Raw genomic sequence first — 72,089 nt, 5'->3', positions numbered from 1 at the left:
GATCATGCTACATCAACAAGAGTTGTTGATGGCAGTTCATCTAATAGGTCAAATCCACCTCAAGAGTTGAACGAACCTCGATGTAATAGGAAGGTTGTGATAGCTTGTAGAAATACAAGCTATTATAGCCTTTTACTTAGAATTTTGAGGGCTAATAATCAGAATATGCGTCAATAATACCAAGAATTCATATAGAAAAGTGAGCTTGCATCGACTAGCACTGAAAATTCTCACTAACCCTATATCATGTGTTATTCTGCATTAAAGTTTCTATTTTTGCAGCTATTGTAGGAATTGATCACATGCGCTGACCTCAGATCGCCACAAGGTTGACAGCATGCGTTGATCTTCATGAAGACTAGTTCGTTGCATGGAATGCTGCGTCCACAAAATAATATGTTGGGTCGACACCATCACGCAGCGGAATAAATAAGGATCCATAAGTATTCTAATTCATTAATTTTGGTTGAAAAGAAACATGATAAAAACAGAGTATAATGGGTTTCATGAACATACCTTGGCCGAACCAATGAAATCTCTATTTTCAACTGTTAAATCCTCTGAATCCTTGTGTAGACCACCACAAGATCTTCCCTACTATCCTCTTGGTACTTTAGATTGAGTTGTAGGACTCAAAATAAGTTGGAATCAAAGGGCATATGGAGAAAGCTCACTGAACCAACCCATTGAAGAACACCTTCTTCATCCGAATTTTCATCAAAAATTCAATCGGTTCACCATTCTTTTCTTCACTCTAATCTCTTCAATATATTGCAGACTATCATACAAAGAGATGTGCTACATGGAATGCAACTCATGCTTGGAGTAAACCAAATAAGAGGTTGTGGGTTCCTTGTAAGCTAGTGAGCAAGTTCAAGTTTTGTGTAATTTTTCAATTTCCAAAAATTCATTTTGAGTTTAAAATCAAATTTTATTTCTAAAATAAAAATTTATTAATTTTACAAATGAATTTCATAAATTAATGTTATAATTAATAAATAATTATTCAAACAATTTAAATAATTCTAATTCATTTAATATCTAATATTAAATTAATTTTTACACAAATTCATCCTCATATAGTTAAATCATATTTAAATATATATTTCTCCAATTCCGTTTGATTCTAATTTGAACGTTTCAAATTAACTTATCATGCTACTCTAGAGCTAATCCATTTTCGAGCTAGTAGGGGGACCTCATGAACCTACAGATCATGGGCTTCAACGATCCGAGATTAATCAGCTAAACTCATTAGACTGATCTAACCCTCATTCGTTAACTAATGGGTCACTCCACTAAAGCCCATAGTTGAACTCCCCTCACTGTAGATATATTATATCTACTCGATATAACCATGATTAGTAAGTTAACCCTTCACATGTTGTTCGTAATAATGGCTGGGTCAAATCTCTGTTTTACCCCCGAAATTACTTCTTGTTCCTTAAGTTCCCACTGATCCCCTAATGAACAATTGTTTTGTCATCCAATCAAAAAACCGAGTCCCTCTCATGGCGGGATCCCTTGTTCAAGCCCCAAAATTAGCACTTAAGGGAACAACCTCTCTACTATCCCTAAAGCGGGTAGGAGTGAATTTCCTCTTGCACCCTATGTCCCCAACCATTTATCCAGTCTTACCCTTGAAATGGCAGTCATATTGAGTCACCGTTGTTGAGCCAACCCTTACCTATGCAAATCTAAGGGCAATCTAAGATAAACAGGAGTTCATAGTAAGCTCAGGATTAAGGTCAAGTTACCTAGGTCATCGCTTTGAAATAGTCAGTTTTAAATAGTAAACAATGTTATAAAGTAAGAGTGACTCATTTCGTGGTCCGATCTTGTATAAACTCTTTTGCACAAGGACACCCCCACTCCTCATGTCCAACATGAACGAATTAGGATCACTTCGTTTGTAGCACTTTCCAACTTCTTGTAACAATTACAGAGCAGGTTGTATCTAATAGTGTTACCAGAATAAGATACCCAACCTTATCCATGTACTATAGATCATTTTGACTTATTTACTCGAACCTGATCAACCTTTATGTCTCCACATAAAGTTCAAGTACTCATCCAATAGTCAAGGGACTTTTAGGTTTATTGGATTTCTATTCAAGCAATAGATTTATTCAATAACACCTTTATTGAATTTTCAGAATAAGCTCCATTGTTTACATACCACGAGTTTTAGGACATAAAACCCAACAAACTCCCACTTGGACTAAAACTCCAGTGGTAACTTATACATCTGATATATAAGACTGAGTTTCTGAGTTTTATAGAGAAATACAATAAACTAGGGCATCCCATACCCATCTTTTACCATTCGATATCTCTATACCCGATATTTCTCCCACTTGCCCTAGGTTATTTAGTATTCCTAGTCTTACTAGGTAATTCTCAAACACTTTAACCGAGAGAATTAGTGTAAACATTGTTAGGTATACAATAGGCTTTTGATAAAACTATAAGGGGATTACATCTTAATCTCAATAATGGCCAGGAAGCACACTTTCCTCCCACATTGAGGTACTCTCAACTCTTTGAGCAAGATGCATCTGACCCGTCTCAACAACTCTTTGTTAACAGTCAGATCTAGAAATCTTTATACTTTATATACTTTGATCTAGCCATTTAGATATCTGAATATCTACAAATGGCATTTAACAATTTGATTCTCAACAAAGGTTGCTAGAACAAACATAACTTTTGAAAATGAACATTTCATTTATCATAAAAATATATACAATTTGTTCTATACAAGTTTTAACAATTAAAAACAAGTAGCAATTTCCCCCACTGGATGAGCTGAATAAATGGTCCCAGGGCCAAGTTAGCCTGGTTACATTTTCTTTGTTCTCTTCTCGACAAGATATTGAGGGCAGTGTCTCCTCTAATGCACTTCATCGTTGCAATGGAAACATTTCCCTTTACAGCGTTATCTTTGCCTTTCAATCCAGTAGGCTTCTTCCTCCCTCCCTTGCCTTTCTTCACAAGAATACTCTTACTCTTTGAAGATGACGCAACTTCAGGCTTGGAGGACATTCCTCATTTCTCAACATTGTCTGGTAAGCCTATAGCTATTCAATAGAGTAATCAAATTTTATTCATTAATGCATTCAAAATTGCAGAAAACTCTTCAGAAGAGATTCTAGAATAAAACCAACTTAACTTCTCTCATTCATGACAACACCGTTTACTTCTACCATATGAAAGTGGACCATCATGTCCAGGACATGTTCACAAACATTGGTCCCCACTTTGATGCGACTGTTGTAAACGTGCTTAATGGCATCCCTCGCAGAGATTCCATAATCTCTTTGGCAGTACTCATATCCTCATGCTTCTTTTGTCAACACATCAGATAAGTTGGCGAGGATATAAGCACAGGCTATATCATTAGCCGTGACCCATCTGTCATATACATCCCGAACATTTCGGTTTGTGTTAGAGCTAGGAATGGGAAGACAATCCTCAGTTGTGCAAAACCACAAATTGTCTATCACAAGTATCGTGTTCAAATTTGATTTCTAATTCACATAATTATCCCTAATAAATTTATCTAACGCCAAAATTTGTGTTATTGAACTTGTCATTTTGAAATTGAATATCCAATCAAGTTTTAGCAATTTTAATAATTTACCCAAGATTATTCTTTTGCAACGATACTACATCAAGACATTCTTGATTAAATACTACCTTCAGAATAACTCATATTACAATAGTCATTTAGGTATCGCTTTTGGTCAGACGTTATCAACATTTAATAATTCTGTAAGTGTAGACTCACCATTTTTGGATCTTATAGAACGGTATGAGTATCACTCCAAAATGCAAAACAATACCCAAGACGGAACTATAAAACCCTATTCATTTTACTGAAGCCTGGGTTGTTCCGAATCCTATGTTACAACCCTCCGTAGGGATAGTCGTCATTAAACGACTAGTAAAAGGCCGCTTAAAGCTAACCAACAGGCGCAACATAAGAATCTCACAGTTTAGACTAATAGAGAAGACCGCAGGATATTTTGACACATTTCCTTCACCCACTTACTATGAACTACTTCCTCCGTTCACCTTGGTATTGACTCATACAAAACACTTTCCGAAAGGAGGTCACTCCTAAGGTGACACGAAGCAACATATGAATCTCACAGTGTGAACTATATGGAGACATGGTAGTTGAAATCATACACTTGATCTTTAATCGAACAACTTCCCCTTATTCACCCGAATCTAAATTTAAGTTAAAAAATACTTTCCGAAGGGAGGTCACTCCCAGGGTGACACGAAGTACCGCTTAAATCCAGACTGTGAACTCTTAGGGACACAAGAGCTAAGAATAGCATACCGAGTAGGTTATTAATCTCCCGCTGAAGTTTTCTAATAATTCTATCATATAGAAGTTATTCACTACCACTGAAGAGTTCTAATGTTTGGGTAACCTTGTACTTAGGTTCTTTTCTGGCTAAATAAAAAAACCTTAAGTCTATATGATTTATCCATGTATAACTCTTATAAATGGACTTAAACCTGTGATGTCTAGGTGATAAACGCTTTTATTACCTCACATCGCTCATGAATACTCATAAAATGGTTACCAACGCTAAATTATTCGCCATAATCCTCAGGTAGAAGATGTTTCGTAGACCGTCAACTTAAATACCCCCAACCTTCAAAGGGATTATATACCGATTGTGTTTGTAACTCTAGTTTTACAAGTTTAACGACCTATTTTAACTAATTAAAATAAGTGGTTACCCTACGTGAGCGTGCAACTGTTCTTTGTTGTGGATTTTAAATATCTAACCCAATTTTATAATAGCTTATAAAACTTTAGACATGTTAAACATCCGCAACATACAGGCATTCGATATCTAATATGACATTTATATTAAATACAAGAAACCCTAACATGCATACTATATATTATAACAAATTATAACATACTTTCAATGCATGATGCATGCTTTCTATGGTGGGATTTTAAATCTAAATGGCATACTATATGCTCATACAAGATTTATTTAATTACAACATACATCCAATGCATAATAATTAAACACATAATGATATCATTTTAGTTTTGGCAAAAACAAGCAAACAAAAGCCTAATACAAAAACAACTTCAACACTGCTCGAACCATTCCAAAACCGCTTGAATCGGACCAGTAGAGTTTGAACCAGACCAACCACAAACCATTTGAAGCTGAACCGGACCAGACTCAAAAGAACCGGTCAAACCAGTTGATCTTGCTCTCGCCCAAAATCTCGTCAAGGCTGATCGTTTAGCATTGACAACCATCGTCATGTGTTGGGCTTGATCGTTTAGCAACCAACGCCTATCGTTTAACAAAGATAATGATCGTATAGTGTTCGCCTTCTATCATATAGTGTCATTGTCTAGCGTCGGAGGATGCTACATGATCACTTAGTGTCAAACACTATCGCATAGCTCCATCGTTTAGCACGGACAATTTACTAGACGATCGTTTAGCTCCCATCGTTTAGCATGCGGCCAAGGTAAGCGATCTCCTAGTGCTATTGCATAGCAATCGATGCATCGCTTAATTGCTGCTCATAGGTAAACGATCGTGTAAGCGATCGCTCAGCACCATCGCATAGCTCTTCGCCGCATCGCTTAACTCCCGAACAAAGGTAAACGATCGTGTAAGTGATCGCTCAACGCCATCGCATAGCTTTTCGCCTCATCGCTTAGTTCGCGATCAAAGGTAAACGATCGTGTAAGCAATCGGTTAGCGCCATCGCATAGCTCTTCGCCTCATCGCTTAGCTCCCACCCGTAGCTACATGATCGTGTAGTGCCATTGCATAGCAAAACAACGCATCGTTTAGCTCCCAAGGTAGACGATCGTCTAGCGTACAACACCTAAACGATTAACGCTCGAAACTACACGATCGTTTAGCTTTTCCTTCATATTGTCTAACGCATGAAGCTAAATGATCGTTTAGCTACTGAAGCTTAACAACGATATGAACAGAGGTTGATCGTCTGGAATCTACAACTCGGTCCCTTCGCTTGTTTCTTCGAATTACAGCTTAATTTCAACTCTAATGACTCCAAATAAATTACAGACTCTTGGGAAGACACTAAAGCTCAACAAGCAATTACAAATTTAAATGGGAAATCAAAGAGAAATTAAAGGCCAAAGCTCAAAAAACCATATCATTACAGCAGTTTCATATTTTCGTACAAAACACCCACCAAACCAGAATTAATCTGAATTGAATGCTTATAAGATGATCTAATACCAATTGTTGAATCGACACCATCACACAGCGGAAGAAATCAGGATCTATAAGCATTCTAATTTATTAATTTTAGTTGAAAAGAAACATGCTAAAAACAAGAGTATAATGGGTTTCATGAACATACCTTGGCCGAACCAACGAAATCTCTATTTCCAGCTGTTAAATCCTCCAAATCCTTGTGTAGACCACCACAAGATCTTTCCTACTATCCTCTTGGTGCTTTAGATTGAGTTGTGGGACTCAAAATAAGTTGGAATCAAAGGGAATATGGAGAAAGCTCATTGAACCAACCCATTGAAGAACACCTTCTTCATCTGAATTTTTTAGCAAAAATTCAATCGATTCACCACTCTTTTCTTCACTCCAAGCTCTTCAATATATTGCAGAATATCATGCAAAGAGATGTGCTGCATGTGATGCAGCTCATGCTTGGAGTAAACCAAAGAAGAGGTGGTGGGTTCCTTGTAAGCTAGTGAGCAAGTTGAAGATGAACTTGAAAAAACCCATTTTTCAAGTTTTGTGTAATTTTTCAATTTCCAAAAAACCATTTTGATTTTAAAATAAAATTTTATTTCTAAAATCAAAATTTATTAATTTTACAAATTAATTTCATAAATTAATGTTATAATTAATAAATAATTATTTAAACAATTTAAATAATTCTAATTCATTTAATATCCATTATTAAATTAATTTTTACACAAATTCATCTTCATATATTTAAATCATATTTAAATATATTTTTTTCAATTCCATTTGATTCTAATTTGAACGTTTCAAATTAAATTATCCTGCTACTCTAGACCTAATCCATTTCCGAGCTAGTAGAGGGGCCTCGTGGACCTACAGATCATGGGCTCCAACGATCTAAGATTAATCGGCTATACTCATTAGACCGATCTAATCCCCATTCGTTAACTAATGGGACACTCCACTAAAGCCCATAGTTGAACTCCCCTCGCTGTAGATATATTATGTCCACTCGATATAGCCATGATTAGTAAGTTAACCCTTCATAAGTTATTCGTAATAATGGTTGGATCAAATCTTTGTTTTACCCTCGAAATTACTTTTTGTTCTTTAAGTCCCCACTAATCTCCTAATGAATAATTGTTTTATGATCTAATCACAAAACTGAGTCCTTAAAGGTATAACCTCTCTACTATCCCTAAAGCGGGTAGGAGTGAATTCCCTCTTGCACCCTATGTTTCCAGCTATCTATTCAATCTTACCCCTGAAATGGCAGTCATATTGAGCCGGTGCTGTTGAGCCAACCCTCACCTATGCAAATCTAAGGGCAATCCCAGATAAACAGGAGTTCATAGTTAGCTCAGGATTAAGGTCAAGTTACCTAGGTCATCGCTTTGAAATAGTCAATATTAAACAGTAAACATCGTTATAAAGTAAGAGTGACTCATTTCGTGGTTCGATCTTGTACAAACTCTTTTGCACAATGACACCCCCACTCCTCGTGTCCAACATGAACGAATTAGGATCACTTTGTTTGTAGCACTTTACAACTCCTTGTAACAACTACAGAGCAGGCTTTATCCAATAGTGCTACCAGAATAAGGTACTCAACCTTATCCATGTACTATAGATCATTTTGAATTATTTACTCAAACATGATCCACCTTTATGTCTCCAATTAAAGTTCAAGTACTCATCCAATATTCAAGGGACTTTTAGGTTTATTGGATTTCTATTCAAGCAATAGATTTATTCAATAACACCTTTATTGAATTTTCAGAATGAGCTCCATTGTTTACATACCACGAGTTTTAGGACATAAAACCCAATATGATAATCATGATAGAAGGTTGATCACAAGGTGGGTGGAATATGTTGACACTTTAAGAGAAACGAGCATGAACGCATACCTTGGGAGTATCAACAAGATAAGGTGACGCTCACATTTCCCATACCGCGATAGAAGTAGCAGTGAGTAAGAATGGGATTATCAATGCTGTTGGCGTTTCAACTCTATAAATAGAGCCTTGGAGTTTAACTTCAAAACATCCGAATTTCTGCCTTAGGTAGATTCTTATGATCACAGATGAGAGCATGAGTAAGACATTCTTTGAGAGTTCTTCACCCCCACAGCCCCTTCCGAGTGACGACTGGAGTTTTGCTGGAGATAAGGCTCGAGAGAGACTTCTCCACCATCCATCCATGGCACCACCACCAGCCTTGACACATTTCGGATGAAAAGCAAAAGATTGTCTACATATAGCCCTCCACCTTTCCTCTTATCTCTATATTGTATTACATTTTGACTTAAGACACTAATACATTTTTTATACATATCTCTTAGTTCCTTCAGCACCATCTCATCATCTTCTTCTTCTTTATCATCGTAAACGTTCATCATTTAGTTAAGTATCAAAGACAAGTTGCATACTCAATCATGCAACCTAGAGATATGATGCATGTAACAAACCACCAAGATGTGTGCGTTGCACAAGTATAGTGAGTTAATCCTCTTTGCTTGGTGTGAGGTTGTCGCAATGCTTGTCTATGGGCTGATTAGCCACAACCAACTACCTGAGAGGGTAAGTAGTGGAACATACTAAAGCAAAGTAAGAATTGTTCCTAGAGAGAGGAATGATCTTATGCTCAATGCAACCATGTGTTATAGAGATATAAGCATGTGGCCGATCACCGAGAGGTGTGCGAGGCGTTAGTGTGGCGAGCTGGGATTACTCTTGCAACCGAGCGTAATGAAGTGGCGAATTCATTCCCTCCAAAATTCTGTCTCTTCATTCACCTTATTATGCGTCAACAATTGTTGTATCTCTTCCAATTCTCATAGTTAAACTTCCATTACTCAATCTGTTTAGTTAGGAGTAGGAGTAGCACATAGTCCATTAACTTTTGTTTTCTTACTTTCATTCATTGCCTTAAATGCATCACTTCACAAGCATCATTTAGTTACAAGTCCCTATGTTCGACTTCGGATCATTCTGAGAAACTTGCGTTTTCGTTATACTTGGAGAGAAAGCAAGAATTCTTGCGACAGGAACGTATGGTCATCGCATACACGCTTAATGCATATTGCATATTCTCCATTCCAACGCATGACCATTGATGCATAAAGATTAACGCATATCAAAAGATGAGTGCATTTTTCCTCTCTTTTTTTCTTCGAACATGTTGCAAACCCACTTGTTCGCTATATGGGTTTAACTGAAATCCAAGCTATGGTAACTGATGGCAAGGTTGAGGATCTATTGTCTTACAAGAAGGCGATAGAGGATATTGAGAAAGATGAATGGGTCAAAGCCATGGATCTTGAGATGGAGTCTATGTATTAGAACTCTGTATGGGATCTTGTAGATCAACCTAACAGGGTTAAACCTATAGGTTGTAAATGGATCTACAAGAGAAAACGGGGTGCTGATGGGAAGGTGCAAACCTTCAAAGCTAGACTTATGGCAAAGGGTTATACCCAGGTGGAGGGAGTTGACTATGAGGACACTTTCTCGCCTGTTGTCATGCTTAAGTCTATCCGCATCCTCTTATCCATTGCCTCTTATTATGACTATGAGATATGGCAAATAGATGTCAAGACTACCTTTCTGAATGGTAATCTTAAGGAGACCATTTATATGGTGCAACCAAGGGATTCATAGCCCAAGGTCAGGAGCAAAAGGTTTGCAAACTGAATGGGTCCATTTATCGATTGAAACAGGCATCTCGATCTTGGAACATAAGGTTTGATATTGCGATCAAATCTTATGGCTTTGACCAAAACGTTGATGAGCCTTGTGTCTACAAGAAGATCATCAACAGTTCAGTAGTTTTCCTAGTGTTATATGTAGACGACATTCTACTCATTGGGAATGACGTAGGTATACTGACTTAAGTTAAGAACTAGCTACTGACCCAATTTCATATGAAAGATTTGGGAGAGGCTCAATTTGTTCTTGGGATTCAGATCTTTCGGGATTGAAAAAACAAAATGCTAGCACTGTCTCAGGCATCGTACATTGATAAGATGTTAATCAAGTACTCGATGCAGAACTCCAAAAGGGGCCTTTTACCTTTTCAACATGGAGTTACATTGTCTAAGGAACAGTGTCCTAGGACACCTCAAGAAGTTGAAGAAATGAGATAGGTCCCCCATACACTCGCGCACGACTTTTTCTCATCATTCTGAACCCCTGGGTCTGTTTTCAAATTTTCGCCCGCCGGAAAGTTCGCGCACTAAAATTGGGCCTAGCGGCACCCCCGCCAGGCTCGATAGTCGTTTGGGGCACCAAACAACCTCCGTTCCCAAAATCGTCTGCGCGCACGACTTTTGCTCATCATTCTAAACCCTTGGGTCCGTTTTAAAAATTTTGCCTACCGGAAAGTACACGCACTAAAATTTGGCCTAGGGGCACCCCTGCTGGACTCGATAGCCATTTGGGCCACCAAACGAACTCCGTTCCCAAAATCGTCTACGCGCACGGCTTTTTCTCATCGTTTGTAACCCTGGGCCTGTTTTCAAATTTTCGCTCACCGAAAAGTCCGTGCACTAAAATTGGGCCCCAGGGCACCCCCGTGGGGTCCGATAGCCGTTTGGGGGCAAAAAACAACCTTTGTTACTAAAACTGTCTACGCGCACGACTTTTTCTCATCGTTCTAAACCCGTGGGTCCGTTTTCAAATTTTCGTCCACCGGAAAGTTCGCACACTAAAATTGGGCCCCGGGGCAACCCCGTCGAGCCCGATAGCCGTTTGAGGCAACAAAAGACCTCCGTTCCCAAAATTGTCTGCGCGCATGACTTTTTCTCATCGTTCTTCACCCCTGGGTCCATTTTCAAATTTTCACCCACCGGAAAGTTACCGCAGTTAAATTGGGCCCGATAGCCGTTTGGGGAACCAAACGACTTTCGTTCTGAAAACCGTCTACGCACAAGGATTTTTCTCATCGATCTAAACCCCTGGGTCCGTTTTCAAATTTTCGCCCGCCGAAAAGTTCGCGCACTAAAATTTGGCCCCGTGGCACCCCCGTCGGGCCCGGTAGCCGTTAGGGGCAGCAAACAACCTCCGTTCCCAAAACCGTCTCTGCGTCTAGCTTTTTCTCATCGTTCTGAACCTCTGGGTCCGTTTTCAAATTTTCCCACCGAATAGTTTGGGCACTAATATTGGGCCCTGGCACCCCCGCCAGGACCAATAGCCGTTTGGGCCACCAAATAACCTCCATTCTCAAAACCCTTCGCGCGCACAGCTTTTTCTCATTGTTCTGAACCCCTGGGTTCGTTTTCAAATTTTTGCCCACCGAAAAGTGTGCGCACTAAAATTGGGCCCCGGGGCACCTCCGCGGGGCCCAATAGCCGTTTGAGGCACCAAGCGACCTTCGTTCCCAAAACCGTCTACGCGCATAGCTTTTTCTCATCGTTCTGGACCGTTTGGTTCGATTTAAAAGTTTTGCCCACCGTAAAGTTTGCCCACTAAAATTAGGTCCCGGGACCATCGCTGGGCCCAATAGCCGTTTGGGGCACCAAACAACCTCCTTCCCAAAATCGTCTGTGCGCACGACTTTTGCTCATCATTCTGAACCCCTGGGTTTGTTTTCAAATTTTTGCAAGCCGGAAAATTTGTGCACTAAAATTGGGCCACGGGCACCTCCGCGGGGCCCGATAACCGTTTGAAATACCAAACGAACTCCGTTCCCAAAACCGTCTACGCGCATGGCTTTTTCTCATCGTTCTGAACCCCTGGGTCCGTTTTCAAATTTTCGCCCGCTAGAAAGTTCACGCACTAAAATTGGGCCCCGTGGCACACCCGCCAGGCCTATAGCCGTTTGGGGCACAAAATCACCTCAGTTCCGAAAACAATCTTTGCTCAGGACTTCTTCTCATCGTTCTGAACTCCTAAGTCCGTTTTGAAATTTTCACTCACCGGAAAGTTTGCGCACTAAAATTGGGCATCGGGGCACCCCGGGCCTGATAGCTGTTAGGGGCACCAAACGACCTCCGTTCCCAAAACCGTCTGCGTGCACGGCTTTTTCTCATCGTTCTGGACCCCTAGGTTCGTTTTAAAATTTTTGCCCGTTGAAAAGTTTGCGCACTAAAATTGGGCCTCGGAGCACCATCGCTAGGCCCGATAGCTATTTGGGAACCCAAACGACCTCCGTTCCCAAAACCGTCTGTGCACACGATTTTTGCTCATCGTTCTGAACCCCTTGGTTCGTTTTTAAATTTTCGCCTGCCGGAAAGTTCGCGCACTAAAATTGCTGGGCCCCATAGCCGTTTGGGGCACCAAACGACCTCGTTCCCAAACCCGTCTGCGCACACGGATCTTTCTCATCGTTTTGAACCCTGGGATTCGTTTTCAAATTTTTGCCCGCAGGAATGTTCGCGTACTAAAATTGGACCCCGTGGCACCCCCACCGGACCCGATAGCCATTTCGTGCACCAAACGACCTCCATTCCCAAAATTGTTTGCATGCACGGCTTTTTCTCATCATTTTGAACCCTTGGGTCCTTTTTCAAATTTTCGCCCGCCTGGAAAGTTCGCGCACTAAAATTGGGTCCTGGGGCACCCTGTGGGGCCCGAAGGCCGTACGGGGCACCAAACAACCTCCGTTCCCAAAATTGTCTATACACATGACTTTTTCTCATCGTTTTGAACCCCTGAGTCCATTTTCCAATTTTCGCCCGCGAAAAAGTTCGCGCACTAAAATTGGGCCCCGGGGCACCCCTGTCAGGCCCGGTAACCATTTGGGTCACCAGACGACCTCCGTTCCCAAAATCGTCTGCACGCACGACTTTTTCTCATCGTTCTAAACCCCTGGGCCTGTTTTCATATTATCGCCCGCGAGAAAGTTTGCAAACTAAAATTGGGCCCTGGGACAGCCCGTCGGGCCCGATAGCCGTTTGGGGTACCAAACGACCTCCGTTCCAATAACCGTCTACGCGCACGACTTTTTCTCATCATTCTGAACCCCTGGGTTCGTTTTCAAATTTTCGCCCCCCGGAAAGTTCATGCACTAAAGTTGGGCCACAGGGCACCCCCGCCGGGCCTAGTATCCGTTTGGGTCACCAAAAGACCTCAGTTCATAAAATCGTCTACGCGCATGGCTTTTTCTCATCGTTTTGAAGCCCTGGGTCCGTTATCAAATTTTTGCGCGCCGGAAAGTTCGCGAACTAAAATTGGGCCCGAGGACAATCCGTCCGGCCCGATAGCTGTTTGAGGCACCAAACGACCTCTGTTCCCAAAACCGTCTGCGTGCACGGCCTTTTCTCATCGTTCTAAACCTCTGGGTCTGTTTTCAAATTTTCGCCCGCCAGAAAGTTCTTGCACTAAAATTGGGCCCAAGGGCACCCCCGCCGAGACTGATAGCCGATTGGGGCACCAAACGACCTCCGTTCCCAAAACCCGTCTGTGCGCACGATTTTTCTCATCGTTCTGAATCCCTGGGTTCATTTTCAAATTTTCACCTGCCGGAAAGTTCGCGAACTAAAATTTGGCCCCAGGAAAACCCCGCTGGGCCCGATAGCAGTTTGGGACGCCAAACGACCATCGTTCCCTAAATCGTCTGCGCGCACGACATTTTCTCATCCTTCTGAGCCCCTGCGTCCGTTTTCAAATTGTCGCTCAACAGAAAGTTCGCACACTAAAATTGGGTCCCCAAGCACCCCCGTCGAGCCCAATAGCCGTTTGGGGCAACAAACGACCTCCGTTCCGAAAACTACCTGCGCGTTCGGTTTTTCTCATCGTTCTTGACCCTTTAGTCTGTTTTAAAATTTTCGCCCGCTGGAAAGTTCACGCACTAAAATTGGGCCCTAGGGAACCCCTGCCAAAACCGATAGCCGATTGGGGCACCAAACGACCTCTGTTCTAAAAACCGTTTGCGCACACGACTTTTTCTCATCATTCTGAACCCCTGGGTTCGTTTTCAAATTTTCGCCCGCCGGAAAGTTCGCGCACTAAAATTGGAACCTGGGGCACCTCCGCAGGCCCAATAGCCAGTTGATGCACCAAACGATCTCCAGTCCCAAAACTTTACAGGCATGACTTTTTCTCATCGTTCTGAACCCCTTGGTCCGTTTTCAAATTTTCGCCCGCCGGAAAGTTTGCAAACTAAAATTGGGCCCTAGGACAGCCCGTCAGGCCCAATAGCCGTTTGGGGTACCAAACGACCTCCGTTCCAACAACCGTCTAAGCGCACGACTTTTTCTCATCATTCTGAACCCCTGGGTTCGTTTTCAAATTTTTGCCCGCCGGAAAGTTCGTGCACTAAAATTTTGCCCCGGGGCACCCCCGCCAGGCCTGATAGCCTTTTGGGGCACCAAACGACCTCCGTTCCCAAAATCATCTGCGTGCATGGTTTTTTCTCATTGTTCTGAACCCCCGAGTTCGTTTTCAAATTTTCGCTCGCCGGAAAGTTTGCGCACTGAAATTTGGCCCAGGGCACCCTTGCCGGGCCCAATAGCCGTTTGGGGCACCAAACGAGCTACGTTCCAAAAACCGTTTACGCCCACGGCTTTTTCTCATCATTCTGAACACCTGGGGTCGTTTTCAAATTTTCGCCCGCTGGAAAGTTCGCGCACAAAAATTTGGCCCTAGGCACCCCCGTCGGGCCAGATAATCGTTAGGGCACCAAACAATCTCCGTTCCCAAAACCGTTTGCGCGCACGACTTTTTCTCATCGTTCTGAACCACTGGGTCTGTTTTCAAATTTTCACACGCCAAAAAGTTCGCACACTGAAATCAGGCCCCTAGTCACCCCCGTCGAGCCCGATGGCCGTTTGGCGCACCAGACGACCACCGTTCCCAAAACCGTTTGCGCGCATAGCTTTTTCCTATCATTTTGAACCCTAGAGTCCGTTTTCAAATTTTTACCCGCCGGAAAGTTCGCGCACTGAAATTGGGCCTCAAGTCACCCCCGTCGGGCTCAATAGCCGTTTGGGGCACCAAACGTGCTCCGTTCTAAAAACTGTCAGCGCCTACGACTTTTTCTCATCGTTCTAAACCCCTCAGTCCGTTTTCTAATTTTCGCCCGCCATAAAAGTTCGCGCACTGAAATTGGGTTCTGAGGCACCCCGTCGGCCCCGATAGCTATTTGGGGCACCAAACAATATCCATTCCCAAAATCGTGTGCGCCACGGCTTTTTCTCATCATTCTAAACCCCTGGTACCGTATTCAAATTTTCGCATGCCGGAAAGTTCGCGCACTGAAATTGGGACCCGGGGCACCCCTGCCGGCCCCGATAGTCGTTTGGGGCACCAACGACCTCCATTCCCAAAACTGTCTGCACATACGGCTTTTTCTCATCGTTCTTAACCACTGGGTCCATTTTCAAATTATCGCCCGTCAGAAAGTTCACGCACTGAAATTAGGCCTCGAGGCACAGTCGCCGGGCCCGATAGCCATTTGGGGCACCAAACGACCTCCAGTCCCAAAATCATCTACGCGCACGGCTTTTTCTCATCGTTTGAACCCCTGGGTCTGTTTTTTAAGATTTTGCCCGCCGAAAAGTTTGTGCACTGAAATTGGGCCCCGGGGCACCCTGCTAGGTCCGATAGCCATTTGAGGCACCAAACGACCTCCGTTCTCAAAACTGTCTGCGCCCTTGGCTTTTTCTTATCGTTCTAAACCCCTGGGTCCGTTTTCAAATTTTCGCCCGTCGGAAAGTTCGCGCATTGAAATTGGGCTCCGAGGCATCTCGCTGAACCCGATAGCTGTTTGAGGCACCAGACGACCTCCGTTCCCAAAACTGACTGTACGACGGCCATTTCCCATCGGTATTGCTGGGTCGGTTTTCAAATTTTAACCCGCTGTAAAGTTCGCGCACTGAAATTAGTTCCCGGGTCACCCCCGCCGAGCACGATAGCCGTTTGGGGAATCAAATGAGCTTCATTCCCAAAACTGTCTGCACCCACGATTTTTTCTGATCGTTCTAAATTTCGTGGTCCATTTTCATATTCTCGCGTGCCGGAAAGTTCGCGCACAAAAATTGGGCCCCGGGGCACCCTCGCCAGGCCCGATAGCCGTTTGGGGAACCAAACGAGCTACGTTCCCAAAATCATCTACGCGCACGACTTTTTCTCGTCGTTTTGAACCCTTGTGTTCGTTTACAAATTTTCGCCCACCGGAAAGTTGGCGCAGTGAAATTGGGCCTTGGGGCACCCCAGCCGGCCGTTTGGGAGACCAAACGAGCTCCGTTCTCAAAACCGTCTGCACCCATGACTTTTTCTCTTCGTTCTGAACCCCTGGATCCGTTTTCAAATTATCGCCCGTGAAAAGTTCATGCACTGAAATTGGACCCCGCGGTACCCTGCCGGGCCCGATAGCCATTTGGGGCACCAAACGAGCTCGGTTCCCAAAACTGTCTGCGCCCACAGCTTTTTCTCATCGTCTGAAACCCTAGGTCCATTTTCAAATTTTCATCCGCCGGAAAGTTCGCGCACTGAAATTGAGCCCCGGTGCACCCCCGTCGGCCCTATAGCCGTCTCGGGCACCAAACGAGATCTGTTCCCAAAATCGTCTGCGCCCATGGCTTTTTATCATCGTTTTGAACCCTTGGGTCTGTTTATAAATTTCGCCAGCCGCAAAGTTCGGGCACTGAAATTGGGCCCGAGGCACCCCTACCAGGCCCAATAGCCTTTTGAGACACCAAACGAGCTCCGTTCCCCAAATCGTCGGCGTCCAAGGCTTTTTCTCATCGTTTTGAACCCTTGGGTTCATTCTCAAATTTTTGCCCTCATGAAAGTGCGCGCACTGAAATTGGGACCCGCGGCACCCCGCCGAGCCCGATAGCCGTTTGGGGAACCAAATGAGCTCCGTTCCCAAAACCGTCCGCGCTCACGACTTTTTCTCGTCGTTTTGAACCCTTGGGTACGTTTACAAATTTTCGCCATCGGAAAGTTCACGCACTGAAATTGGGCACCAGTGCACCCCGCAGGGCCATATAGCCATTTGGGGCACCAAACGAGCTCCGTTCCTAAAACCGTCTGCGCGCACAGCTTTTTCTCATCGTTCTGAACCCCTGGCTCCGTTTTCAAATTTTCGCCCGTCGGAAAGTTCGCGCACTAAAATTATGCTCCGTAGCACCCCACCGGGCCCGATAGCCGTTTGGAATCCGAACGAGCTCCGTTTCCAAAACCGTCAGCGCCCATGGCTTTTTCTCATCATGCTGAACCCCTGGGTCTGTTTTCAAATTTTCGCCTACCAAAAAGTTCACATACTGAAGTTGGGCCCAGGGCACCCCTAACGGGCCCAATAGCCGTTTCGGGCACCAAAGAACTCCATTCTCATAACCGTTTTCGCCCACGACTTTTTGTCATCGTTCTGAACCCCTGGGTCCGTTTTTAAATTTTCGCCCGCTGGAAAGTTTGCCTACCGAAATTGGGCCCCATGGCACCCCCGCCGAGCCCGACAACTGTTTGGGGCATTAAACAAGCTCCGTTCCCAAAACCGTCTACGCCCACGCCTTTTTCTTATCGTTCTGAACCCTTGGGTCCGTTTTCAAATTTTTCCCCGCTGGAAAATTTGTGCAATGAAATTGGGCCCTAGGGAAACCCCCGTCGAGCCCAATAGCCGTTTGGGGCATCAAACGAGCTCCGTTACCAAAACTGTCTGCGCCCACGGCTTTTTCTCATCGTTCTGAACCCTTCGGTCCATTTTCCAATTTTTCGCCTGTTGGAAAGTTCGCGCACTGAAATTGGGCACCGGGGCACCCCCGCTGGGCCCGATAGCCGTTTGCGAAACCAAACGACTTCCGTTCACAAAATCGTCTGTGCGAATGGGCTTTTCTCATCGTTCTGAAACCTTGGGTCCGTTTTCCAATTTTCACCCGCCGGAAAGTTCGCGCATTGAAATTGGGCCCAAGGCACCCCTGCCGAGCCCGATAGCCGTTTGGAGCACCAAACGAGTTCCACTCCCAAAACCGTCTGCGCGTACGGCTTAATCTCATCATTCTGAATCCCTGGGTCCGTTTTCAAATTTTCTTCAACCGAAAAGTTCGCGCACTGAAATTGGGCCTCGGGACACCCCTGTCGGGCCCGATAGCCGTTTGGAGCACCAAACGAGCTCCGTTTCCAAAACTGGTGGGCCCATGCCTTTTTCTCTATTTCAAATTTTCACTTGCCGGAAGTTCACGCACTGGAATTGCACCCCGTGGCATCCCTGGTGGGCCCAACAGCCGTTTGGGGCACCAAACAAGCTCCGTTCCCAAAACCGTCTGCGTCCATGCCTTTTTCTCATCGTTATAAACCCCTGGGTCCATTTTCAAATTTTTGCCCGCCGGAAAACTGAAATTGGGTCCATTTTCAAACCGATAGCCGTTTGGGGCACTAAACAAGCTCCTTTCCCAAAACTATTTCTACCCACGGATTTTTCTCATCGTTCTGAACCTCTGGGATCGTTTTCCAACTTTCGGCCGGCGGAAAGTTCGCGCACTGAAATTGGTCCCTAGGGCACCCCCGCCAAGCTCGATAGTCGTTTGGCGCACCAAACATGTTCCACTTCGAAAATGGTATGCATGCACGACTTTTTCTCAACGTTCTGAACCCCTGGGTCGTTTATCAAATTTTCACCCGCCGGAAAGTTCGCGCACTGAAATTTGGCCCCGGGGTAGGCCTGATAGCCGTTTGGGGCACCAAACTAACTCCATTCTCAAATTTGTCTGCACCCATGACTTTTTCTCATCGGTATGAACCCTAGGTTCGTTTTCAAATTTACGCCCGCCGGAATGTTCGCATACTAAAATTTGGATCCGGGACACCCCCGCCCGACCCAATAGCCATTTGGGGCACCAAACGAGCTCCGTTCCCAAAACCGTCTATGTCTACAGCTTTTTCTCATCGTTTTGAACCACTGGGTCCGTTTTCGAATTTTCACCCACCGAAAAGTTCGCGTACTGAAATTGGGCCCCGAGGCACCCCGGTGGGCACAATAACCGTTTGGGGCACCAAACGAGCTCCGTCCCCAAAATCATCTGCGCCCACAGCCTTTTCCCTTCGTTTTGAACCCCTGGGTCAGTTTTCAAATTTTCACCCATCGGAAAGTTCGCGCACTGAAATTGGGTATCGGGGCACCCCCGTCGAGCCCGATAGACGTTTGGGATACCAAACGAGCTCCGTTCCAAAAACCGTATGCGCCCATGAATTTTTCTTATCGTTCTGAACCCCTGGGTCTGTTTTCAAATTTTCGCCCGACGGAAAGTTCACGCACTGAAATTGGGCCCCGGGGCACCCCACCGGGCCCGTAGCCGTTTCTGCACCCACGGCATTTTCACATCATTCTGAACCATTGGGTCCGTTTTCAAATTTTCACCCACCGAAACGTTGGCACACTGAAATTTGGCAACAGGGCACCCTCGCCGGGCCCATTAGCGGTTTCGGGCAGTAAATGAGCTCCAGTCCCAAATCCATCTTTGCCCACGGCTTTTTCTCATCGTTCTGAACCCCTGGGTCTGTTTTCAAATTTTCACCCGTCGGAAAGTTCGCGCACTGAAATTGGTCCCCAAGGCATCCCGACGTGCCCAATAGCCGTTTAGGGCACCGAATGAGCTACGTTCCTAAAATCGTCTACACCCATGGCTTTTTCTCATTGTTCTGAGCCCCTCGGTCCATTTTCAATTTTTCGCCCGCAAGAAAGTTCACACACTTAAATTGGGCCTTGGGACATCCCACGCCGTGCCCGATAGGCGTTTTGGGTACCAAATGAGCTCCGTTTGCAAAACAGTCTGCGCACACGACTTTTTCTCATCGTTCTGAACCCTTGGGTTCGTTTTCAAATTTTCGTCCGCCGGAAAGTTCGCGCACTGAAATTGGGACCCAGAGCACCCCACCGGGCCCGATAGCCATTTGGGGCACCAAACGAGCTCCGTTCGCAAAACCGTCTACGAGCACGACTTTATCTCATTGTTCTAAACCGTTGGCTTCATATTCTAATTCTCATCCGTCGGAAAGTTGGCGCACTGAAATTGGACCTCGGGGCACCCTGCCGGGCCCGATAACCGTTTCGGGCACCAAACGAGCTTCGTTCACAAAACCGTCTGCTCGCCCGACTTTTTCTCATTGTTCTGAACCCCTGGGTCCATTTTAAAGTTTTCACCCGACAAAAAGTTCACATAGCCGTTAGGGGCACAAAACGAGCCCTGTTCACAAAACTGTCTGCGCGCACGGCTTTTTCTCAACGTTCTGAAATCCTGGGCCCAATTTCAAATTTTTGCCTGCCGAAAAGTTTGCGCACCAAAATTGGGCCTGGCACCCAAGTCGAGCCCGATAGCCATTTGGGGTACTAAACGAGCTCCGTTCTCAAAACCGTCTCCATGCATGACTTTTTCTCATCCTTCTAAACCCCTGGGTCCGTTTTCAAATTTTCGCATGCCAGAAAATTCGTGCACTAAAATTAGGCCCCGGGGCACCACCACCAGGCCCGATAGCCGTTTGGCCAACCGAATGAGCTCCGTTCGCAAAACCGTCTATGCACACGGCTTTTTCTCATCGTTCTGAACCCTTGGGTCCGTTTTCAAATTTTTGCTCGCCGGAAAGTTCATGCAATAAAATTGGGCCCCGGGGTACCCCCACCAAGCCCGATAACCATTCAGAGAACCAAACAAGCTACGTTCCTAAAACCATCTGCGCGCACGGCTTTTTCTCCTCGTTTTGAACCTTGGGGTCTGTTTTCAAATTTTCGTCCGCCGGAAAGTCCGCGCAACGAAATTGGGCCCCAGCCACCCCCACCCGGCCCGATGCCGTTTGGGGCACCAAATGAGCTCCGTTCACAAAACTGTCTACATGTACAACTTTTTCTCATCATTCTGAACCTCTGGGTCCATTTTCAAATTTTCGCCCGTCGGAAAGTTCGTGCACTAAAATTGGGCTCCGGGGCACCCCGCGGGGCCCGATAGCCGTTTGGAGCACCAAACGAGCTCCGTTTGCAAAACCATCTGCGCGCATGATTTTTTCTCCTCGTTCTGAACTTCTGTGTCCATTTTCAAATTCTCACCTGCCGAAAAGTTCGGGCACTAAAATTGGGCCCTAGGGCACCCCTATCGGGCCCGATAGCCGTTTGGAACACCAAACAAGCTCCGTTTGCAAAACAGTCTGCGCGCATGACCTTTTCTCATCGTTCTGAACCCCTGCATCCGTTTTCACATTTTCGCCCGCCGAAAAGTTCGTGCGCTGAAATTGGGCCCCGGGGCACCCCCGCCGGGCCCGATATCCGTTTGGGACACCAAACGAGCTCCGTTCGCAAAACAGTCTGCGTGCACGACTTTTTCTCATCGTTCTGTACCCCTGGGTCCGTTTTTCAAATTCTCGCCCGTGGGAAATTTCGCGCACTGAAATTGGGCCCCGGGGCACCCCGCCGGACCCGAACTCGTTTCGGGAACCAAACGAGCTCTGTTCGAAAAACCTATGCCCCAAGGCACCCCTACCGGGCTCGATAGCTATTTGGGGCACTAAATGAGCTCCGTTCGCAAAACAGTCTGCGCACGACTTTCTCTCATCGTTCTGAACCCCTGGGTTCATTTTCAAATTCTCGCCCTCCAGAAAGTTTGCGCACTGAAGTTGGTCCCTAGGGCACCCCCACCGGGCCCAATATGCGTTTCGGACACCAAACGAGCTCCGTTCGCAAAACTGTCTATGCGCACGATTTTTTCTCATCGTTTTGAACCCTTGGGTTCGTTTTAAAATTTTCACCCGCTAGAAAGTTCGCGCAGTGAAATTGGTCCCTGAGGCACCCCCACTGGCCCGATAGTCGTTTGGGGTACCAAACAAGCTCTATTCTCAAAACTATTTGCGTGCACGGCTTTTTCTGATCGTTCTTAATCCCTAGTTCCATTTTCAAATTTTTGCTCGCTGGAAAGTTCGCGCACTAAAATTGAGCCCCGGACACCCTGTCGGGCCCGATTGCTATTTGGGGTGTTAGCTTTAAGGCTTCAGACAAACCAAGTATTTTGATGATAACAAAGTTAGATTTTTTGTGCTAACATTTTCAGTGTTTTAGAGTCACTATCTTGTAGAGCTCGGAAAGATGATTCCAACGCAATTTAAATCGCTCAAATCGGAGTTCAAATGATAAAGTTATAAGCAAAAGAAGATTGGAGAGGGAATCTAATGTGGCAATGACACGTGGTACCTTGCTGACGTGGCGGATGACGTCACGCTCCAACCGGTCACTTTTTGCTAACGTGGCGATGATGTGGCAGTGATGTGGCGACCGTGGACAAATGAGATAATAATTCTCGGTGTTTTCTCTTCTTCTCTCTCTTTTATTTCTTGTTTTCAAATTTTTTACTTCTTATCTTAGTTTTTTTAAAAAAAAATCTTTCCTAATTGCATGATTTAATTTCTAGTGTGTTATTTAAATCTATCCTTGATTAAATTGTCCTTAAATTTGAAGTTATCATAACTTGCATGATTTAAATTTTGTCTTGCATAAATTTTCTTTAATCAAATTAGTGGATTAACTTTATTGAGCATTGTTTGAAGATAAAATTATTTTTTAAAAATTGGTAGTCAACCCTATTCACTCCCTCGTGTTGCCTTTAGATCATACAATTGGTATCAGAGCGGGTAGCTCGATTTTCTTATTTCAAAAAAATTTTGTAATTTTTTTTTCTTGATTTTACATTCTATTTTTTTAATCTTATTAAATCTGAATTTTTTCTATTTTTTGCAAAAAGTTTGAAAATTTGAGTTTTAAAAGCCGTTTTCTTAAGAAATTTTTTCTTGAAATTTTGTTATTAAAACCTTGTTTTTTTCTCTACTTCTCAATTTTTGAAATCTTTTTTATTAAAATCCAAATTTTGGAAAATTATTTCTCTTTACAAAAATCTTTAAAAAAAAATTGTTATATTCTCTTCCTTTTTCGAAAAACTTAATTGTTCGAGCTTATGGCAACAACTGGAATAAATAGGTATGGTGAAGATCAATTTACCACTAGGCCATCTTTATTTTATGGAAATAATTATGCATGGTGAAAAACTATGATGAGAATTTATTTGATTTCTATTGACTATAATCTATGGGAAATTGTTTCTCGTGGTCCTTTAATTCCTACTAAGATAGTTGATAATAAAGATATTCCTAAGGAAGAAAAAGAATATAATGATGAAGATAAAAAGAAGTTTTCTATTAATGTTAAAGCCATGAACTGTCTGTTTTGTGCTTTATTTCTTGATGGGTTTAATCGAGTCTCTACATGTAATTCTACTAAAGAAATTTGGGATATGCTTGAAGTAACTCATGAAGGAACTAATCAAGTTAAAGAGTCAAATATTAGCATGTTAGTTCATAATTATGAATTGTTTAAAATGGATGCAAATGAAACTATATCTGAAATGTTTACTAGGTTCACGAATATTGTTAATGCTTTGAAGGGATTAGGAAAATCTTATACCACCTCTGAAAATGTGAGAAAAATTCTTAGATCATTGCCTAAGAGTTAGGAAGCTAAGGTGACGGCGATCCAATAAGCAAAAGACCTCTCAAAACTTCCACTGGAGGAGCTCCTTGGATCTCTCATGACATATGAGATAATCATGAAGGCCAATATGGAAGAAGATGTCAAAAAGAAGAAGAGCCTAGCATTAAAGTCCACTCAAGTTCAAGAGGACTCTGAAACTGAAGTTGAACTAAATGATGAGGAGTTCGCTTACTTGACCAAGAAGTTCAAAAAGAATTTTAGGAAAAGGAACTTCTCAAAGAAAGTCAACAATCAAGAAGGCAAAGGAGAAAAGAGCAACAAAGATACAATCATCTATTATTAATGCAAAAATTTCGGACACGTGAAGTGGGACTGTCCTCAAAGAAAAGCCATTTCAAAGAAGATCAGGAAGGCCATGAAAGCTACTTGGGACGAAAGCAATGAAAGCGAATCTGAAATCGAGGAAGAAGTGGCAAATATGTGCATTATGGCTTTTGGAGACGATGATGAGGTAAGTCCTGAAAACCTTACTTTTGATGAGCTCATTGATGCATATAATGAAGTTAAAATTGAATTTGAAAAACTAGGTTGCAAATATATGTCTCTTAGGAAGAAAAATGCAAAATTAACCCTTGAAAATAATAATTTATTAATTGAGCTAGATAATCTAAACGAGAAAAATGAGACATTAGGACAAGATCTAGATTTATCTAAATCAAATTTACATGCTTTAAAAGAAGAGTATAAATTATTAGAAAATAAAAATGAAGATATTTCAGCTACTCTTTTAAAGTTTACAAATGGGAAAAAGAATTTAGATATCATGATGGGTAAGCAACAATGCATATTTGATAAAAGTGGCTTAGGTTATAAACCTCACAAAAAAACAAAAGAAATTTACAAACTACTTTGTCAAATAAGGTTCTATTATTTGTCATGCATGTGGAAAACATGGTCATAAAGCTTATGCGTGCAATTTAAGAAAAATCAATATTATGAATGAAAAGAGATGGATTCCTAATTTTTTGTTAGCTAACCCCCAAGGACCCAAACAAATTTGGGTACCTAAGGTTACATCTTGAGAATTAATTCTCTCAGGTATGTTTGAGATCCATAAAGAATAAGTGGTACTTGGACAGTGGATGTTCAAAACATATGACTGGGGACCACACAAAATTCACATACCTAGAAAAGAAAGATGGAGGATACATTACCTTCAGTGACAATAAAAAGGGTAAGATTGTTGGCAAAGGTAATATTAGTAATGGTTCGAATTTTCTTATTGAAAATGTTTTGTTGGTTGATGGTTTAAAGCATGGTTTAGAAATAAAATGGATGAATCTGGTAATATTGTTAGAAATAAAGCTAGACTAGTTGCTCAAGGCTATAGTCAAGAAGAAGAAATAGATTATAAGGAAACATTTTTTCCTGTTGCTAGATTAGAATTTATTCGCATGCTGCTTGCATTTGCATCTCATAAGAATTTTACTTTATTTCAAATGGATGTAAAAAGTGTTTTTTTAAATGGTTTCATAATGGAGGAAGTGTATGTTGAATAACCTCCTGGTTTTGAAAGCTTTGATAATCCAAATCATGTTTTTAAATTAAATAAAGCACTTTATGGTCTTAAACAAGCTCCTAGAGCTTGGTATGACCATTTGAGTAAATTTTTGCTAGAAAATGGTTTTAAAATGGGACTTATTGATACTACTCTTTTTATCAAAATTAAAGATAATGATATTTTATTAGTGCAAATCTATGTTGATGATATTATATTTGGTGCTACTAACTCTTCTCTTTGTGAAGAATTTTCTAAGTGTATGCATAGTGAGTTTGAAATGAGCATGATGGGAGAACTTAAATTCTTCCTTGGGTTTCAAATTAAACAACTTGAAGATGGAATCTTCATAAATCAAGAGAAGTACACAAGGGATCTACTCAAAAGGTTTAAGTTCGATAATGCAAAAGTAGCAAAGACCCCGATGAGTACCACTACAAAGCTTGATAAGGATGAAAAAGGTAAAAACGTAGATATTAAAGCTTATAGAGGTATGATCGGATCCTTGCTTTACTTAACTGCGAGTAGGCCTGATATTATGTTTAGTGTATGCATGTGTGCTAGATTTCAATCATGTCCTAAAGAATCGCACTTGCATGCTGTAAAAAGAATTTTTAAATATTTGCTTGGTACCGTTGATTTAGGCTTATGGTATCCTAAAAATGCATCTTTAGATTTGATTTCATATTCTGATGCTGATTTTGCTGGTAGTCTAACTGATAGAAAAAGTACTAGTGGAACATGTCATTTTCTAGGTAGTTCTTGAGTATCTTGGTATAGTAAAAAGCAAAATTTTGTTGCATTATCTACCACTGAGGCTAAATATATTGTTGTTGCTAGTTGTTGTTCTCAAGTTTTATGGATGAAACAAACGTTGCGTGATTTTGGTTTAAATTTTGAACAAGTACCAATCTTTTGTGATAATACTAGTTCAATTCAACATTCTAGAACAAAGCATATAGATATTAGACATCATTTTCGTCGAGAGCATGTACAAAATAAGAATATTGTCATTAATTAAGTTAATACTGAGAACCAGGTAGCAGATATTCTTACAAACGCATTAAATGAAGAAGCCTTTTGTAAAAATAGACTTGCACTTGGTATTATTAGAATTGCCTAATTATGTTTGATAGGGGGAGCATTATTCATATTTCTATGAATTTATGTGTTATAATTTATTGAGGGGGAGCATTATTTGTATGATTAAAGGGTAGAAAAATCACTTGTATATCTTTTGTTGATAACAAAAGGGGGAGAAGTATTTTTGGTATTATGGTGGTTTGTCATCATCAAAAAGGGAAAGATTGTTAGTTTTAAGGCTTCAATCAAACCAAGTATTTTGATGATAAAAATAAAGATTTTTTGTACTAAAATTTGCAGAGTTTCATAATCACTATCTTGTAGAGCTCGGAAAGATGATTCCAACACAATTTGAATCACTCAAATCGGAGCTCAAACGAGAAAGTTATAAGTAAAAGAAGATTGGAGAGGAAATCCAACGTGGCAGTGACACGTGGCACCTTGCTAATGTGGCAAACGACGTGACGCTCCAACCGGTCACTTTTTGCTGACATGGCACATGATGTGGTAGTGACATGGCGACCGTGAATGAATGAGATAATGATAAGTGGTGATCACCCAGCTTCACACGCACGTGCGCCACACGTGCCTGCGGTTTCTTCACAGAATGCTACACATGACGCTCAATCTCCTCCCCTGTGCGCGTGGTGCTCATATCATCTGACTATTTTTTATTTTTATTTTTATTTTCTTATTTTTCTTTAATTTTATGATCCAATTTTCTCAAAATTCTTACCAAATTTCAGCATTTCCAAATTTGATTTCCTTCCTAAATTTTCATCCTTCAAATCATTTTTATTCTCCAAATCTCAATAATTCCAATCTTTCAAAATTCCTTTTTAAATCCTTTCCTTTTCTATTTTTATTCAATCTCCACCCTTCATTTGCAATCATATCCAACGGCCAAAATTTATCCCTCTCGCCTATAAATTCAACTTGATTTTACTCTTCATAGATACACCAAAAAGCTATCAAGTCTTAAGCTCTCAATTCTCTCTACTCTCAAATTCTTGTCCTCCTTGCTCCTAAATTGGCCTAGAGTTATTTTTGTGAGTTTTTTTCTGAGTGCTCAACTTGCGTATTTGGCCTTCAAGAGGTAATATTGTGAGGTTTTCTTTTAATTTTTGGGAATTGTATTAAGGTGTGGGTACACCTTGGGTTGTGAGAAAAAGAAATTGGTTTGATCCTCAACCAGTAACAAGGATCTTGGGTTTCTCTTTAGCCTAGGAAAAAGAGTGCCGTGTGTCGGTTTGGTCCTCACCTGCAAGAGGACCACTTAGTGAAATACATAATAAGGAGTCTTGAAGACTGGAGTAGGCAATTTGCCAAACCACTATAATTCCCGGTGTTTTCTCTTCCTCTCTCTCTTTTATTTCTTGTTTTCAAATTTTTTGCTTCTTGTCTTAGTTATTTTTTTAATCTTTCTTAATCGCATGATTTAATTTCTAGTGTGTTATTTAAATTTATCCTTGAATAAATTGTCCTTAAATTTGAAGTTATCATAGCATGCATGATTTAAGTTTTGTCTTGCATAAATTTTCTTTAATCAAATTAGTGGGTTAACTTTATTGAGCATTGTTTGAAGATAAAATTATTTTTTAAAAATTGGTAGTCAACCCTATTCACCCCCTATCTAGTGTTGCCTTTAGATCCTACATGGGGTACCAAACGAGCTCTATTCTCAAAACCGTCTGTGCGCACGGCTTTTTCTCATCGTTCTGAACCCCTGGATCTGTTTTCAAATTTTCGCCCACCGAAAAGTTCGCGCACTAAAATTAAGCCCCGGGGCACCCCGCCGGGCCTAATAGCCGTTTGGAGAACCAAACGAGCTCCGTTTGCAAAACTGTTTGAGCGCACGGCTTTTTCTCATCGTTCTGAACCCCTGGGTCCGTTTTCAAATTTTTCGCCTACCGGGAAGTTCGCGCACTAAAATTGGGCCCTAAGGCACCCCATTGGGCCCGATAGCCGTTTGGGTCACCAAACGAGCTCCATTCGCAAAACCGTCTGCACGCATGACTTTTTCTCATCGTTCTGAACTCCTGGGTTCGTTTTCAAATTTTCGCTCGCCGGAAAGTTCGCGCAGTAAAATTGGGCCCCGAGGCACCCCGCCGGGCCTGATAGCCATTTAGCGTACCAAATGAGTCCGTTCGCAAAATTGTCTGCGCGCACGACTTTTTTTCATCGTTCTGAACCCCTGGGCCCGTTTTCAAATTTTCGCTCGTCGAAAGTTCGCGTAGCAAAATTAGTCCCCGAGGCACCCCGCCGGGCCCGATAGCCGTTTAGAGTACCACACGAGTCCGTTCACAAAATCGTCTGTGCGCACGACTTTTTCTCTATCGTTCTGAACCCCTGGGTCTGTTTTCAAATTTTCGCCTGTCAGAAAATTCGCGCACTAAAATTGGGCCCCGTGACACTCCCGTCGAGCACGATAGCTGTTTGGGGCACAAAACAAGCTCTGTTCGCAAAATCGTTTGCGCGCACGACTTTTTCTCATCATTCTGAACCCCTGGGTTCGTTTTTAAATTTTCACCCGTCGAAAAGTTCGCATAGTAAAATTGGGCCCCGGGCACCCCCGTCGAGCCCGATAGTTGTTTGGGGCACCAAACAAGCTCCGTTCAAAAACCGTTTGCGTGCATGCTTTTTCTCATCGTTCTGAACCCCTGGGTCCATTTTCAAATTTTTGCCCGCAATAAAGTTCGCACAATGAAGTTGGGCCCCGGGGAACCCCTGCCAGGCCCCATAGCCGTTTGGGACACGAAATGAGCTCTGTTCACAAAATTGTCTGCGCGCACGGTTTTTTCTCATCGTTCTGAACCCCTGGGTCCATTTTCAAATTTTCGTCCGCCGGAAAGTTCACGCATTGAAATTGCGCCCCGGAACACCTCTACTGGGCCCGATAGCCGTTTGAGGCACCAAACGATCTCTGTTCGTAAAATCGTCTACGCGCATGACTTTTTCTCATCGTTCTGAACCCCTAAGTTCGTTTTCAAATTTTCGCCTGTCGGAAAGTTCACGCACTGAAATTGGGCCCCGGGGCACCCCGTCGGGCCTGATAACCGTTTGGGAAACCAAACAACTTTCGTTCCAAAACCGTCTATCCACATGGCTTTTTCTCATTGTTCTGAACCCCTGGGTCCGTTTTCAAATTTTTGCCTGTCGGGAAGTTCACACACTAAAATTAGGCCCTGGGGAACCCCGCGGGGCCCAATAGCCATTTGGGGAACCAAATGACTTCCGTTCCCAAAACCGTCTACACGTACGGCTTTTTCTCATCGTTCTGAACCTTTGGGTCCGTTTTGAAATTTTCGCACACCGGAAAGTTCGCGCCTTGAAATTGGGCCCCTAGTCACCCCTACCGAGCTCGATAGCTGTTTGGGGCACCAAACGAGCTCCGTTCGCAAAACCGTCTGCGCGCACGACTTTTTCTCATCGTTCTGTACCCCTGAAGCCCATTTTCAAATTTTCGCCCGCCGAAAAGTTCGCGCACTGAAATTGGGCCACGGTGCACCTTATCGGGTTCGATAGCCATTTTGGTCACCAAACGAGCTTCGTTCGCAAAATCGTTTGTGCGAATGGCTTTTTCTCGTCGTTCTGAACCCCTGGGTTCTTTTTCTAATTTTCACCTACCGGAAAGTTCACCTAGTAAAATTGGGCCCCGGGGCACCTCCACCGGGCCCGATAGCCGTTAGGGGCACCAAACGAGCTCCATTCGCAAAACCGTCTGCGCGAACAACTTTCTCTCATTGTCCTGAACCCCTGGGCCTATTTTCAAATTTTCGCTTGCCGGAAAGTTCGCGCACTGAAATTGGGCCCCGGGGCACCCTCGTCGGGCCCGATAGTCGTTTGGGGCACCAAATGAGCTCCGTTCGCAAAACCGTCTGCGCGCACAACTTTTTCTCATCGTTCTGAACCCCTGGGCCGTTTTCATATTCTTTCCCACCAAAAAGTTCTCGCACTTCAATTGGGCCCCAGGGAACCCCGACGAGCCCGATAGCCATTTCGGGCATCAAACGAGCTCCATTCGCAAAACCGTCTGTGCGCATGACTTTTTCTCATCATTCTAAACACCTGGGTCCGTTTTTCAATTTTCACCCGTCGGAAAGTTCGCGTAGTAAAATTGGGCCTTGGGGCACCCCCGCCGGGCCCAATAGTCGTTTGGGGCACCAAACGAGCTCAGTTTGCAAAATCGTCTGCACACACGGCTTTTTCTCATCGTTCTGAACACCTGGGTCCGTTTTTAAATTTTCGCCCGCCGGAAAGTTCACGTAGTAAAATTGGGCCCTGGGGCACCCAGCCGGGCCCGATAGTCATTTGAGGCACCAAACGAGCTTCGTTCTAAAAACCTTCTATGCGCACAACTTTTTCTCATTGTTTTGAACCCCTGCGTCTGTTTTCAAATTTTTGCCTGCTGAAAATTTCATGCACTAAAATTGGGCCCCAGGGCACCACCACCGGGTCCGATAAACTTTTGGGGAACCAAACGAGCTCCATTCGCAAAACCGTCTGCAGCACGACTTTTTCTCATCGTTCTGAACTCCTGGGTCCGTTTTCAAATTTTTTACCCGCCGGGAAGTTCGCGCACTAAAATTGGGCCCCAGGGCACCTCCACGGGGCCCAATAGCCGTTTGGGTCACCAAACGAGCTCGGTTCGTAAAACCGTCTATGCGCTTGGCTTTTTCTCATCGGTCTGAGCCCTTGGGTTCGTTTTCAAATTTCGCTCGCCGGAAAGTTCGCGCAGTAAAATTAGGCCCCGGGACACCCCGCCGAGCCCGATAGTCGTATAGAGCACCAAACGAGCTCCATTCCCAAAACCGTCTACGTGCACAGCTTTTTCTCATCGTTCTGAACCCCATGGTCCGTTTTCAAATTTTTGCCCGCCGGAAAGTTCGCGCACAAAAATTGGGCCTCGGGCACCCCCGCGGGACCCGATAGCCGTTTGGGGTACCAAACAAGCTTCGTTTTCAAAACGGTCTGCGCGCACGGCTTTTTTTCATCGTTCTGAACCCCTGGATCCATTTTCAAATTTTCGCCCGCCGGAAAGTTCGCGCACTAAAATTGGGCCACGGGGCACCCCGTCGGGCCCGATAGCCATTTGGGGAACCAAACGAGCTCTGTTCGCAAAACCATCTGCGCTCACGACTTTTTCTCATTGTTCTGAATCCCTGGGTCCGTTTTCAAATTTTTTGCCCACCAGGAAGTTCGCGCACTAAAATTTGGCCTCGCCGGGCCCGATAGCCGTTTGGGGCACCAAATGGGCTCCGTTCGCAAAACCGTTTACGTGCACGAATTTTTCTCATCGTTCTGAACCCCTGGGTCCTTTTTTTAATTTTCACCCGCCGGAAAGTACGCGCAGTAAAATTGGGCCCCGGGACACCCCCGTCGGGCCCGATAGCCATTAAGAACACCAAACGAGCTTTGTTCACAAAACCGTCTGCGCGCACGACTTTTTCTCATCGTTATGAACCCCTGGGTTCGTTTTCAAATTTCCGCTTGCCGAAAAATTTACGCACTAAAATTGGGCCCCGGAGCACCCCCACCGGGCCCGATAGCTGTTTGAGGTACCAAACAAGCTCCGTTCGCAAAATCTTTTACGCGTACGACTTTTTCTCATCGTTCTGAACCTCTGGTCTATTTTCAAATTTTCACCCACCAGAAAGTTCACGCACTAAAATTAGGCCCCGGGGACCCCCTATCAAGCCCGATAGTTGTTTGGGGCACCAAACGAGCTCCGTTCGAAAAAAGTCTGCACGCACGGCTTTTTCTCATCGTTTTGAACCCCTGGGTCCATTTTCAAATTTCCGCCCGCCGGAAAGTTCGCGCACTAAAATTGGGCCTTGGGCACCCCCGCCGGGCCCGATAGCCGTTTGGGGCACCAAACGACCTCCGTTCCCAAAATCGTCTGCGCGCACGGCTTTTTCTCATCGTTCTGAACCTCTGGGTCTGTTTTCAAATTTTCACCCGCCGGAAAGTTTACGCACTAAATATGCACCCCGGGACACCCTCGCAGGCCCGATAGTTGTTTGGGGCATCAAACGACCTTCATTCCCAAAACCTCCGGCCTTTTCTCATTGTTCTGAACCCCTGGGTTCGTTTTCAAATTTTCGCCCGCCGAAAAATTCGCGCACTAAATATGCACCCCAGGAAACCCCGTCAGGCCCCGTTTGGGGCACCAAACGACCTTCGTTCCCAAAACTGTCTAGACGCACGGCCTTTTCTCATCATTCTGAACCGCTGGGTCCATTTTCAAATTTTCGCCGTCGGAAAGTTCGCGCACTAAAATTGGGCCCTGGGCACCCCGTCGGGCCCAATAGCCGTTTGGGGCACCAAGCGACCTCCATTCCTAAAACCGTCTGCGCGCACGACTTTTTCTTATCGTTCTGAACCCCTGGGTTCGTTTTCAAATTTTTTTCCCGCCGGAAAGTTCGCGCACTAAAATTGGGCCCCAGGGCATTCCCGCTGGACCCGATAGAAAAGTTACGAGCATGAGAAAAATGTTGCAACGCTGGCGTTGCTACCAACTCGTAGGGTTGCAACACTTCCCTATGTTGGAACATACCATCATGCAACAGAAGTGACTAGGAACCATGAGCACTCTAATTCATAATTTTGGTAGAAATGAATGCATGCTTCAGCAAAAATAAATGGGTTTCGTGACATACCTTTGTAGAACTTTGTCAAAGCTTGAATCCAGCTGCTAATCTCCTCTAAATCTTGTTGTAGACCACCCCAAGATGTTCCCTACTATCCTCTTAGCGCTCTAGGTTGAGTTGTAGGACTGAATTAAGGGAATATGAGACAAACTCACAACAGCAACCCAGTAGAAGAACAACTTCTTGACACGAATTTTTCAGAGAAATTCTTTTAGTTGCCTTCCCTAAAAAACACTCCAATCTCTTCAATATATTACAGATGGTCATGCAAAGAGAATTACTGTATGAGATGCAGCTCATGCATGGAGTAAATGAAGCTTTAAGAAGTGGGTTGTTAGTGAGCTACTTGAAGAAGACAATGGAAAAGGCTAATTTTCCATTTTGTGTTTTTTTTTCTTCTTTTTCAATTTTTCAAATATTGATTTCATAAATTAATTCATTTAATAAAATTGAACTTATTATTAATTTTACAAAATTAATTTCATAAATTAAATTTCTTCATAAAATTTTTAAATAATTATTTAAACAATTTAAATAATTCTAATTAATTTAATATCAAATATTAAATTAATTTTTACACAATTCCATCTTCAAATATTTAAATAATATTTAAATATTAATTTTCCAAATCCATTTAATTCTAATTTGAACATTTCAAATTAACTTATCATGCTACTCTAGAGTTAATCCATTTACGAGCTGGTAGGGGGACTTCGCGGACCTACAGATCATGGGCTCTAACGATCTGAGATTAATTGACTAAACTCATTAGACCGAACTAACCCCCATTCGTTAACTAATGGATGATTTTACTAAAGCCCATAGTTGAACTCCCCTCACTTTAGATATATTATGTCCACTCGATATAACTATGATTAGTAAGTTCCCTTCACAGGTTGTTCGTAATAACGGATGGGTCGAATATCTGTTTTACCCCCGAAATTACCTCTTGTTCCTTAAGCTCCACTGATCCCCTAATGAATAATTGATTTGTGATCCAACCAACAAATTGAATCCCTCCCGGGCCAATGAGAGGGTAAGGCATCTTGTTCAAGACCTAGAATTAGCACTTAAAGGGAACAACCTCGCTACTAACCCTAATCGGGTAGGAGTGAATTCTGTCTTGCACCCTATGTTCCCAGCTATTCATCCATTCTTATCCCCAAAATGGGAGGCTTATTGAGCAGAGACGTTGGTCTACTCTCACTGTTTGTAGATCAAAGGATAATCCCGAACAAACAGGTGGTCATAGTTAGCTCAAGATTAAGGTCAAGTTACCTAGGTCATCACTTTGAAATAGTCAGTCTTAAACAGTAAACAGCGTTATAAAGTAATGGTGACTGGTTTCGTGGTCCGATCTTGCTCAAAACTCATTTGCACAGGACGCCCCCACTCCTCATGTCCCAACATGAATGAATTAGGATTACTTCGTTTGTAGCACTTTACAACTCTTTGTAATAACTACATAGTAGGTCGCATCCAATATTGTTACCAAAATAAGGCACCCAACCTTATTCATATACTATAGATCATTTTGTCTATTTACATAAACTTGATCCACTTGTATGTCTCCACATAAAGTTTACATACTAATATAATAGTCAAGGAACTTAAGTTTATTGAATTTCTAAAAAATAATATATTCAATAACAACTTATTGAATTTTCAGAATAAGTTCTATTGTTTACCAACCACGAGTTTTAGGACATAAAACCCAACACCCTGCACATCAGGCTTATTGCCTTGCAGCGTCAGGCGAGCATCGGGGCTTCGTATAAGGTGATCGTTGCAGTGTTGAAGCAGGGGCATTTTGGTCTTTTTGACTTCTTTGAAGCCCGGATCCTCAAATCACCTTTAAATTGCTTCAAATTAACCCTGTTCAACTCCAAATCGCTAATTCTACCTCTTGATTGCTCGGTACCTATGAAATAGCACAATAAACATATAAAGTCCATTAACGAGCCTTAATTAAGCTAAGAATAATAGCTCTTTTTAAGAACTGTCACCTATGAAGAAATCCTCGATATGACTAGTGAGAAAGGTGAAATACCTAAAGATAATAATAATATTCCAATAAACTATGTCATGATAAGAAAAAGATGGAATCGAACTAATATGGTTATTAACAACATTTTTGTGTATAATGTTGCTCTTAATACTATATCTGAAAATGAGGATCCTGAATCAAAATCTGTTGAAGAATGTCAACATAGAAAATATTGGCTTTAGTGGAAAGAAGCAATCAAGGCATAATTAAACTCACTTTCAAACTATAGGTTTTTGGACTAGTAGTCTGAACACCAAAAGGTGTCAAACCTATGGAATACAAATGGATATTTGTGAGAAAAAGAAATGAAAACAATTAGGTCACAAGATACAAAGAAAGACTAGTTGCACAAGATTTTTCACAAATACCTGGTATTGATTATGAGGAGACATTTTCTGCAGTGGTGGATGCAATTGCACTATGATATTTAATTTACTTGATTGTGTATGAAAGTTTTGATATGCATCTAATGGATATAGTCACAACATATTTATATGGATCTCTTGATAATGATATTTATATGAGAATCCCATAAGGATTTAAGGTACCTGAAATATATACATCAAATTTTCGAGAACGGTATTCAATAAGGTTACAGAGATCACTATATGAATTGAAACAGTCAGGATGGATGTGGTACAATCGCTTGAGTGAATATTTATTGAAAGAAGGATATCAAGATAATCCAATATGTCCGTGTGTTTTTTATAAAGAAATCACAATCAGGATTTGTTATTATAACTATATATGTTGATGATTTGAATATAATTGGAAATTATGAAGAGCTTTCAAAGGCAATAAAATATTTTAAGAAAGAATTTGAGATGAAATATCTCGAAAAAACAAAAGTTTTACTTGGTTTGCAAATTGAGCATTTAACATATGGAATATTTATTCATTAGTCAACTTATACAGGAAAAATTTTGCAAATATTTTATAATGGACAAAGCACATCCATTAAATATCCCAATGGAAGTTCATTTATTGGATATAAAGAAAGATATATTTCGACCTCAAGAATATAATGAAGAACTTCTTGGTCATGAAGTACCATATCTTAGTGCAATTGGTGCACTTATGTATCTTGCTAATAATACAAGACCAAAGATTGCATTTTCAGTAAATTTATTAGCTAGATATAGTTCTTCTCCTACAAAAATATATTGGAACGAAATTAAGTATATATTCCATTATCTCCGAGGAACAATCGATATGAGTTTATTTTATTCAAATAAATCAAATTTTGATCTAGTTGGTTATGTAGATTCTCAATATTTATATAATCAACACAAAGCTAGATCTCAAATAGGTTATCTATTCACATGTGGAGGAATTGTTATATCTTGGCAATCAGTGAAACATATCATAACGACTACTTCCTCAAATCGTGTAGAAATTCTTGCAATTCACAAGGTTAGTCGATAATGTGTATGGCTAAGGTTAAAGACTCATCACATTTGTGAAACGTGTTGCTTGTCTTCTAATAAAAATCTTCCAACAATATTATAAAAAGACAGCACAGCTTGCATAGCCCAAATCAAAGGAGGATATATTAAAGGAGATAGAACAAAGCATATTTCACTGAAGCTTTTCTACACTTGTGATCTTGAAGAAAATGGCAACATCACTGTACAACAAATTTGTTCGAAGGATAAACTAACTTTTGAAAAATTGGTGCATAACATTAGAATACGGCGACTCAGAGATCTTAAGTGAGGTTTTCGCAAGGGGTAGTAAATATATTGCATTTTTTTAGGAGTATGTATTATATGAAACATGTACTATTTTTCCTTCACTAGGTTTTTTTTTTCATTGGATTTTTCTTAGTAAGGTTTTAACGAGACATATTACATATATATATATATATATGAGTATCTAAGGTAGAGTATTATAAATATCATAAAAATAGATGTCAAATGCTTAGTGTTCTAAAAGTCATGTGTCATTTTTCATGTTGTCCAACCTAATTTACCGTTGTTCCTCAGTAGCTCAGTGGCAGAGCAGTCGGCTATTAACCGATTGGTTGTAGGTTTGAATCCTATTTTGTAATAATTCATGCTTGTGTCCATATGTAAGTCTACATCCTACCTGCCACTTTGCCTATAAGTAATGGCATTTGGTGGATCATGAAATTATGTACATTGATGAGAATAAAAAGAAAATTCAATATATTTCCTATTTATATAAAATCATATTTTTATTTATATTATTCATATTTCTATCCCATACAATCATCATTTCCCTCAATTGCCACGTGTTAAGCATACATGCATCCACCAACTCCATCCACCTTTTTAATGTAAAAGTTAATTGGAAAAATACTCTCTAAAACATACATTACAAAAGACTCAAACATAATTGAAGATTTTACAAATGATTCTCAACTCTCCATAGTCAATAGTCAAGAGCTTCAGATAGCAAAAATTGAAAAGAACCTCCATAATTGGAATATACCAAAAGTAGATATGAAAACTATTTATCAAATAGGAAATTGACTTTCTTCAGGATTATATAATCAAAACCGTAGAACAATTAGTCCCAATTAATAAATTCTCAGAAACTCTCCGTTTATTATCAAGACAATCAATTCTTCAACACCAAGAAAAATATAAATGTCTTCATATAGGATTAGTTCAAATTACCATAAAGCCTCTTTATAGGATAGGATTAGATACCCCAATTCTTTTACTATTTAGTAATAAACGACAAATAAACTTTTCAAATTCAGTACTTTCTATAGTTGAATCAAATCTAGAGAAATGATCAATTTACTTTAATTGTTATCCAAACTTTTCAATTTCATTAAGTGATCCAAATATACTTCAATTTTAATGCTTGATATTAAAATTCTAAATATGGACTGGAAACCACAAACTAAATCCATTGTAAGAATATTTCAAATACACTACAAATTAATGCAAATTTATCCCCCAAAGCTCTTAAGACTTCTCCTAAAGATCAAACTCTTCTAATGGAAGCCAATACTGAATACTTGAATACTTTTATTCCAAAAATATATCTTGGAATCAAATTACTCATAATCCTAGATGGAATTTAGAAGATGCCTTTAAATAATCGATTGAGAATCAAAATTAACCCAAATTATTGAAAATATAGATGGAAGTGTAGATATACAGTTTCAATCTTCAAGAATGGAACTTCCTAATTTTTCTACTATGTACAATCCTCCTCAACCATGTACTTTTGTAAACCTTCAAGGAGTACGGTTTGATAATACAATACCACACAACCTTTTTATACAAAAGACAAGGATCCAACTTTATCTCCAACTCATTATGATATGTAAAACATTAATCAATTAAATGTTAATTAACAAAATAGAATTAGATAAAGAATTTTGGTATGACAAAAATAAACTCTTAAGAAATATATTTTTGGAATCCTTTAATAAAATTTATCAAAGTGAGATTCATGATGAATATTACAAAACAATGAAAAAACTTAAAACATATATATGTTTCTTCCATTGGATGAAATATAGGATATATTATCAAAACATTACATCTCCTTCATATCAAACTATTAATACAAATACTTATTATCCCACATGGGAGATTACAAATCCTAAAAAATACATAACTTCTATTTATCTTCCTAGAGAAGAAATTAAGTTTCAAAATAATGATGATCAAGAAGTGATAGCTTCTCCTTTCAAAATGATTGACGTACCTGAAAGCAAAACAAAAGCACCGACATTGAAAGATAAAAGTATACAATTACAAAATAATTATTTCAATAAAATTTTACATACAATATCCAACCAAGTGGAAAGGATAGAATTCAAATTCGAACCCTAACATTATCCTATAAAATCATAACCTCAACCAATTGATAAAAAAACCTTTATTTAGACCTTTTGAAATTTCAAATAAATATTTAAAATTAATTGATTTTTCAAGTAAAGAATCTAATAATATTTTAGACAAAATTAACCTTCAATTACAAAACTTAAATCTAAACTCATAAAAAACATTAAATATATCAACATCAAAAGTTAATACCGTTAATGAAACTCCTAGTGAAAATCATTCTGATATACACGAACTAGAAAACAAATTTGATAATAACTTGGAAGAACAATTTCAAATCCTTACTCTTCAAAAGATAACAAATCCTAGATATCCAAAATTAAAAAATTATTATTTCAGACCTTCTTTCCTTAACATGCAATACGAAGAAAGACAACAGTTAACCCAGGCTCAATATACAGGAAATGACATCTATGAATAGAATATATAGATGGCACGAATGAACATCAGATTCTAAATTTAATGCATGAGATGACCTTAGCTGCCACTGCTTACAAGATACACCAAAATACAAATCACCAAATTGCTCAAATGCTAATTTCCGGATTCACTGAAAATTTAAAAGGATGGTGGGATAATTATGTATCCTCAAGTGACAAAATAAGAATATTAATTGCCATTAAAGTTGAACAAAGTGACGGAGGAATCAATCAAACACAAGATGCTGTTGCAACTTTGATTTACACCATTACCAAAAGCTTTATAGGAGAACCCATCCAATTTCAAGAACAAAGTTCTAAAATACTTTCCAACTTTACTTGTCCAAAACTTCAATATTTTATATGATACAAAGATGTTTTCTTAAGCAAAGTTTACATCTGAAACAGGTTGCAATAGTCAATATTAGAAAGAAAAATTCCTCTCAGGATTACCAAAATTGTTTGCCCAAAAAGTATGTCAAACAATAAGACAAACTTATCATAATACAGTTCCTTTCGATAATCTAACCTATGGTGAACTAATTAACTTTATAAACAATCGAAGGTTTAACTCTGTGTATAGACCTTAAATTGAAAGCAAAAATGAAAAATGAATTTCATCAGCAATAGCAAGAACTTGGATTTTTTTTGGGCTCAATATGGTTATGAGAAAATACAAGCTCAATCAACAAGAAAATGACCCAAGAAATTTAGAAAAAAATTGTACAAAATACCTTATAGAACCCAATGATATTTTCAAAATAATCAAAACAAACAAAATTATAAATCAAAACCAAAAAGAAGATTTAAAAATTATAAAACTACTAAAAAGATAAAAGAAATTACTTGTTATAAGTGTAGGCAAAAAGGACACATAGCTCCCAACTGCCATATAAAAGGGAAAATTAATAGCTTAGAAATAGAAGATGATTTAAAAAATCAATTACTAAATTTATTAACACCTTCAAACCCTTCCTCTTCATCAAATAGCAATGAAGAATCCTCTTATGACCAAAATTTTTAAATCTAAGAAAATACCGATAATTCTAATTCTGAAACATCATTATCCTCTTGTGAAAATCAAATAGAAACATGTACATGCAATAAAACTATAAATGTCATTTCAAGAGACCATTAAATTCTTTTTGAAGCCATTAGTCAAATTGAAGATCCATAAATTTAAAAAGAATATTTTGAAAAACTTAAAGATCTTATTATAGAAGAACCTAGACTAACAGAGTTTCCAACATTACAATCTTAAAGAGATGATTTCTCGCTTCGAACCTAAAACAAAACCAGTAATTATTCCCGATCTTTAAAGAGAAATAATACAATAAAAGAAGAAACATCTAACATTAAAAAAGAAAAATCTCAAATTAAATTCCTTCCACATTTGAAAATCCTGAAAACATTGAAATTGATAACAAAGCCAAATCTTTTATTAATCTTATCAATAAAGTTCGATTACAAAAATGTTATTAATCTTGTCATAAATAAGGAATACCATTTAACTTCTAAAGTAAGCTGTATACGAGAATGTTTAATACATACTAAATACTTTGAAAAAAACCTCAGAAAAATTACATGGTGCCAATGGTCAAAGATTACAAATTCGCTACAAACTCTCAAATGCACATATTTGCAATCAATGATATTGTTTTAAAAATACATTTATACTCGTTAAGGACTTAGATGAAAAAATAATATTAAGAACTTCATTTCTATCCCAACTTTATCAATTCTCGGTAAATGAGAAAGGAATAATTTCAAAGATTTTAGATCAAAATATTACCTTTAAATTTGTAATCTCATATCCACAATGCATTTTATTCAACATTCCTCGATATTTAAAACTATTAATTCTATCAAAAGAAAGACACGAAAAATACAATTTCTAAAAGAAGGAATAAATCATAAAAGAATTGAAAAACAATTATCATTATATTCAAAATCAAATTAATCAATTCAATGAATTAACTGAAAATGAAATATGTGCTTCTATTCATAATGCCTTATGGGAAAGAACGCAATATATTGTCAGCTTGCCACATATTAAAGGTTTTCATGAACAAAAAACTCCTATCAAAGCAAGACCTATATAGATGAATGCTGAATTATTAAAATACTGTCATAAATAAGAATCTTTAGAAAAATGACTCATACAACCTAGTAAATCACCTTGGAGTTGTGCAGCTTTTTATGTTAATAATCAAGCATAAACTCAACGAGGAGTGCCTTGTCTTATAATCAATTACAAACCTTTAAATTATGTTTTAGAATGGATACATTACCCCATACCAAACAAGAAGGACACCGAATACAAAATGCCTCAGTCTTTTCCAAATTCAATATGAAATCTAGATTTTGGCAAATTCAAATTGCTGAAAAAGATAAATATAAAACAACATTCAATGTTTCATTTGGAGAGTACAAATGGAATGTAATGCCATTTGGACTAAAAAATGCCCATTATGAATTTCAAAATATAATGAATGACATTTTTAACCTATATCAAGAATTCATATCTTTTATATTGATGATGCTTTAATGTTTTCACAATCCATAAAGCAACATTTTAAACATTTAAAAATATTTACAAAATAATTAAACAAAATGGTTTAATTGTTTCTCTACCTAAAATAAAACTATTTCAACAAAAAATAAGGTTCGTAGAATACAATATATTTCAAGAAAAAATAATACTCATTCAAAGATCGATAGAATTTGCTAACAAATTCCCAAATGAAATCACCAATAAAAATCAATTATAAATATTTTTAGGTTGCTTAAATTATATACCAGACTTTATTCCAAATTTGAGACAAACATATGAACCTTTATATCAAAGACTTAGGAAAACTCCCCCTCTATGGACTCATCAATATACATGCATCACTAAAACTATCAAAGGTCTAGTTAAGAGTCTTCCATGTTTATCCATCATCAACCCACATGCATCACTCATTGTAGAAACAGATGCATATAGTGACATTCTCAAATAGTCTATCAATGGTTAAGAACAACTAGTTAGATATCATTTGGGTATCTAGCTAAGATTTTAAAAAAAATTATTCAATCATAAAAAAAGAAAATTTTATCAATTGTTTTATGTACAAACAAACAAAAGCTTTTTAATATATGTTGATTGTAAAGTAGCTACAAATGTTTTATAAAAGGATGTTAAAAATCTGGTTTTTCGATAAATTTTTTTCCAGATGGCAAACAATACTTTCTTGTTTTGACTTAAAAATTGATGTTGTAAAAGGAAGTACAAACTCCCTTCCCGATTATATTACGAGATGATTTCTTCAAGGAAATAGTCAAAAAGAGAGTAAAAAAGAGAAAGAAAAGAAAGAATGAGTTCTACTTGCAAGTAAGAAGAAAAGAATGAGCGTGGTCAATAAAACAACAGCAATCAACACCTCCACAAACTAAAGTCTCGTACTCTCAAGCGTTTCACTTTTGAAGGAGAATCATCACAAGCAATGGAGGATCGAAAAGGAAAAAATTCTCAAACAATACCGTTATCAAATAAATTTCATATTTTGGAATCATCCATCCATTCATGGCTTGCCTTGATAATAAACTATTCTCCTATCAAAATTGAGCGTCATCCACTCCTCCAACCACCTATGTCCAAGCCATTACAAACTTAAATTCTCATAATTAAGAAGTTATACCCTCAAACAAAACCTTTTATCGACCATCTTCATCTACTTTTTACCATAATAAAACCCAAACTTCGTATATTATAACTCTTGAGTCGAAATTCCTAGGTAACTCAATGCCTGAAACAATCCAAAAAACATTCCCATCAAATTTTCATTTTATTCCAAGTCGTCAACGAAAACTCGTTTATTCTATGAATTTATTCTTGTTGATACTGATTCAATTGAAATCACTCACAATAGAAATAAAGACGACCCAAACAAAATTGTCTTTTCAAAAGTTAGGATTCTTCTTGTCCTGATTCCAACCAAATGGAATCAAAGTATTTATATCGAAAAAAGATTTTCTCATCAATTTCTTTCACAAACTTATTCTTACATTGATTATCGAAATGACTAGTACAATATGTTTTGGTTAATCAATTTTAATCATTCTTGGTTTATAATATTTTGATAAAACATGTATTCAATTTTTTCCATTATGGTTTAATGATTGGTGGGGTATATTTGACTTTAATGAGGCTATCCTACCATACCCAATTCTTGAAAGTTTTAAATACTTTTCAAATAATATTTTCTCAAATTCTTTTAACGCAACTCTATATTTTTCAAATTATTTTCATATGGCATGGATTTTTTGCTGGAATTACTCAATCATAGAATCAAATGGAATCTCCTGTCTTTCCTGAACATACAGAATCAAATGGTGGGACAAATTCAATACGACTATTGCTTCAAAAAATGTGGTGAAAAAATGGTTTTTCCATCTACCCCACAGTATGAAGCCAAACCTAAAAAAAAAAGGCAATAGTTATTGACTCGCAAATCAAGGCTGATGGCTTGGGACAAGTATCAAATTCAGAAGAACTCAACATTATCCTTCAACAAATTTTGTCTAAATCCAATACCACCCAAGAAGAAAACACATCAAACATTCAAGAAGAAGAGGATGAAAATGAATTTGTAAATTTTATGCATCACATTTATATCCCAACTCAATCCACCGATCCAAATCAGTAGAAGACAAAAATATCAAATTGCAAATGAAGATAAAAGTATTGTACATATGAATTTTTAGACTTTAAAGTGTCATCTTTTGTAAAAACGTGTCCTACAATCCAAGATAATATGTCATTGTAAATTATCAACGTGTCCTGTTAATGTAATGCATGGAAAACTTCCCATCTGTATATAAATAAAGCTTAGTATGGATCAAGAGGCAGGGGTCTTTTCCTAGTTTTTTTAGTGTTTTGTCTCGAGAGAAAAAGAACTTGTACTCTGTTAAAATTCAATAAAAGTTCTTCAATTTTATATATCCGTCTTGTTATTCCAAAATTCAAAAGTCAAGGAGTTGTTAGCATTTTATATTTTCAATAACTATTTTATTTATACCAATATTTTTTAACAACTTTTATATTTTCAACAACTACTTTAATTTTTCAAGAATTTTCTTCGTCATTTTCAAATTCCATTATATTGAACTCAATCTCATAAATATCCACATATTCATCTTTTGAGTAATTTCTATCCCATACAATCATCATTTCCTTTAATTGTCACGTGTCAAGCATGCATGCATCTACTAACTACATTCACCTTTTGCGCGCGCACGTACATATATATATATATATATATATATATATATATTATATTTTGTTCATATCCATTGAATTGACCCTAAATTTAATAAAACTCAACTTTTGTTGCGATGACGTGATAAAATTAAATGACCAAATTTATTGTCCAACAGAAACTAGAATTAAAATTGACTCTTAAATGAGTCTTATGAGAAAACTTCTTGATGCAACAATGTTGTATTTCAAGATGATTACATATCACTTGACCAAAACAGATTTTCTAATATATTTGTGCATGTATCAGAAATGTTTTGTTGCAAATTTAGCAGTATTACATAATTGAATATCAAGTAACTATCCCCTAATTTGTTCGTTTTTATGGTAGTTTAATGACAGTTTGCTATATCATACTATAAATGATAAAATCCAATTTAATATGATCACGTATAATAATAATAATTTAAGAAAAGAAATTCAAGAGAAAAATGAAAAAAAGGACAAATGGAGCACAATATGTCATATTAGTGATCATGAGATCTTTAATTTAATTTTCTATTTTTTTAATATAGATAATTATTTTAAATGATAAAATTACTGAAAAAACTTTCAAATATAATAAAACGTCATTATTTATTAGGAATATATATTATTCATAGACTGTAATATTTTATTATATTTGTAAATAGGGATGAAAATCTTTTGACATTATAAAATGGAAAAATAAAAAATAAAAAAAGATTATTATTTTTAAAAGGATGTAACTGTACACATGAGTTACAGTTCGAACCCACCAAAGTTTAAACCGAGTTAAGCAAACTCATTCAACCCTTCAAACAAAAGGACTCTCCCCCACCCCCCCCTAATGAGAAAACGCCTCTCTAACTCTTGAATCGTTGCACGGAACAAAAACTCAGGGCAAAAGGAAAAAAAGGGAAAAAAAAAGGAAGGAAAAACGAAACAGAAAAATTCTACAGATTCTTTTCTTTGTTCCTCCGCTGCGCTTCCCTTCCTTCCTTTTCAATTCTCCATTGCCATAACTTGAAATTCAATCGATTTCTGAAATGGTTCTTGAATTCTAGGGGGAGCGAAGTTTGCTTGAAGATGAACAATCACAGCAACATTAGCAACAGCGTCAATAACAATACTACTTCTACTTCTCCCCAAGATCTTGGATTGCACTTCTTGGAAGTGGCTCGATTGGGGCTGCCTCGGGGGATATGCGACATGGACGAGGACGAGGAGTCTCCTACTGAGCTCAATACCATCAACAGTTCCGGAGGTTTCTTGTTGGTTACCACCGATAAGCTCTCTGTCAAGTATACGAATGTGAACCTTCACGGCCACGATGTTGGCGTCGTCCAAGCTAACAAGCCAGCTCCAGTTAAACGACTTGTCTACTACTTCGAGATTCATGTAAAGGACGCTGGGGCCAAAGGCCAGATTGCCATTGGCTTCACCACCGAAAGCTTCAAGATGCGAAGGCAGCCTGGGTTGGGACATGCTTCCTCTATCTCTCTTTCTTTGCTTCTTGATTCGTTTTTGGACTTCTATTTGATTGTCATGATTATGTGTATTATTTCTCTGTCACAAGTGTTATTTTATTGGAATTGAATACAGTATCTGCAATCATCGAGTTAGTGCTTATCTTTATAATCTTGAGTGGATGTAACTCAGTTTGGCTCAATCTTTTGCATTTTCTTGAGATATCCCCTCTCTTTCTGATTCTAAGCTTGAAATGCACTCATATGCCTTTTCTTGTTAATTTGGACGAGTAGGTGGGAGCCTAATAGCTGTGGATATCATGGAGATGACGGACTACTTTACCGTGGATTAGGTAAGAAAGAACCTTTTGGTCCAACATATACATCTGGTGATACAGTTGGTGCTGGAATTAATTACGCCTCACAGGAATTCTTTTTCACGTAAGACATCCGCGCACTGTAATTTTTCAGTTGTTAGGGTTTTCTTTTAAAGAAAAAGTTATCATCATGTTACTTTATGATTCTTTCTGTCGTTGTACCAGAAAAAATGGGATAGTAGTCGGAGCAGTAGAAAAGGACATGAAGGGTCCCTTGTTCCCTACGATTGCCGTTCACAGCCAAAACGAAGAGTATGCTCGTCATCAAACTTTTATCCCTTTGATACTTTGTTTGCATATACGTTGTCTATTCTGACAATTTAATTAGGACTACATATGTGCTAAGGTTTTATAACAACACAACGGAGTTCTACTGGTGATGTAGTAAGTCCTGTCTTAAACTAGATAGATGTAGTCGGAACTAGTGCATGAAGTATCTGATGTTTCTTTAGCGTAACAACAGGCTTTCATTGCTTTTGTAATTCCTTCAAAGTAATCCTTTACTAATGTTACTAGTGTGAAGTATTTGAAACCTCTACAGCAAACTTTCCTGACTTTTAGGTGGTAATGTGCCCAAATTTGTGGTCCGTTCCCTTGGATGGAAAGCCCATTATTTCCTTGAGCTGGCGTTAGGCACATGGAATCTTTCTGTGGAGTAGTCGGATGGTGCCAAATACCATGGTTATAAAAAAAATTCACTCGGATTATTTCTTTTATAGATGACTAACCAAACTTTCGTCGAGAAAAAAAGAAAGGAAAGAATACAAGGTATAAAAGAAAAGTAGAGCTACAAACGAACTTAGGCTAATCAAAAGAAAGACCTTCAGTCAAGCAAGTTAAATTTAAGTGGATAATTACAAAAAAGCTTCATTATCAAGCCCACAAAGAAATTTAGAACCTGGTAAAGGACCAAGCATCATAAGGAGTTCACTTAAGCCTTCGAAGGACTTTACTGTTCCTCTCACCTTGTAGACCCTACAACATATCCCACACCCCCACTTTCCACAAGAACTTTCCTTTCTCCCTGAAAGGAGGATGAAGAAGGAAGTAATCAATCATCTAAGTGAACCTAACGATCAAAACCATACTCATCAAAGAAACATCCCCACACAACATTTGCAAAATCAGAACTCCCAACTCCTAAGCAAATGGTCAAGGTCCTCATTGCCCTCTTGCAAAGAATGGCACCACTACCCCATCAAAGAAGGCCCTCATCTTTATCACTCGTCTTTCTTCAAAAATCATCTGGTCTCTGACTTTCTAGTATGGTCGGGGAGTCCTGTGTTCTTTTCTTTTGGTTTCCGTCATCATTTATCCAATAGTGACAAAACGGTGGTTGCCTCTCTTCTTTCGTTGTTGAAAGAGTGCAACTTTAGGGAGGAGAGATGGGATGTTCAAATTTGGAAGCCTAATCCTATTGAAGGCTTTTCTTGTAAATCTTTCTTTAGGCCGTCGTTGGATTCCTCTCTTGTTAGTGAATCGATCTGTAATGTAGTTTAGAGGATTAAGATTCCAAAAAAATATAAGTTCTTTACCTGATGGGTTTTGCTTGGCCGTGTGAACACTTTGGATAGGCTTGCTAGGAAGATGACCCAGTTAATGGGTCCTTTCTGTTGTATTCTATGTCGAAAGGCGGAGAAAAATCTAGATCACCATCTCTAGGGCTGTTAGTTTGCGAGATCTGTGTGGATTTTCTTTATGCAGGAGTTTGACGTTTAGATAGCTAGTCAGAGGGATATTCATGCGACGATCGGGGAGTTCCTCTTCTATCCGCCTTTAAGAGAGAAGCCGTTTGCTGTTGTTTTCTAGGGTGTGTGTTGTGTTGTGGGACTTTTGGGGGGAGAGGAACAATAATTGGGAAAAGAAGGACCCTAGTGAGGTTTCATGTGTCGCTTTGGACTTCGGTTTCGAAATTTTTTTATAATTATTCTCTAGGTAAAATCATACTTAGTTGGAAACCCTTTCTTTTAGAGAGAGAGAGCGGGGGGGGGGGGGGGGGGGGTGTTCATATGTGTGTGTGTGTGTGTATAATATATATATATATAAAAGATATCAACCCTTCCATGGAGAACTAACCTTTTTCGGGGTTTTCATCCTCCCCATCAAGGCTTAGACTGAATTTCTTAATGGAGATGGGTTAACTAGACAAAGAAAGAAGGAATTACAAGAAAATCCCTTCAAAGGACTAGGGCACCGTAAGTGAAAGCCATTTTTCCTATGACACTGAAAATCCCCCAATAAAGAGAGGAGAGCAATCCCCCGTTTCTCTATCAAATAACAAAGGATGGAATCCAAAGTAAGGGCTGGTTGAGTGGAAACATCGATCGTCAGGACATTCTTCATAAGAAACAAATGGTATAGATGAGGAAAAGCAAAGCAGAAGGGGGTTATCCCCCGACCACCTATCTTCCTAGAAAACTTGTCCCTCTCATTGCCAACCAAGCAACGAACCTATTACAACCTTATCACCAAAACCATGCATGTTCCAGGAGAAGATTTTCATGGTTCCAATGAAACAAATATCTGAACCAGCCTGCTGAACTAAAGGGGATGAAATCTCATGAAATTGGAGTCACATGCATTCACTATAGAAGAGAATTTTGAGGGGATTTGAGAAGGAGATATTTGTTAAACAAATATCTGAACCTATTACAACCTTATCACCAAAACCATGCATGTTCCAGGAGAAGATTTTCATGGTTCCAATGAAACAAATATCTGAACCAGCCTGCTGAACTAAAGGGGATGAAATCTCATGAAATTGGAGTCACATGCATTCACTATAGAAGAGAATTTTGAGGGGATTTGAGAAGGAGATACAAGTTTTCTCTTGTTAAAAAAAAATTCTTGGTAATTTTTCTCTAACCAGATTCCCTGAGCGTTTATTCCATTTGACCCATACAGTTTTTGCTTTCCCTCTAAACCTTTGATCACAGAACAGTGGAGAATAGTGGATTATAGAAGGCCTGTTGTCAAATTGTTGTAGCAATGATGTCCAACCTCTCCAACTAAAATGAATACAACTTGTCTCATGCTTTCCTCAGCCCTTTAACAGAGCGCACCAATTTGGGTAGGCTCATATTTGGCCGTTTCCTTTGAGTTCTTTTAGGAGTGTTTAACTCTGCATGACAAAAAGTTCACAAGAAGAATTTCACATATTTTTGTTCCTTTTCTTCCTGTATTGGTATTCACAGGTTTTTACCAAAGCATGTTCTTATACTCATCAATGGGAAGAATAATGATTTCATCTAAAGCTTCATTAGTTAAGTTTTTCTTCTTTTCTTCTTCTTCTTCTTCTTTTTTTTTTTATTTTTTTTTATTTTTTATTTTTTATTTTTTATCTCCAGAATGTTTGGTGTCACACAGCTGAACTTACTTCCCCATCTTGAGAGGCCAGTATCACAAAACTCTCTGATTAAATTGTAGGGGAAAACACACACACAGTGTCTGTGTCTGGTTGACACTATAGGCGTCAATCCACTTGTAAGAAACTGTTAGGAACTAAGGTAGTATGAGATGCCTTTGTCCCATATTGGTTCTGATACCATTGTTAGGTACTTAACCACCTTGGAGAACCATACCCCAAAAGCTAGCTATTGGGGTGGGAAAGCCAAGCCACTTAAGTACCACATTGGTCATCCAATTCTAACCAATGTGGGACAGAGACATCCCATACTACCTTGGTTCCTAACAATACCTCATCCCGGAAAGCTGACGTCCTGGTGGCTACTCTGGCGGTACTTCACTTGGCCACATCCGGTCAGAACCCTCTGCCGGTTCCACTCCAGAACGTCAACAACCGACTTTGATACCATTGTTAGGTACTTAAGCACCTTGGAGAATCACCCCCCCTAAAAGCTAGCTATTGGAGTGGGAGAGCCAAGCCATTTAAGTACCACGTTGGTCATCCCATTCTAACCAATGTGGGACAAAGGCATCCCATACTACCTTGGTTCCTAACAGAAACCAGCCAAGCAAGAAACCTCACCGTCTATGAAATGCAAACTTTCTGTAGCTTTGTGTAGAAAGGAGGGCACTTGGAAATTTTCCATGCAAGTTGTCGTTCTTTTTTACTACAATGGGAGAGCATTTTTGAGATCATACTTTTTATTCGGATTAGTGGATTTCTGTTTCTCCTCTCCCCTGCTTTTAGTATTCTTTGGTTTGTGAGTGTTGTTTCTGGTTTGAAAAGTTGTTGTTTGTCAAAGAAATTGATTATTTGTTTACTTTTTATAAGAAATGATAACTTCTTGTTGAGTGTATGAAAAGAACAAAGTGGGGAAATAATACTACCCAAAATTAGGAGCCAAAACAACTGCTCTAAGAATAATTAATTTCAAAAGGTATAGTCTACAAAACGAGCTTGGGCAAAGTACTCCAAGAGGGCCCATGACATTCTCAATTCTCAAAATAGAGCTAACCAACTAGTTACTAGACAAACTGAAGCTGGACGAACACTAAATGTTGGATCTTCCCATTTGCATAACAAACAGAGCACACAACTAGCTTGGTTTAACCATCATTTTAGGAACCTCTTCTGAATCACCTCTCGGATGTTGACTCCACCGAGGGTTGAGGTCCACAAAACTTCATTGGCCCTCTCCTTTTCTCTTTTGTAGGCCTCTAAAAGTTTTTCAAGTTTTATCTTGTGATAAATGATGATTGAAGTCTGAAGCCTTTCTTCTTATATTGGCTTCTTTCTGACGTTGAGCAGCCTTACGAGTTACAATATACAACTAGGTGATTGTTATATTACTATGTTTAAGATCCTTGTGCTATCAAACTGAACTTGTTCATTGATTTTTATGAAAGTTTTGTTTTATATTTTTTATGGATATCTTGATTACGAGGTACATTTTTATTTCAATCTGGCAGGGTGCAAGTCAACTTTGGACAGAAACCATTTGCGTTTGATCTCAAGGTGAGTTTTTGGGCTTTCGTTCCCTTAAATATCAGTTTCCCTCTGCTATAGCCAAGGATCTTACATTCATTCTTGGGAAGCAGATGCAATGTCTATTTTTTCTCCCACATTTGGTTTCAAAATATTTTCTTTCCAGCACTAGACCCACGCATGACTAATTATGCCCATGCGACCTCAGTTTTCCCCCCAATCATGTGTATTTTGGTTGACTTTGTAGGATGCTAACCTTAATAGTCTATTATACTGCTGGTTTACTTTTAGTTGCCAGAATGAGTATTTTCTGTCTAAGACTTGTTTTCACCTGCTAATACAACACGTTTAACCTTTTCTACAAAAGAAAATCCTTTCTTCATGCTCTAAAGTACATAGTTAATATATATATATATATATATATAATTCATCATTATTATTTTTAAAAAGGAAATACAACTTTTCATTGAAAAAAATGAAAAGAGACTGATGCTCCAAAGTACATTAACCTTCAAGAGAATAGAGAAACTTAGAAAACAAAAGAATACAATACTATTGAGATACAAAGAGGAGAAGATATAAAAAAGCAAATACTTAAAACCTAACAAACCAACTCTAGGAAGGAAACCATAGCTAAAGAATGCATAAACTTTAAAAGCCAAAGCCAATAGAAGACCATTGAATAGACAAGGTGAGAAGTCCAATAAGACCAAAGTACGAGGATCTAACCACTTAGCAAACCAGCTTTTAAAGTCTCAGTTCCAAGCTTGCAACTACTAGAGAAAAACACTTCTTAAGGGCAAAAAGTAAGGCTTATTTGTACAAACACGAGAGTCCCACTGTAATAGTTCAATTCCGGGACTAAACCACCAACCTAAACTTTAACCGTAGGAGAACAAGGTGGAATTGATTTCATGTACCAACCACATTCTTCAATCAAAGCACAAAATTTGGTAGGCATTATGAGTGACAATTCTGCTTGAACATTTTCACTAGGGGTGTTAAAAAACCTAACCACCCAAACAACCCGGACTTACCCAACCCAAACTATGAGGGTTGGGTTGGGTAGAAATTTTTTTATTTAATTAATTTATTTTATTTTTGTTGGGTTGGGTTGGTTTGGATCTCGGGTTGGTTAAGTAAAAATTCGGGTTGACTCAACCCAATCTGAATTACATATATATTAATAAAAAAAAATATATTTCTCTTTGTTTAAAGTTTGACTACTCTGGGTTATACGAATTTATGAATTTTTAATATTTTTCTTTTAAAATTGTTATGATGTTTGTATTCATTTAAAGTTTGTAATAAATATTATAGATATTTAGTTTTTAACATTTGTATTGTATGAGATTTTAGTTATTAGCCATGCGTTTTAGATAATTTTACGTATTTTAAATTAATAAAAAAAATGTTATAACCCGACAACCCAACCCAACCCAACCCTAATTTTAAGGGTTGGGTTGGGTTGGAGATCTTGTTTGGGTCTTTTGGGTCTCCAACCCAACCAACCCGAATTTTTGGGTTGGTCCAAAAAACACCCTCAACCCAACTTAACCCATGTACACCCCGAATTTTCACCATTCTGAAATAAGCTATCAAAACCACCTGCGAAGTAGATCTTTGAATTCTCCTCCACAAAATCATCTTGTGCTAGATAGATCGTCTTTAGGAGGTGGATGATTATAAACTTCTTAAACAAAAGAAAGATTTGATCCCCGGATTTTAATGATTGATTGACCAAAATTTCAACCAAGAGGCAAGGGATGTGGATTGTCTACCGAATGTGAATCTGCCAATAAGAGACGTGTATAGGATTTCTCCCAATGCTTCTTTGCAAATGATTTCCCCCGACTATAAGAAAGAGGATAATAAGAAAGGGAAGATTTTTCTACGTTCACATCCTTTTTACTGCTCTTTAAGCCAACAAACTGTAGAGTGCTAACAGAGATTTCCAAAGGACAATTAAGACTTCCAGAGGGAAGCTAATTTGCTTCATTTGGAGTTGAAACAAAACTGGTTTCCTTGTTTGACTGTATGGGAACACCCTCTTCAACAAAAATTAGATACCTCAAACACATCTTCTCACGCTTAACTTCAATCAATCTTGCAATATCCAAGAAGTTTGAAAAATCTTTGAAAAATAACTCGAAGGATATTTGGAGGATCAAATGGAGAAATATCACCAAATCTAGGAAATATCACCAAATCTAAGGTGAAAATTACCATTAGTCAGATCTTTAATTTCAATTTTAGCTGGGACTAAACCACACAATTTTATTTTATTTTTTTTAACTTCAATACGGGCTTTAGAGCAACCATTAGGTGTTGGCCTAGTAGTAAATAGGGTCATGACCTTGATAAAGGGCTAAGAGGTCATGGATTCAATCTATGATGGCCACCTACCTAGGATTCAATATCCTACGAGTTTCCTTGGAACTCCAAATGTTGTGCTTTAGAGCAATCTAAGAAATTCAGTGTTTGAGAAGAAATACTGATTAGTCCCCAAGGGTTTTTCCCAATGGCTTCTGGTGTACCAAGGGGCCCTTTTGTAAAACTAACCAAGGAGTTAGTTAGTTAGTAGTTGTTATTTTGCTATCATCTTGTAATCACTTTTCCCTATAAATAAAGACCTTCTTTTGTGGGGATTTTGTGGGCTTGGTTTTTTGTATGGCCTTGTATTCTTTCATTTTTTCTCAATGAAAGAAGTTGTTTCAATAAAACAAAATAAATAAAAACCTCCTTCCTCATTTAGAAGGAGAAAATCATTTCATTCAAAACTAGTCTTTTGGTATTACACCAAATATCAGTATCAGAGCTCTCCAAGAATCCTTGGACTGATGGTCAATCGCCGAGCTGCCAACTCGAACATGGATGAGCGGCGTGAGCAAGAACCAGAGGCGGAAGACACACATGTCCTCTCTCTAAGAACTACAATGATATGCTTGTTGTCCGTTGAAGATTCTTTGGAGGGAATTCATGGAACTTTGAGTAGCATTTAAGAATCGATAGAAGCACTTACTAGGAGGGTGGATCGGCTAGTAGCCCCTCCTCAAAATAATGAAGATGTCTCAGTTTTCAATCGGCATTGGGAAAGGAGAGGAAGGCGTGGAGCGGGGCGACCGAGGTTTGTCCAAAATCAGTAAGAAACGCTTCAAGAAAGAGCTCCAAGATTTCAAAGATAGCTCCAAGAAAATCTAAGAAGACAACCAATTGTTCAAGAAAGCTTTCTAGAAAACCAAGATTGGGATCATCGAGTGAATATGATCAAGAAGAGGAGTTCTATGCTTCAAGAAGGCGACGAGGAGAGAGGTATGGAGATAGAGGTGACTCACATTATTACAAAATGAAGGTAGACTTGTCGACTTTCAATGGGAAGTGTGATATTGAATCATTCCTTGAATGGATCAAGAATACGAAGAATTTCTTTACCTACATGAATACTCCCGATCACAAAAGGGTGCATTTAATAGCCTTGAAGCTAAAAGCCGGTGCCTCGGCTTGGTGGGATCAACTTGAAATCAATAGAAGAAGGAATGGCAAGCGAACGATTCACTCGTGGGAAAAGATGAAAAGATTGATGAAAGAACGGTTTCTTCCTCCCAACTATGAACAAACATTGTACAACCAATATCAAAATTGTAGGCAAGGAGCACCGTCAGTGGAGAATGAGCAACATTTGATTGCAAGATTTGTTGGAGGCCGGCCTATGTATGGACATCAAAGAAAAGATAAAACTACAACATTTTCACTTATTATCTAAGGCCATTTCTCTTGTTGAAACCATGGAGGAATTGAACGAAATTCGCTCAAAAAATTCATCAAGAAGAGCCACGTGGGAAGCCTCCACAAGTAGGAAAACAAGTGCTGTTAATAAGAACCTTGACCAGCCAAACCCACCATATTTGACCAATGGAAAAGAGAGAGAAGTTCAAGAAGAAACCGAGGAGAAGAAGACAGAGGCACATACAAGAAGAGGAGTCAAAATCCATACAATTGGCCCTCCTTGTGCAAGTGTTTTCGTTGTGGCCAAGCTGGCCATCTTTCAAATGCATGCCCCCAACAGAAAACAGTGGCTTATATGGAAGAAGAAGGCGAAATACCGACTGAAGATAGTGAAGAAAATGAAGAGGAGGCTGAGTTTCTTGAACCGAATGATGGAGTAGGGGTGTACATGGGTTGAGGGTGTTCTTTGGACCAACCCGAAATTCGGGTTGGTCGGATTGGCAACCCAAAAGACTCAAATAAAATCTCAATCCAACCCAACCCAACCCAATCCTTAAAATTCGGGTTGGGTTGTCGGGGTATAACTTATATTTTCTTTTTTATTAAAAATATGTAAATTTATCTACAACACATGACTAATAACTAAAATCTCATAAAATTCAAATGTTAAATACCAAATATCCATGATATTTATTATAAACTTTAAACAAAAACAAATATTATAACAATTTTAAAAGAAAAATGTTAAAAATTCACAAAATAATCAATACAAGGTAATCAAAATTTAAACAAAAGAAATATATATATATAATTTGGGTTGAGTTGGGTCAACCCAAAAATTTTTTAGTCAACCTACAACCTGATCCAACCCAACTCGACAAAAATAGGAAAGGTTTAACCCAACCCAGTCTAAGTACAAAACTAACCCAACCCAACCCAATCCTTACATTTTGGTTTTAGTAGTTCGGGTTGTTTGGGTTGTCGGGTTATTTGAACACCCCTATGATAGGGTATCGTTTGTTCTCCAAAGGATGTTAATCGCTCCTGAAGGAGATTCTAACTGCCAAATACATTGTCTTTTTAAGATACGACGCATGATTAATGGTAAAGTGTGCAATGTCGTTATAGACTGTGGAAGTAGTGAGAATTGTCTCCATAAAGCTAGTGGCAGCCTTGAATCTCAAGGTGGAAGCTCATCCAAGCCCTTACAAGTTAGGTTGGGTGAAGAAAGGTGGCGGGGCACAAGTAAGTAAAATTTGCACCATCTCTCTTTCAATTGGTAGTGGTTATAAAGATCAAATAGTATGTGGCGTGTTAGAAATGGATGTATGTCATATCCTCTTGGGAAGACCATGGCAATATGATACTCGAACCTTGCACAAGGAGAGAGAGAATACTTACAAATTCAGTTGGATGGGCAAGAAATGGTACTACTCCCATTGAACAAGAAGAATGATGTGGGAGAAAGTGAAAAAAGAAGACAGCAGCCACTTGTTATCACAATCAGTGGCAAAACATTAATGAAAGGAAGGGAGGCTGATATTTTAGGACTTATTGTTGCTGAAAAGTCCGAAGAAACACAAGAAGTTGGAGTTCCTCCGGAGTTGCAAAGGTTGTTTGATGAATTCCCCTAGCTTAGAGAGCAACTCCAGGGACTACCTCCCTTGCGAGACATCCAACATTGATCTAATCTCGAGAGCTACACTGCCGCATTTGCCTCATTATAGGATGAGTCCTAAAGAGTATGAAATCCTTCATCGACATATCAAGAAGTTACTAAAAAGGGTATATTCAACCGAGTTTGAACTTGTGTGCAGTGCCAACCCTACTTACACCAAAGAAAGATGGAAGTTGGAGGATGTACGTTGATAGTAGAGCTATCAACCGGATTATAGTGAAGTGTTGCTTTCCAATCCCTAGAATAGGTGATTTACTTGATCAACTTGGAGGTGTCTTGATTTTTTCAAAAGAGGACTTGAGGAGTGAATACTACCAGACTCGAATAAGGTCGAAGGATGAGTCGAAAATTGCATTTAAGTGCTACTTCTCATTCGCAATGGACAAACAAAGTTACTGCATTAAGTTACCTTGTGACCTACATATTAATCCAATATTCAATGTTGTTGATCTCAAACCTTATTTTGCTCCTGATGACTTTCAGTTGACATCCTATTGTCATACTCGCCACGAGTTTGATTTTAGGGGGGTAAAATATGGTGTACCAAGGGGCCTTTTTGTAAAACTAACCAAGGAGTTAGTTAGTAGTTGTTATTTTGTTAGCATCTTGTAATCACTTTTCCCTATAAATTGAAGACTCTCTCCCTCATTTTGAAGGAGAGAATCATTTCATTCAAATTAGTCTTTTCGTATTACACCAATTTCAAAACTAGTCGCACTTTATCTTCCTATGAAGTGCTCAAAGGAGTTTTTTCGTGACTATTACTTTTAGTGATTTGACTGAAGGCTTGGTTTGGGCGTTGGGTATTTATGCTCCCCTAGGGTAAAAGGCAAGTAGGATTTTTGGAATGAGTTGGGTGACCTTCTTGGTTTATGTGGCTCAAAATAGCGTGTTACGGGTGATTTTAATGTTGTTCGATCTCTAGTTGCAAAGGCCTTTTTAGGTAGAATAACAAGATTCACGGGGCTTTTCAATGACTTCATGGGAGGGCGAAGATTGACCTTTTGCTTTTTAATGGAAAATTTATGTAGGCTAATAGAAGAGTTGGATAGAAGGATTAAAAGATTCTTAAGTTTTGGTGAAGCTAGGCTATTGCTGGGTCTTGACATTGGCCCATTATCTTGACCTTGGGGTGTAACAGCCCGACCAATCGAGTACTCTGACAAGGGATGTTACTCATGACTACATATTTTCATTCAAACATTTTGTCCAATCAAGCATAAATTTAGTGAAACAGAGCTAACTATTTGAAACCAAAATTTAAATTAATAAATAAATCAAATAAACAAAACATTTAATTAGGGTCTCCTAAAACATAAATTTAAAACTGGAAAACATTGAAGAACTTGAAAGTTTTACATAAAAGTTCTAGAATTTCAAATACCAAGACTCATTTCAAACATGAAAAACATGAAAACATGAGCGGAAGCTTCTACCTGGTCCCAATGGCATGGTTATGAATTCTTCTTGTCATTAGCTGGTCCGTCCTTGCCCTTATCTGAAAAACATATCACAAGAAAGGGTGTGTATGAAATACTTAGTAAGCGACCCACTACCAGGCCCATTAGGTGAACTGTTAGCCTCCCTATCGGGACTCAAGTGCACGAAAGGCATTATAGACACAGGCATAGGCGTATGCATAAGCATAAGGGGCAAATCTGAAGGCCCTCTTTCATAGGTAGTGACCCCGAAGGGACACAATTATAAATATAAGTGGTGATCCCAAGGGAGCACCCTACATTGACATAAGGTGTGAACTCGAAGGCTCACAACATGCGATGTGCATAGTCCGATGGAAGTGCTAATAGTCATTATCAGTCTCACATAGGCATAAGCATAAAATCAAAGTCTTAAATCATGCTTAGGTTTCAGATCAGTCTCACAATTCATCCATCAATCAAACACTGCAACAATACATAGTATCGAAATTCCATGGCATAAACCTAAGCTTCCAAAATTCCAACTGACCAACAAGCATGTCATAATATCCCAAGTCAACATGGGAACCAATACTTAACACATACTTGGGTTCAAGGGCGAACCGATAGTACGTAACTTACTTTAATTTAGGCGTAAATGTTGTTATTCAAGCAAACCAACCTTTCTAGTACCCACACACAATGAATCAAATCATAAAGCATGAACCATAAATTTTAACATTTAACTCCCCATTTTAATTCAAAAATTTAATCCATAGAAATTTAAACCATGAATTTAATCCATAGAAATTTAAACCACTTACCCCCTCAAGTGGTTTGTTCCAACACACTTTTCCACTATGCTGAAGGATCCGAATCAAGAAGTCTTCGAAAGACCCGTTTACTTCACTGGACAGCGGCTCAACTTATTTGAAGTCTCGAATCCAACCTCCAAAAATCATATTTAGAGCTACAATCAGGCAAACTAACCACTTGAAGGAACCAAAACAAAGACTCACCAAAAACCATCAATCCGGCCTTTATCCTGCTAGACAACACTTCAACGACTCTAAAAATCTTGATTCAAACATCAAACTTCATGGGTAAATCGAATCCCAAGCCATAGTTGAATGGATAGTCATGATTTACCAAAGGAAGCTAAAAAACCATAAAACTTACCCAAAATACGCGATTCCAGTGAGTTCCAGCATTGGTGATGAAGAATCCACAGTGGTGGCTATCGTCGGACACGAACCCAAGACAAAAGAGGTGCGACGGTGGCTGTTGAACGGCGCTACAACCCACAGTCGTGGAGATCTGCAGCGACTGGCAATGTAGACAATTTGCAGGAGATTCCGACGATTGGCAATACGATCTGTAGGTGGTCGACGATGGAGGAGACGGGGTGATGGCGCTAGTCGACAGCGTGAAGCACTGTGAAGGTGAGATGGAGATGGGTTGCGTGGATGAGGGCTGAGAATGTGTAAAAGGGGAAAGGGAGTCTAAAAAAATATTCTTATGTAAATATATACTTAAAGGTTGCCCTAGATGTGACCTTTGATTTGTAAAATATTCTAATCCCTCTCCCTAAATTTCAAACCCTCAAACTTTTCAAATCATTAACCAAATAAAATCTTCATAAAAATCATTTATCTTTTCCAATTCTCTTAAATTCGGCTCCAAAAATTCCAGAATCGAAGGAAATGAATTCCAATAATTTAAAATAATTTTTCTCTAAAATTTGGGATGTTACACAGGGGTTTAAAAGATGGGGTCCTTCTCCTTTTCGTTTCGAGAATGTGTGGCTCGGGCGTCCCTCCCTTAAATTTCTTTATTTTGTGGTGGATTGTATCATTTTCGGGCAACTCAGAAGGGTATCTGGAATAATGTGGTTTTTGGAGAGGACCATTGTATTCTTTGTAGGATGGCAGTAGAGGACCTTGATCATGCTCAAGGAGATGTAGTTATCCAGTGCTGTTTGGAGTCGTTTCTTTGAGGTGTATGGTATTTGCATTAGCAGCTTTTGAGGTTGTAGAGACTTGATTGAGTATCTCCTCTCCACTCTTCTTTTCATTAGGAAGGTCTTTCTTTTCATTAGGAAGGTCTTTTTTATGGCTGGTTGGGGTGCATGCTATTTTGTGTGGTTGAGGGGAGAGAAATAATAGAATCTTAAGGGTCAAGAGTGGTTTTTGGATGATATTTGGCCCTTTTTAGATTCTATGTTTCACTTTAGTTTCCATGTCAAAGGCCTTTTTTTAATTTAATTATTCTCTTACTCTTATTTTAATTGACTAGAGTTCTTTTGTGTAGTTTGGCTCCTTTTGGCAAACTTTATTTTTGAGAAGAAACTAAAGATTTTTCAAGATTTTGCAAGAATGGATTATTGCCGATCAAAGATGTCTAAGAAAAAAATATAATAGTTGGTATGAGTAAGAAAATCAAATTTACTTCTAGAATTCTGACTCAAGTGATTTAGAAGAATTCCAACATACTAATTTTGTCTATGTTCGATTTTCTCAAGGAACCTATCATAATCCACATTGGAAATTTGATTCTAGTGATTCTAGTGATTTCGATGATGTTTCTAAGGTAGTCTAGGATGGAATAAGGAGGCAAAAAAATCAAAATTACTCTTTTGGTTGTGAAACACAATCAAGAAAGGTTCCCCCTACTGTTCAATGATACACGAACGATAGAAAAATTTCCAGATCAAAACGTTATCAAAAAAATCAATGGATGAGTCTTATATCCACCATAAGATTGAAACATATCCTAGAATCCAACATAATGACTACTTTGATCCTGTAGCATTGGAGGAAATAAAGAAAACAACAAAAGAAATCCAACATTCATTGGGAAAAATGACTCAACATATTGATCAATTATCAATTCATTTGTAAGAGTTCAAGAATGGATTGATTTCATAAATGGAAGAAAAAAACAAAGGAATCACGATTGGAAAATTTTCAAATAGAAAATCTTGAAGATAAATTTGACAAAATCTCGTTGAGACCCATGTAGTTGACAGAGGTGATTGAGGCAAAAATCACGTGAATGAAGTAGAAGATTAAAAAGGAAGAATTTGAAAATGTCGATTCGGAAGTAGTCTTGAGTGAAGAAGAAAAATCCAACGAAGAAGATGGAAAAGAGGTCTCAAACATCGAAACTCTAAACGTTAAGGCAGAAATAAAAAACTTGACCAAGAATGACACACTGATTGCATTGGAAATCGTTCACCACCACGTCAAAGAACTTGAAGCAAAAGATGGAGGAAATGTGATTCTTGAAGGGTTCTCTTTGGAAGCTAATTCTTTTGTGATTGGTCATATGATTACAGTTTTGAATGAGCTTGATGAAAACTTCTTTTTTGGGTTTATGTTCGATGGAGAAGTTCATCTTTTGGTGGCAATACTGGATTTTTTGTCTCGGATTTACTTCTTTAATCGGGATAATTTTATTCAAAATGTAGGAGGTTGGTTAGGCCATATGCCATCGAACGAGTTTATTTTACTTCTTGATTGTTTCATTTTTTCTTATTAGAACTCGAGGATGAGTTTCTTTTTGAAGGGGTAGAATGATGTAAGAAGAATAGGGGTTAATTGGGTAGACAATATTCTAGATTAATTCCCTGTTTACACTCACTTGTAATAGAACTCTATAAATAGGAACATTCCTCTCTTGTATGAAACACATCATCATTCTAATAAAATATTCACAATCTTGATTCTTGGAGGATTACTCCTTGAGGGTACTTAGGCTACATCATTAGCTCTTGTATTAATTCATTGTTTTCTCAATAAAATTTCGGTTATTCATTAAAAAAAATTTAAAATGTTGTTTCGTCCATAGTTTTACATCCCTTGTGGTAAATCTTAATTTTATTTTGCGGACCTTCATAGACATGCATACAGGCATATGGATAGTATTGTTCATTAATAAAATTTAGTGTACCTTCGGGGTACTTCTTTATTTATTATTTATTTTTTAGGCAAACTTTTCATTAAAAAGATGAAAAGAGTGGAAGTTATTATCATAGTTTTACCGTGTGGTTATTATCTCTATGATTTTTTTCAAGTTACAGAAACGGAAATCATGCTCCCAAAAAATTCTTATGAGCTCACATTGTTTTTGTTGTTTGGAGTGCATACTTGTGGGCCTGAAGCAGTAGTATCTAAACATAGAAATGGGCAAACAAAATGCATATTGATTTTTTCCTGTGTTGCATGGTTGTTCGTAGGTATTTGAAGCACAAGAGAGGATGAAGCGACATGCCACCATTGAGAAGTTATCTTTGCCCTCAAATGTCAGTTATAGGTAAAGAAAATTGTTTTTAAATATGCTTAAATCCTCCGACCCTCTATAGTTTGACATTGTAGGGTGACCATTCGACTATACAACATTTGGTTGAGGAATAATTTCCCAATTCATAGGTAGTTGACCGAAGGTCTGTTAGTAAATTGTAGCTAGTAACGGGTGCCTTATAACCTTATAGCCTTTTCATGAGCTTTCAACCAATTTGGCAACTCTTGAACACCCAAAGAAAGAGAGGCAGATTTCTCTGACAGTCTTGTTTTACAAATTTATAAGATGATTTGTTATTTGATAAAATAACGAATTGGGGTTTCATTGATAAAATTTATGAGATTGATCAAATATAATGATAATCTTCCATCATTCAGAAGCCAACTTTATTTATTTATTTGTTTATTATTTATTCATATGCATCCAGAAGCCAATTAACTTACAAGTACTGTTGATATATATACATGCATGGATGTCTGTGTGCATGAATAAATGTAAGGAATTGGCATTTCATTGAGGATGGTGACAGTACAGAAGAAAGCAGCATGATGGAGGAGCTTGAATGAGGGACGAGCTTTTACATGTGCATATTCGTTAGTTACTCGTGTTTCATGTCAGAACAATGTGTATGGTCTGATTGCTGACACTTTTGTTCTATGTTACCAGAATAGTGCGCTCATACTTGCAACATTATGGTTACGAGGATACGCTCAGTGCATTTGATATGGCTTGCAAAAGCACTGTTCCTCCTATCTATATAGCTCAGGAAAATGGCTTTGATGAGCAAGATGTCATGTATGCTCTAAACCAGAGAAAGACTTTAAGGCAGGTATGAATTATTTTACCAAAGATTCCTGGGATTAGGATTTGTGAATTCGCATATGTTCTTTATGTGGGGAGCTTTCCCTCGATTCTTCTTTTTCTTTTAATAATAATAAATTTGTATATAATTGTCAGAAATGCTTTAACACAATGTTTCCTTGCCCTGCTTTCTGAAGCACAGTTGAATATTTTGTTTGAAACAGAAAGGAATATTCTTTTATTGATGAAAAAAGAATCATAATGAAGAATTTTTATTAAAGGGGGGTGAAAACACTTTTGGTCCTTGAACTTCTATAAAAGTGGCAATTTAATCTCTAAACTTTAATTTATAATGGTTTGTCCAATACTTCTAAATTTGTAATGATTTAGTCCATGTAATAATTTAGTCTCCATACTTTCAAATGCTTATTATAATTATTCTATTATGGATATTAGTTTGAATTAGAGTGTTTTATTCTCTGTTTTATCCTTTGATTTATTTTTCTTTCATTATCGTTTCTTGTATTTTTAGCATTAAAATCTTTTCATATATCAATGAAAGGTTCTCTTTCCTTTAAAAAAAAACATTTTAGTCTCCATACTTTTAAATTTGTGACAATTTAGTATCTAAGGTGATAATTCTCATCAAAACTAAGTATCATTTTTATTTTGTAGTGACTTAGTCTTTTATAGTTTATAAACAAATCTGACTTCTAATCAGTATGCCAATCTGCATGTGTAAGAAATTTCATAAAATCTTTGTAATATCTTGCATGATTGGATTAAATCGTTACAAATTATAAACTAGAAGGACTAAATTATTACTTTTTTTTTAAAAAAAAAAAGAAATGGAAACATAAATTTTCATTGAAATAATGAAACGAAACAAATGCTCAAATTACAAAAGAGAATGCTAAACATAAAGCTAAACATAAAGCTATCAAAAGCTAGCCAGTACAAGAAGAGAGAATCGAAACTAAACCAAGATAACAAATAAAAAAAAGAGAAGATAAATAGCATAGTTCCTTTCTTCCGCCCATCATAGCATTTAATTTTTTGTTACAAGAAAACAAATGTAATAACTGCTACAATTTGGAGAGAGAGAGGGAGCTGCGCTCATAGCTTAATGAGTTATGTCAATCTCTCAACCGTTATAGAACTTTGCTTTTGATCAGTTTCTTTTTCTTGATGAAGCTTATCAGGAAGGGGGAGATTGATGCTGCACTTGGAAAGCTTAGTGAGTGGTTCCCGCAGATTGTTCAGGTGAACCATTATTCAATTCAATTTTTCACGTTTGTTTTCTCATCTGCAAAACACACGATACCGAACTATGTATGATTTCTAATGTGACACTAATCTTCCAAGTTTCTTGGAATAATTCTTTATTCAACAATACCTGAATATAATATGTTGGATCGTATTCTGATGTTCCAACTTCAAAAGTTACAATGTGACATAATACTTTCGTGTGACAAATCAGCATTCGATTCTTGAGGGAATTTTCTTGAAAAACCTCCAGATGTTCCAACCAGATTGGCTTCAATTGGATATCCTCCACTGCCGACCACATGGGTTTCAACAAGGTTTTTCTCAAGTTCAACTGCATAGGTTTGGATCTGATTAGTTTCGAATCCATAATTTTCTTCCATATCAGTAAACATTCTCCAAAAAAAATAAAATGTATCTTCATCAAAATATTCAGAAAAACTCGGAAGAAATTCATCTTCTCTAGTCTGTCAGTTCTAATTGTTCATGGCTATCTTCTTCAAAATAATCAGCAGGATCATGAAAAAGTAGTTCTTCCACAAGTTTCACCTTTGTTTGAATGGGTTTTCTTTCTTTGTGATATCCGTCAACATCTGCAAAGACAACTTGCTTAATTGTTTTGTTTTGTTTTGTTTCGTTTCGTTTTTTGTTTTTTGTTTTTTTTTCGAAAACTAGGAAAAACTTCATTAATAAGAAGAAAACGAAGAAAAATTACAGTGAGAAGCATCAAAATGAATAACCAGAGCCAACCAAGAGGGAGAGCTATGAACCCACTCCTCTGACCCCCCATTAGCCCAAGCCCAAGTAGCCAATTTATGGGCCACTAGATTACAAGATCTTGGAATATAAGCAAAACTCTTCATGTTGACCCTCCTCATCCAAAATTTGATTTCTTCAAGAATTACTCCCACACTGGATGTCTTGCCCGAGTCTCCATAAATGTAGTTAACCAGAGCTTGAGCATCCGTTTCCACCAAAGATTCTGGACTTGCTTAGTTTGAAGTTCTTGAATTCGACCGGGTGGGAGTACATTTCTTGGAAGTTCTTGAGGCAATCTTGCTTGTTCTTGGAGTGGCTTTTTATGAAACAAGATTTCTTCTTCTTTGTGATAGTATGTGGATTTAGTTTTGAACTGCTGGAGGGGGTGGTTGCGCGTAGTCTTGCAGTCTTCTTCCCTCTATTGGCTGATGTCCCTTAGGCTAAAAGCTTTGCTTTGCTCTGTTTCTTCCATTATAGACCAATAGTGCTGCCGATCGCTATTTGACTGAATGGACATTGTGTCCATTTTTTCGGTTAAAGCCTTTTCCATTTGATGAAGTTCTAATCATTTACTCCACAGCTCTTCCATTGATTCTTCCATCCTATGGAATTGTTGGGACTCGGGAGATTGACCTTGGGTTGAGGATTTCAACCCCTTCGCTGGCTTGAGCTGTGTCACTGAAGGTGATGGGATTTTTTTGCATAGTCCGTCTGATCCCTTCGTCGAGGAGCTGATACCAAACTAATGGTGGAATGATTTTTTATTCAATAATACCTCAATACTATCTATGAACGAACCCTACTTAAAGGTTACATTTGAACATTTGTGATTTGACAACTTTTAAGGTCTGGTAAAACAACGCACATTTACATAATGACTTCACCAAAAAAACTAAAACCCCCACTGTAAACTAGAGGCCGAGAGTGAGAGCTAGAGGACTAAAGCGAGAGCGAGGGTCTATGCTCACACATCAATCAAGGTCAGTAATGGACAAAAAATGTCCAAACTCCTTTTTGGAAGGACGTATGGACAGGGAACACAAATCTTCAACATCTCTTCCCTAGACTTTACTGCTTATCGAATTAGAATGAGGCAACCATTGCTGATTTTTGGTGCCCCAACACAGAAATATGGACCTACATTTTTGTGGAAACCTCAGAGAGCCTGAGATTGAAGAACGGACAAGCTTATCAACTATTCTACTCCCTTCCTGCGAGAATTGAACATTGAAGACTCTTGATACTGGGTTCTGGAATTGGTTTTTTTCTTGTTTTTCCTATCTTCCGTAATGCCAAATATATATCCCATAATTTGCTTTTCTAATCAATGAAGTTTAGTTTTTCATTTTCTTGTATCCTAGTTTGATCAAGTCAAGTAGTCTTCTTGCAAAGATCTCTCTCTTCTTCTTCTTCTTCTTCTTCTTTTAATAATTGTCTTGATTTCAAGTTTGTTTCTTGCAGGATGAAAAATCAGCTACTTGCTTTCTCCTCCATTGTCAAAAATTCATTGAATTAGTCAGGGTACCTTTTTCATTCTAGAAATACGTAAATGTCACATATTTTCCAATTGTAATGTGATATCAGATTGCTTATGTGTTTTCCTGCTGTAATATGTATAGGTTGGAGCGCTAGAGGAGGCTGTTAAATATGGAAGGAATCAATTGGGAAAGTTTTATGGTGTGCCTGGGTTTCAGGATCTAGTTCAGGTACTGAAATTTTTCTTGTGTAGGAAGTGTGGAATCATTTAGTGCAAATATTTTTTAGGATTTTTTTTAAAGGAAATAAGTCCTATAATTGATATAATGAAAAGAGTCTAGTGCTAAAAAAATACAAGCAACGATAATTAAAAGAAAATACATCAAAGAATAAAACATGATTAACAAAGAAAATAAAAGCATTCCAAATTTTTTTAGGATAGAAGTGTTGATATTTTGATTGTAAAAATGATGACAATTTTCTCCTCTTTGTTTACACCACATTGTCCACACAACCTACTAGAAATTACCTTCCACCCAACAGATGGGCATTTACAAATGTTGGATATTAATCACGGTGTGTTAAGTGTTTTCCACAAGGACTAGGGTAGTTCATGCAACATATTTTGCGGTCACCTTCTTAAAGAAAATTTTGAGATTCTTTGGATTACAATTATACTAAACCCTTGTTTTCAGAGATTTGGTCGGTGGAGAAATATAACTTTTTAAGAATCTTCATAAAAATTTTCTAATTTTTTGGTCCAAGTTATATTTTTATCTTCACTAGATGTACTCACTCTACAATTTTGTAATTATGCTTCATTTTTTTAAGACCAGTATAAGTTAATTTATAATCTCCTTTGGTTTCTGAGTGGGAGGAGAGCTGATCTTACGCTCTTTTAGAATTTTTCTTCCATCAATGAGCTGTTTGTTTTCTGTAAAAAAAATGGAAAATCAACTGGAGGGGTTCTTAGAGACAACGTGGCTGCAGCTCCTGTGCGGTCCTTTGTTGAGTTCAAATGCATGTTTATTGTGGACTAATGCCAGTCAAATGCCTCTATCCAAACGTATATTTCAGAGTTATTCAAGTTCATGTTTTGAGTGTTATGATTCAGCTCCTTTAAAGACATCATGGTGCTCTTTTTTACCCATCCAAGATATAAATAGAGTAACCTATGTAGTAGAAGGTAAAGATAGTGAGAGACATTATGACGAGGATATTTACAATAATATAATAATATTAATTTTAGCACTATAATATACAAGTCTGGTTGCCGAACTTTTAGGTCTATATCAGATAGGCCATTGAATTTTAACAAGTGCATAATTGGTCCTGTTCATTTGTTTCTAATAGATATCTAAACTTTAAAAAGTGTCTAATATGTCCTTCAACATTCAATTTTGTGACTGCTAGGCCCTAGGCCTATTCAGCATTTTTAAAACTCTTTCCTATTAGGTGTAAAATTCAATTTGTGTTTTATAGACTCTTTTAAAACAAATGTTGTATATGTCAGGGAACTACTAGACATTCAGGGATCTGTTGGACTCAAACATGTAAATTGAGGGACTAAACTTGTAATTTAATTTAGAGTATGGCCTATTTGTTTAGGAATGATGTCTTCCATTTGCAACACAAATTTCTAGTGCATGTATTTCTGGCAATGCTCTCCATATGTGGATTAATAAGATTCTCTAACTAATCAATTGAACTCCCTTTTCCCAGGACTCTGTTGCTTTGTTGGCATATGAACGACCTCAAGAGTCACCTGTTGGTTATCTTCTGGAGGATACACAGCGTGAAATTGTAGCTGACACAGTGAATGCTATGGTCTTATCGACTAATCCAAATGTGAAAAATTTACAAGGTTGCTTGCATCCGTATCTCGAACAGTTATTGAGGCAGCTGACTGCTTGCTGCTTGGTGAGAAGGTCTTTGAATGGGGATCAAGGTGAAGCTTTTCAACTGCACAGAGTGCTTAACAGCATTGAAAAGTCTAAGTGCTAGTGCCTAGGACACATCCTGATCCTATTATATGCCTCATTTACGTTTTCCCCATTGTGTTACTGTGCCTGGAAATACTCTACCTAATAGGGGTCCAGTAGTGTTTCATTTCTTAGGAAATTGGGGCTCTCTCTGTGTATGCCTGTAATCATGTAAATTCAGGATTTTACTTTGTATGAATTTTATGTCTGCTATAAACTTGATCAGGTTTAATGAAATTCTTATAATGCACATTTACTGCACCTCGTTACAAAGTAAACAATTGTGAAGAGATTAGTGGGAATAATAGACAATAAGGTTGTCAAAGCAGTGATAAAATGGCCATTGAGCTGTATACAGCCGTCTAATCGTAGGTTATTATTATTATTTTTTTAATAATATAATTATTTTTATTTTTATTTATAATAATAATTATTATTATAATTATTTAAGTTTGAGAATAGGTTGAGGGCGTTGTGGCTTCGATACCTCCAATCCATGGTTTTATCCGACAGAACTTGCTATCCTGAGGGAAACTTCAGAAGGAACTGACTACTAGGAGGTTCGATTAGTATTTTGCCCTTATGCTCAAATCAGATAAATAATTTGTCCATTAGTGTCGTTGCGGACCTCCACTAGAATTTTCTATAGCTTCGTCGCTCAGACATAAAGTTTGATTGAGATTCTTCATATTTTTCCTTGTGGTTGTTCACGCACGCTTAATCTTTAGGTTCATTTGCTTAAATTTGTGTTGATTGGTCTTTTGAATTTTACGTTTATGTTTCTCGTTAGTTTATTTTATTATAATTTTTGCTTTTATCATGAGCTATAGTATCCTTTTCTATCCTTTTTTTTGTATTAGTTCTTAGAAATTCTCAATAAAATTATCACCTCAATCATTGGACCTACCGAACATTACCATCTGGTTGTCAAATTCATAATTCAAAAAGTGAATTTCCATGTCAATCTACTTGTCCCATCGGAAAGTAACATTAACTTGAGATTTTATACCGAACTCCCAGTAAACGTTACCATCCTTGAGCGGGAGGGGAAAATTAATTAATAATGACTCATTTAGTCACAAGCTACAACGGATCCTACCACAAAATGGCATGTAGCAAAATGGCAGGTGCTAATAAAAACCAAAGAACACACATGGATGAAGGTTGAAGAGGATTGCCTCTTAATGTTCGTTTAGGTAAGTGGTTGGAGATTTAATAATGACATGTTTAGGCTCATGTAATTTAGAACAGCTTGAACAACTGATGAGTGAAAGATATTGGGTTCTAATATTATCGTGAAATCGACAATAAATTTAGGGTCAAAAGTTTGAAGTAACATTGCACTGCAATTGCAGAGATGCAACGACCATCTTGGAATAGATTTGGCTGGAAAGAGAAGTTCTAGTCCGTTGAAGAAAAGAAAGAAGTATTTGATGCATCAGTTGAAATAAGATTACTTAGCCATATTAAACTTTTACATTTGAGTGAATAGTAATAACTTTTTTGACATGCAAGGTCATCAAATACAAAAGGAATATGGAACAAGATGACTTGAAATTTGTTTTTGGTAAAGACTCCGTGGCAAAGCTACGTAGGGATAGAAACTCTTACGACATGGCATTAAATGTTGCTGAGTACACAAGGATGTGCATTTGGGACCTTGTCATTGATAAGATTAAAAGAAGCCTGGCATCTTGTTAGAAGAGTTTTTCTCGAAGGGTGGATGAGTTAATTTATACAGTCGATCTCAAGTGGCATCCTAACTTACTTCTTGTCCTTTTGTTAAACCCAATATGGTTAGCAAGGCCATTGAGAAGTTGATAATAGATTTTCTTTGGGTGTGGGTTGATCAGGGGACACATGTTATGACTATGTTATCTTTGTTGGGTGACTTTCACCAAGCCCTAATAGGAGAGATGTTCACCTTTGGAGTCCCTGTCCATCCAAAGGCTTCTGTGCAATTCACTTTTGAAATATTTGGTTAGTTCCTCTTTGTCGAGTGGTTCTATATTTTTCTGTGCATGGACGGGAGATTTCCAAGAAGGTTAAGTTCTTCCGTATGATAGATTTTTGTGTGGAAGAGGAGATACTTATAATCAAATATCATGTGAGAGAGTTCATATTAGTCGGTCGTTCTGTTGATATACTATTGATACACCAATGTTATAGTTGAAATAGGTTTAGAATAGATGATGACAATACCGTTAATACATTAATGATATATTTGAAATAAATTTTTAATGATTAATCATATATTTTGATACACTAATGTAATATTAATTTTGAATGAGTGTTGATATACTATTGATATATCACAAAAAAAAAATTAGGAGGTGTTTAGCACACCAACATGGGTTGAGTTGAGTTGATAAAAATTATCAACTCGATGTTTGTCCCACCAACTTTAAATGTTAGTAGAGTTGAAGTGACTTACTCACCCCAACTCTTCCTCCAACTTAGACTAACTCTCTGTCTCTCCAATATTTCAATGGCTACACCCATCAACCACTGTCGGCAACTACCGCTACCACACTCCGACGACACACTCTGATGACCATCTTTGTCAGACAACTCTGACGATCAATTCCGAGCTCCAATAAGCACCTCCAACAATACTCTAGCAACCAACTCCGACGATCATCTTTGCACAAAAGCAACTCCTTACAATCATTTTTGCTCAACCAATTCCGATGAGCAACTCTAGACTCCATCAACCACCTTTGATGACAACTCCGACAAAGACCATCTTCGATGATCAACTTAGGTGAACACCACCTCTGTCAACCAACACTAATATCAACCTCATGCAACCAACTCTGATGAAGACTACCTCTAATGAGAAGTTTAATGGCAACCCTAGTTTTTGTAAACATGTAAATAAACCCTTAATGACAACCCTATTTAGTCTTGATATTTCGATTTAATTCATACCAAACCTTTGAAGATATGTTGTAGTATGTTTGATTTTAATTTTATTTTCATTTAGCTTTATTCTAATCTAACTACATTTTGTTATTTTACTTATAGGGCTCAAACTTGCACAATTTCTTAAATATTTAGTTTAAGGTTCATTAGTTTAAGTTCAGAGTCTATTTTTTATAGTCTAAATTTTGTTTAATTTTCGGGAAAAAATTTGTAATGTATCAAGTTGTATTCATTGTTATGCATTTTTTTTACATGTACATAGACCTTTTTGTGGATATTGTTATTTCATTTGTAAATGGCAAATTAGACTAAACCTGCCAACAAAAGCGTAGTTCAACTGGCATAGTGCTTGTACTATCGATCTCGAGGTCTGAGGTTCATTTCCTCCACCACATACTTTAATTACACCTTTTTTCTTAAAAAAAAAAAAAAAAAAAAAAAAAAAAAAAAAAAATTCTTAAAAACCAACCATAAAAAATGTTTGAACAAAAATATATTTGCAAAAAAAATATATATATATTTCGTCTTAT

General features: G+C 38.5%; 1 protein-coding gene across 2 annotated transcripts; it reads left to right on the top strand.

The window, feature by feature from the left end:
• Positions 1-45,303: 45,303 nt before the first annotated feature.
• On the top strand, positions 45,304-68,895 carry RANBPM (SPla/RYanodine receptor (SPRY) domain-containing protein). 2 transcript variants are annotated; one of them, XR_016530116.1, is made up of 11 exons: positions 45,305-45,967; positions 46,253-46,399; positions 46,501-46,587; positions 51,211-51,256; positions 62,286-62,362; positions 63,017-63,179; positions 64,346-64,414; positions 64,632-64,759; positions 66,638-66,697; positions 66,796-66,882; positions 68,375-68,895. XR_016530116.1 is itself a non-coding variant. In XM_039033976.2 (10 exons), exons 1-10 carry the CDS (start codon positions 45,579-45,581, stop codon positions 68,654-68,656), a joined length of 1,407 nt encoding a protein of 468 aa, XP_038889904.1. In that variant the 5' UTR covers positions 45,304-45,578; the 3' UTR covers positions 68,657-68,895. The 2 variants fall into 2 exon arrangements, 1 of the variants encoding a protein (XP_038889904.1); XM_039033976.2 differs by lacking the exon at positions 64,632-64,759 and having other exon boundaries at positions 45,304-45,967.
• The last annotated feature ends 3,194 nt before the right edge of the window (positions 68,896-72,089 follow it).

This window comes from Benincasa hispida, chromosome 6 (assembly GCF_027475165.1).
Source record: "Benincasa hispida cultivar pf3 chromosome 6, pf3_genome.v1.1, whole genome shotgun sequence".
Taxonomy (NCBI): Eukaryota; Viridiplantae; Streptophyta; class Magnoliopsida; order Cucurbitales; family Cucurbitaceae; genus Benincasa; species Benincasa hispida.
Note: the sequence above shows the minus strand (reverse complement) of the source record. Positions and strands in the feature narration are given on the sequence as shown.

Excerpts from the sequence above, each read along its gene's own strand:
- RANBPM (XM_039033976.2), top strand. The coding sequence starts at position 45,579 with ATGAACAATCACAGCAACATTAGCAACAGCGTCAATAACAATACTACT. Across the intron at positions 46,400-46,500 it reads TCACAGGAATTCTTTTTCAC|AAAAAATGGGATAGTAGTCG; the intron begins GTAAGACATCCG and ends TCGTTGTACCAG. Across the intron at positions 66,698-66,795 it reads AATTCATTGAATTAGTCAGG|GTTGGAGCGCTAGAGGAGGC; the intron begins GTACCTTTTTCA and ends TAATATGTATAG.